The 71344-nt window shown below is 39.9% G+C and overlaps 3 protein-coding genes and 1 pseudogene across 3 annotated transcripts; 1 reads left to right on the plus strand and 3 right to left on the minus strand.

Annotated features, from left to right (window-relative positions):
• Positions 1 to 1809: 1809 nt before the first annotated feature.
• On the minus strand, positions 1810 to 3968 carry LOC140926085 (uncharacterized). The gene is made up of 3 exons (XM_073375883.1): positions 3887 to 3968; positions 3462 to 3611; positions 1810 to 2362 (listed from the first exon to the last, which is right to left on the minus strand). Exons 1-3 carry the CDS (start codon positions 3966 to 3968, stop codon positions 1821 to 1823), a joined length of 774 nt encoding a protein of 257 aa, XP_073231984.1. The 3' UTR covers positions 1810 to 1820.
• A 9837-nt stretch (positions 3969 to 13805) lies between these two features.
• LOC140926086 (uncharacterized) lies at positions 13806 to 48937 on the plus strand. The gene is made up of 23 exons (XM_073375884.1): positions 13806 to 13981; positions 30859 to 30955; positions 31898 to 32098; positions 32417 to 32546; positions 33455 to 33633; positions 34146 to 34361; positions 34744 to 34857; positions 35083 to 35226; positions 35389 to 35526; positions 36209 to 36337; positions 36693 to 36824; positions 37412 to 37597; positions 38373 to 38504; positions 39898 to 40038; positions 40664 to 40801; positions 41826 to 41963; positions 43259 to 43291; positions 43601 to 43726; positions 44489 to 44572; positions 45210 to 45368; positions 45968 to 46065; positions 46963 to 47107; positions 47640 to 48937. The coding sequence occupies exons 2-23, from the start codon at positions 30865 to 30867 to the stop codon at positions 47684 to 47686; spliced, it is 2901 nt and encodes a 966-aa protein (XP_073231985.1). The 5' UTR covers positions 13806 to 13981; positions 30859 to 30864; the 3' UTR covers positions 47687 to 48937.
• A 2788-nt stretch (positions 48938 to 51725) lies between these two features.
• On the minus strand, positions 51726 to 60513 carry LOC140926087 (uncharacterized; annotated as a pseudogene).
• A 3932-nt stretch (positions 60514 to 64445) lies between these two features.
• LOC140926088 (uncharacterized) lies at positions 64446 to 69033 on the minus strand. The gene is made up of 2 exons (XM_073375885.1): positions 68679 to 69033; positions 64446 to 64939 (listed from the first exon to the last, which is right to left on the minus strand). The coding sequence occupies exons 1-2, from the start codon at positions 69031 to 69033 to the stop codon at positions 64446 to 64448; spliced, it is 849 nt and encodes a 282-aa protein (XP_073231986.1).
• Between the last annotated feature and the right edge of the window lie 2311 nt (positions 69034 to 71344).

Raw genomic sequence — 71344 nt, forward strand, 5'->3', positions numbered from 1 at the left:
CAGGTTTTTCAAATCAAGTGCCTGAGTACAGTGCCTACAGTCATGTCTCAGTTATGGACAGCCGGCCCTAAAGGTTGATTCCCACTGACGTGTTTTTGGCTACGCACGTTAATTTTAATCACGTAAATAAAATAGAAGCAGGATACAAGGTGTTGAAATTAAACGTGAAGTTGAGCGAGGTTCTACTTTTAGGCTTACGTGCGACCTTTCATACATTGCCTCTATTTATTTGCGAACGTAAATTTTACGCACGTAAAAATTACGCGAGAGTGGAAATCAACCCTTAGTGAAGAGATAGCAAAAGTTATTTACTTAACCATGAACACATGACGAATCTCATAGTCACGTGTCGGAATCTGGCGGAAAGACTAATTCATGTAAATATAGTCGATACTTCGTGTGGGAAGATGACTGTTTCTGTAACATGCCACAGAACACTGTGCTTTGACGGAAAGACGGTGCGTGATATGTGATTACTCCTCCACCGTCAGTATTGACCAAACTTTGGGATTTGAGTCGGTGTGACCCAATGACAAGCCATGTAATTCTAATTTCCAAACATCTTCCCTTTTAAAGGGGCTAGTGTCACAAGGATATTGCTGTTTTAATTAGCTCAATTCTGTGCTAAAGTCATTACTTTGTGCCTTTACATCAGACACAAAATGCTCCTCGAGAGGTATGGAGAGGACACCAAACAAATTTCACTAGGAAGCAATAACCATAACGTTTTGATTAGCCTGCGTGGCAGGCGTTAAAAGGGGAAGGGAAAGGGGAAATATGGGCGCGCGAGAGCTCGCCAGCGCCCATCCTCGGAGACTCAGGGGCAGATAGTGGGGACGAGGGAAAGTCTAAACGGGCGGGAAAATGTGGCACGAAGAAAAGTAAAGAAGGGCGAGAGGAGCCCCTGGGGACAATGTCTTACCAGACCAGTTCCAAACGGTCGTCGCCGTTCTGGCTTCTGATTGGTGCCAGAAAAACACAAGGTTTCTGGCACCAATCAGAAGCCAGAACGGCGGCGGCCGTTTGGAACTGGTCTGGTAAGACATTGTCCCCACGGGCTCTTCTCGCCGTTCCTTACTTTTCTTCGTTCCATATATATTTGTCCGCCCTTTTAGACTTTCCCTCGCCCCCTTTATCTGCCCCTGGGTCTCCGAGGATGGCCAGCGCCCTAATTCCCTTCCCCTTCCCTTTCGAACGCCTGCCTCGCAGGCTATCTTTTGATGAATTTTGCACGCATAGCATGGAAACTTGAAAAAGTTAACCCAGCTTTTTCAAGTTTCAATCCACCTCTATTCTTGCCATCCGTTGGAACAGACGACAGGAAACAATTTCAATGCTGTAATATAGTCTTAAAGTAGTAATAACCAAAGGTTAAGGAGTGCGGGCGACAACGATCGGAGGTCCAAACGCTTTTGCTCCAACGCTATACTTTGGGTAAGGTTCACGTGAAAAGTCAAAAACACGCGTGATCAGATTACGAGGGGTAGAAGGTCGAAACGCGCGTGATCAAATTGCGTTTTGTGCTGTCCATTCATTCTTAGTGGAAGTCCAATGGAGTGCTGGCTACCTACATGCGACGCATGCGTAATAACAACCTGGAGATTTCTTGTCGCCCGCAAAAACAAAACTGGCTCACTATTTTTGGAATTCAACTGATGCGAAAAACGTTTTAGGTCAGTTTGAAAACGATAGTAAATAGCGTGACATAGCTCCTTGAAAATGAAGCCAAAGACCAGACTGGATCATTAGTATCAAAAACTACGCACTTAGCCTCTCCGAGAAAAAAAGGCAATATGTAACTTTGGAAATGGCTTACTACGTTATCGTACAAAAACCTGCCATGTATCACCCAACGACAGGCTACCAGCGTCCCCATCGCAGTCATACTCGCCGGCGGCATCACCAGCAAACCAAACACGTATTGTGTTTCTCCATACGGCAGGCTTGTCAAAAAGGCGAAGGTCACTAAGGTGTGATGTGTGACCCCATGTATTATAATTGGGGAAGCCCCATCTGTCGCATCTCTCCGCTAAGGTAGAGTTGTCGTCAGCAAGCCGCGTAAAAGAGCCACAAGCTACAGGCTCGTTATCAGAGGAAGTAAAAAACGTGAGAACGTCACTTCGTTTAGCATCGTTGTTAGTCATAATGTGAAACACTCGACCTGTTGTCTTCTTGAAACAATAAAACCGTATCTGAGTAAAACCCGTATCTTGTTTCAACTGACTGAAGCCATTCCTGAGCAAGAATTGTTTGTTAGAATTAAAATTGGGGAGGATTGTTCTGTAAGAATTTGACTCGACTCTGCTATCAAGAAACGAATCATGTGTTTTCATAACAAAACGGGATACGAGAAGCCATCCACCTGAAATATTAACAAAAAATGGGGAAAAATTAGCTAACAACTCTCTTGTAGAAACGTATCAATCAATTGATACCCCAGCCCCTGATTCCTGTGTTAGAACACACTTAAAGGAAGCTTAAGCAACGATAACGGCGACGGCAACAAGAACGGCAAAAAACCGATAGGTTTAGATTAGCAAAATAACAACTTTATGCGTGCATCACGCTTTTTATTGTACAATTCTTAGCCGTCGTTACACGACTACGGCGTGAAAGTGCCTAATTTCACGTTTTGTCGAGTACGGGAACACAAGACAACAACTTAACTTGACGAATTAAACGAGATGGAACAATCGTGAATTCGCTTTTTAAGTGACGTTTTCGAAGCCGTCGCCCTTGTTGTTGCTTAAGCTCCCTTGATGAGGTTTAAGTTTCGTCTAGCTACGGCCTATGAGTACTGATCAGTACTTAAGCACAGCAACAACTTTATTTGAACCACATACAAGAAAAAAAAAAACAAAGGAGAAGGGGGGCAACACTACATAAGTAAAGCATAAAGTCACCTAGAATATAACCAAAAAGTTAATCTAGCGAGAAGGCCTGGTAAAAATATTTTTCAAAACAATGAAAATTTTGTTAATGGTATATGAAATAAATCATATATGAACTGCGGAAATGAAATGAAAATGAAGAAATGATCGTCGCAGTGAACGCAATTTATGCAATTGCGTAAAGAAGCCTGAAAAAAATTCAGGACTTCAACGGGGTTTGAACCAGTGACCTCGCGATACCGGTGCGATGCTCTACCAACTGAGCTATGAAGCCACTGACGTTGGGAGCAGGTCAATTGTGGGTCCATATGTTCCCGTGAAAGAAATGAGTGTTAATGATATATGGAATAAATCATAGATGAACTGCGGAAATGAAATGAAAGTGAAGAAATGATCAGGCTTCTTTACGCAATTGCATAAATTGCGTTCACTGCGACGATCAATTCTTCATATTCAATGAAAGTATTTGTTAGATGGAGGCACGATTATAAATGTTTGTGAAAAAAAAAAAGCGCACACGGACACGTACACAGTTATGATTTAAGTCATTATCCAAAGATCAGCTCTTACCTCCGGCAGTAGTCATGTCACAAAAGACCATGAAGGGGTCCCCTGAGATTGCAGGGTCAATCCAGTACTTTCCATCCCCCTGAGCGTCACCGCTTATCAGAATATCTTTGCAGGAAGAGCCTGGTGTCGAGGATGTTGAACCTTTCTTAGCTAAGGAAATCCATCAAAAAAAATTTATAATAATAATAATAATAATAATAATAATGAAGGATTGACGGTCACAGAAAAGTCAAATATCACTTTCTCTTTAATTCTCTTTAAATCAGTAACCTAGTTTAAGCTGGAAGAGTGATTTTACTAAACCCGTGAAACAAATACTAACAACTACTGCAAAATAGCTACTAGCAAACAAAAGAAGACGATAGAATAATTGCATAATAGTGCGTAGTATTCTACTACCTATTTCACTCTATAATTTACATTACCTCGGAAATAGTTTTCTATATAAGTAGCAGATGGATTTTTCACGAAGTCTGCTGGCCTTGAGGCCTTTGTCTCTCTGTTCATTTTGCATTCCTTAGTGTTCCAGAAGAACGTCGCGCTTTGGCACCTTTCGTCAGTGCTACACAAGAAAAAACAGCGTCCAACATTGTCAGCGTAAGAACTTTTTTGTAGTCGTGCCCAACTAAGGCGAAACCAAACTCATCCCTGTTGCCTCGGCAAAGCTCATTACGATGCTGGTCTGAAGATACTGCCGTGGCATGGACCATGAAAATTAAGATAGATTCCCATAACATTGGCATTGCCTTCGTCGAAGCCTGAAACACCCTGGAAAGATGCCACATGATAATAGCGTTAGTCCTACTTAGTAAGAAGTAAATGAATATAGACGTGTTTGGCCTGACACGGCCTACAAACTTGAAGACGATTGTGAGTAATACAACAAATTGCCTCTCCAAAATGGCTGCCAAAATGTCAGATTCACAGAAAAAGTCTTGGAGTGAAGCAAGATTGTTAATTATGATATAAAAAAAGCTTTCGGCGTTGTTTTTAGCGTGTCATTTCATTCGTTTATATTTTAACCGTAAAGATGCATGACAACCTTATATTTTGTTAACATGCCTGGTGCGAGCGTGCGAGATGTATGCGTCTAACATTAACATAATCGGGTTCACAAACTCCGCCAAGTTTTTCTAAGGCAAAGAACGAAAACACGCGAAAACAAGAGTAGGTGGTGAGCAATCCAACCCGGCAAAATTTAGAGGCGCCTGTTTTTCTAAATTAACATCCCATCTCTGCCAAACTTGAAAATCTGCATTTACTGAAGGGTGTGCTGCACCTGCGATACCTTGAAATGACGACACAACAGACACCCACAGCATATGAAAATATTAGTGATTCGCAAACACTAACTAACTAACCTCTAAAGTAAGTGAAATCCTTTCGTAAATAAAGAAACCAATTATTTTTTTAATCGTCATGAAAACCGATTTCTAATCATTAGCAATGGAGAGATTAAAAATTTATAACTTCTGTATTGATTTCTCTCCATGCGGACATGGGAAAATACATCCTATTAGCGTCGAAGGGTTAGATGTAATTAACCAACATAATAAAAGACAGGCGAGTTTATTTATGTTGCAAATTATTATTAGTTTCTTTCAGATTCAGTTTACTTTTTCTCAGTTGTTATAATTGCTGTAAGGTAACTTTTGTGGGGGCGGGGAAGTTAAGTAAACTTCTAAATAGCGTTATAAAAGGCCGAAAATATTCAACCCCTGTACAAGATGACAACAGACTGTTTTTTGTTTTCTTAAGTACGGGTAAATCTGCGAGTAAGTCCTTCAATGAATGATGCCGTAGGGTTCCATGTTTACAGAGAGAACGGGTGGTAATCACACATCGCGGTATTGTTTTAGGTTTTTTAATCTTATTTTTTCGACACATTGTTACAATAAGTCACATGACGAGGAATTGGTCAGGATTCATACTCATTTCCAAGGCGAACTTGGTCGATTACTGAAAACGTTTCAAGAAAGAAAAACCAAATGTAATTTGCTAATGGAAATACGTTACGTTCACCGTAGTTGTCAAATGTATTTACCAATAGGATATATTTTTCAACAGGTTATTCAATTAGTCACATACATTTTGTCAAAATAAAGTTTAAAAAATCGGAAATCGAAAAATCATATTGGTCATGAAGGCACGCTAATCAACTACCCCCAAAATATGTGTGTCTAAGATGTTCCTGGACTATACTTACTGCAGCTGACGGTAAAAATATTTATTTGGTTGGTGGTGGAACTTTGGGACACGGGAATCAGCAGCTGGAAAATGGTTCTAAATCTCTTTCGTAGTTGACAGAAAACAATGGGGGAAAAATTCAGAGTCAACTCCCCCGCCCTCTTAACATCAAGCACAGTTCATTAAACAGATTTTAAATTTTTAACAACTGAAGCTTTCACAGGATTTTTTTCATACCACTGAAGTCAAGGTTACTTATTTTTTCCCTTTCTCTTCGTTCCTTTCTCTTCGTTTTCTTCTAATTATTGCGGGCTAGCTATTGAAAAAAAGACTAAAAATCTGCTTTTATTTATACTGCACCAAAAGGAGATTGTGACAAATTTTAACACCCCTGATAATCAGAAACAAGGTGAATACTAACCGTGGCAAAACCAATTTCCTGGTGGAACTGTGTCGTCTGCCATCCCCACGTATGAGCAAGGAACCACTTGAACGTGCATCCTTTGTCACCGTCGCACCCGTGACACCATTGACCTAATCATTCGGTTTGCCACATGGGCAGTATGGTGAACTTGCAACTCTGAACCCAGTCTTCTAAAAAAAATCGCGAACCATGAGTGACATCCCCGCCAAACCACCCACTCAGCCCCCGCATTCTATATAGCGAAGCCGTGAAAAAAGGTGTATTCCCCGACTACCGAGGAACCTAAATCGAGTGAAAACAAGGTGAAACCCTCGGTTTGCCCCGGGTATTACCCATTTTGGGAGGGTGGGGTGCGGGGGTTTCAAATGACTGGTACATAACTGGGAGACAGGAGAGTATGTTCGTTCAAATTAGCATAGAACTGGCTACTGAAATAATAGTTCTTTCTGCTAAAGGGAGCAATGTGAAGAGGAGAGGTTCTGCTTTCATACATACTTACAGGTAATAATATATACTGAGCAAATTGGATAAAGAAAATTTCTACAGAATTTAAGATGAATTGAGCAAACAATGTTGAATAGAACTAAAAAGAAATATAAGTACTTAGTTTATATATAACACACAAAGAGAAATATTACCTGGATTTTTGCATAAATGTTCCCTTAGTTTCGTTTCCTCTTAAAAGTACTAAGAGTGTGAACTGCCTCCCCTGGTTTTAGCTTGATTTTGGTCCCACGAAAGGTAAATCGGATCGTTGTCCTCCACATTAGTCTGCATTTCATCATCTCTCTTGCTTGGGTTCCAACGTAGTCTTTACTTTCCAGGAGCGAAACCGACGCCTCAGCCAGCTACCTAAGCTATGCCCGGGGGTACTCCCTAGTAATAGGCTAATGAAGATGTGCCGCTGGATCGATAGGGGTTACATTTTTACTTCGACTGGATTGGCTAGAATGGGGCTGTATTTTCATTAGAGTTACTAGAATGGGATCGCAAATTTTCGGGATTTGGGAGATCAGAAAATTCAGGTAGGCAGGGATTTAAAATGGCAAGATTTTTACTTCACTTAAGTTAACCAATGTGTCAATTCATTTCCGGATGAAAGGCTTTATAAGTAAGATGTATAAAAAGAAAGTTACTTAGTTGAGATCGAGAGAATTACATTTTCCCAAAAGTACTGACTAAGATGGGGTCTACATTTGGCCACAGGATAGGCTATAATGGGGTGGGGATCTGAGAGGGCAGCGGCACGTATACCCAGAAAAAAATTAACCCAAGTAATTCCCCCGGGATGCTATGCCAATTAAATGTAAAGAATGGAAGGACCTTTTATCCTCCGGCTTGATTTAAACCATTTCCTTATAGGGAGTTAGATTACAGAACATCACAACAATTTCTACGACTCTATCGATGAAACAGTATCCTCAAACATTAAACACTGTCTTGAGCTTTCAAACTGAAAGTATTCGGGTGGATCACAGCTTCTAACAGGTTGAGTCGTAAACTTAATGTAACGGGTACTCGTTACGAGAACGTCTATTGTCAAAAACATTGACAAGGACAGACCAGAATATCTCAACGAACCTATAAATACAGAGAGAAAAGGAGTGGATATCCATTGGATCAATGGGTATATCTGGCCACTAATAGAAATAAGAAAAAACTCTTAAAATAAGAATGCCAGAAAATTTACGCTTAAAACAACAACTGGCACGTGCAAGGGTTTTGACGTTCAGATTAGGTTAACGCGAAGACGCAAGAGAGAACAATCTCTCACTCGATCCACTTTCTGTTATCCATGGGTTCTACAGACTGTTCTCATATTCCAACAGTCTGCTTGATGTTTGCCTTTTCTTGATAAAGCCATCAGGTCTTTTATTGGATGAAACTGAGCTATAACCTTAACGTCAATTTGGTAAATATTACAATTCTATTTGGAACTAAAAAATGGCCAGTTTCAAATAATTTGGTAACGTTTGAACATTCAAAACTGTACACGGGTGGATCACAGCTTCTAACAGGTTGAGTCAAAGCCTCATCGACATATTATACAGTTACGAGCTTCCAGAACAGTTAACGCCTCAACAGTTGACCGTGAACAAATTTATATTTAGTGGCTCACTGAATTCCTCAAGGCTAAGACTACGTTGACTTTTATATTTTTATTAGCGAACGCAAATTAAACTAACTATGACAAACTCCTCTCGTCAGACCAGTGGAAAAGTTACGGGGTGTTTTATTTATGTTTGTGGAAATTAATTTACATTAACTAATATACTAGTCTCCGTCGCAGCCGTTTTTTGGATGTGACATCCAAAACACTGCTGCGAGGGAGACTACTAATGTACTGGTAACAAACACCCGCGTACTGGCGGCCAGTGGGATAGGTAGATGTGGGGAAGGGGGGAAGGGCTAAAATCAGTTTGGTTAGAGCAAATGGGGGGAATCCTGCAGTGCTTTTTGATTGGCTTAAATTTCCCGGATAATCCTTTATAGCTCCATGGCTAGCTAGAGCAGCTATTGTTGGCCAAATTAGGAAGGTGTCTGCCAATATCAATAAAGTTGACGTGTATGAAACTGACGTGTATGATAACGAACAAAAAAGACGGAACTCTTTACCAAGGAAGCAGCGGAGCCAATGGTTTCACCTAATCTGCACGCCTTTTTAAATCCGGAAGAGGTTTTTCCAGCTGAGAACTTTCACAAGCGGAAGCCAAAACTCTTTAATTTTATCTGCCAAAATTCCATAACTTAAAATAATAACTGAATGACTTCAGTTCTTTGTAGCCTCCAATTTTTAAAAGTTTGTAATTTCTCCACGTTAACTCAAAAGTTTCATGGTCATCGCACGTGAATAGGCAAAGTAAAATAATTGAAAATCATCCGATTCATTATACCTTGCCCCAAACGCAAACGGCCTGTTCTTTTTATTTTTATTTTTTGTCAAATCTAGGAATTAATGCGAAACGCGGTTCAGAAATTTATCAATTATATTTTTTCAAAAACATTTTTGACAAAGGTTCTTCAATTAAGAACATTGCAAAATTTCCTTCAAGCTTGTTTAATTTATCTACTGCAGACCGAAGAAGTTCGAATCAAATATAAATATTCCTGTTCATGTATTTTCGTTTCTTTTTTTTCCAGGTTTGTGGTATATATATACGACTGGTTTTCGCCTTTTATTCCTAGCTTTTTCTTAACCAAATAATAGTAAGAAATAAAGACTCTTTTTATAGATGATTTCTTTTAATCTGTAGCTTATTCGGTGTAGTGACGCCGGTGATTTTAGCTTGCGGCTTTTGTAAATACAATCAGTCGGAAACAGTACTGAGTTAACTCAGCCAGTTAGTAAGGCCGGAAAGAAGAATTAGAGATAAACAAATGTGATCATAAGAGACGTGAGTTAACTCAACTCGTGACTTTGTGCTTCATCACATATGTCTGCTTCGGTGGTAAATTTACGTTTTTTGTGTTTCCGCATTTCACTACAGAAAAGAAATAAAAATAGGTTATATTAGTTTGATTAGCCTGTGAAAACATCCGTTTCTCCACGCTCTTCACCGCTGGGGACGTTTCGCGAAACGTCCCCAGCGGTGAAGAGTTAGGAGAAATGGATGTTTTCGCGGGCTATAGTTTGATAAATCAGTCTTGCAGTCAAAATCAATTCGTTGTCAGCCGTGTCGTGTGACTGTGATGATAGTGAAGAAAAAGAGTCAGGAATTCCTGAATTGAAAGAGTATACTTTTTTTGAGATAGGAAAGAGAAGAAAACAATAGGAAATAGAAATAAATTTCCACAAAGAAGCTTATGATATAGGCTCCATATCATAACAGGAAACTTTAACAGAACTATGAAAACAATGTTGTCCTGCTTGGGTCACAGGCAGACCACACTTTGGTCGTTGAAAACTGCGCGTCGATCTTTTGTTTAATTTTGTACTTTATAGAAGAAATACCGATGGACATTATGCGCGGTTGAATTTCCTCCAAAATACAGGAGTTCACTCGAAACGTCAATAAGTCATGTATCTTGTGTTTTCGCTGTCCCGAACAGTTAAACGCGCTATCATTTGCTGATAGTCAATTGCTGATAAGGATTTCACGGGGGAATTGAAGTAACAGAAGGTGGTGTGCCTGTGCTTAGGCGAGGGTAGTTCCACTGGCCCTAGTGGGACCCAGTGTGATGTACAGCAATTAGACAATACGTATTATTAATAATGCGCTAGAGTCATCATAATTAGAGGTCAAGGTTAGTTGTAAGGGAAGTGCTACAAGAGAATAAACAGCTGTGCCTACGCGCACGTTATGTCATTTTATATTTCCCAAGGGGAAAAGGTTTAAGAAACTTTTTTCTAGACTTATTTTAAAATAGCTGGTACCGGAAAATGTAAAGTGACTTAATCCTGTTTTGCTCTAGTTTCCAAAGAGAAAATAGCCACATGAGTATTTTGCTCTGTTTCGTGAGCACTAGCTGGTGCGCAATAATCATTAGTTAGAACGTTGTGGCCATTTTTTCATTCAAATTCAATTCTTTTTGTTCTTGTTCTTCTTGTTCTTCGTGTTCTTCATCTTTTTTTCAAATAAACTTGAGGAACTTAATTCTCAGTTTGGATCAGAAAGCAAAAACATTAACATTATTTCTCTGCTATGTCACTGCGTTCCGCCGCAGAGAAAACGTTTAAGTTCTAATCAGCAGAAAGGCAACAACACGTTGAAATAGGAAGGACACGACCAGTTGTGTTTATTGGGGACGAGAAAAGCTAACATACAAGAAATAAAGTAGTGGCGGAGAAAAACGAATTACATCACTGTAAACTACGAGACTAAACGTAAACAGCATACTAGAAAAATTAAGCTCGGCAAGGTGCGAGCGGTAAAACTGGCTGTGTCGAGTGACTAACGCGAGAGGCAACAAGGCTTAAATACCGAGATGTGACGAAAATCCCTAGAGGATCAAACTGCGGCCATAAATGCAAATTCCGATCATAAACACATATCTCTCGGCTCCTGATTATACTTGAGTCTAAACTATGGTTAAATTGTACTGTCACCGGCGATACAAAACACCATCTACGTGCCCGTGGGCCACACCCAAGCTGTAACTACTTAGGTCAGGACCGTGGAGACAAATGCATTTCTCGCAGTATACATCTAGTTATAGCTCGTTATCTAGGTATTTTAGCTTCATATTAATCAATTAGTTTATGTACTTGGCAAATTAAATCCATGTGAGAACCCCTGTGTTTGATCTTTTTCCTTTCGATAATTAAACTGAAAGCCATGAAACAGGCTTAACTTTATTCGGCTAATGTTACCAATGTTTCCATCCTCACATAACGTAAAAAGATTTCCAGCGATGTGCTGTGGGTCAGCATCGAGTTCCTGAACGCCTAACATGCCATCAGGCGTTTTTCTTTTCTTTTTTTTTTTTAGAGACATAGGGGGATAATAGGGAGAGGGCATGATCTCAGGCTACGGAATGCCTATCTCACCCATGGTAGATGATCTTTTCACATCGCAGTTAAGTGATTATTCTCTATTCGGTCCAATGGAGTTTGCAGCAATCGCTCTAGTACAGATTCTTTTTAACTGTCGCGTGATCAACCTCTGACCTGTCGTAATTATATATCAAATGCTTTTCTGGGTCAGTGTCATATTTGTAAAGTCAAGTTCTTTGATGAGGGGGAAGGCCGTATCTTTCCAAGGGGAGGCGTGTTAATGGGAACGCCGCCCAGAACCACGGTTCATCAAGGAAGCAGTAATACGTGCAAATAATACTTCGTGTTCAAGATACGTGCGACAAGAGGATCGAGTGTTTTAATGATCATGTTCCTCAAGCGTTGAAAGAAGTATTTAAATTTTATGAGTTAATCTGCGGTCTCTCCCCAACTGATTCTGCGGATTAAGCCGCTTTGAATTGAATTACCAAACATAGCAAGATCGCAAAAATAAATTCTCGAACGGGCAGCACTGCTGTGAAAACCAATGACTTTATGTCTTTTGTCGATTGAATTTTTAGAATACTGCATGAATTTTTAACCAGTTTGTCAGTCCATCTACAACTACTCAACTCAACAGCTGACTCAATTAGTCAATTCTTCTCCTCTTTCCTTAACACTGATACTATAAGATTAACAGATTGTGCCCAAATGAACTTCAATACTTGTCTGTGTTAGAAACCCTCGACGAAGTAGCCTGCGAACAAGCTCTCCTATTTAGGCGAGCGAAGCGAGTCTCGCGAGAACGGAACGTCATTTTTCAGCCAATGGTATTTCCCTTCGTCTGAGCGAAGTACAAATGAAATTTTATGAGAGATCGTTGCAAGCTCTCCTTTCCTCTGTCCCTCGCGGCTTCGCCGCTCGCTCGCCCGTTCTCGCTAGACTCGCTGTCTTCGCCCAAACAGGAGAGCTTGCTCGCAGGCAATCGACGAAGAAAACCCGAACTTATCTTTAGATACAATAAGGAGAGAATTTTTTTTGGACTACGAGGGGATAGCAATAAATTGTTATATATTCGAAATTTCCTCTTCTTTTTAAAAAAGTGAGACTGACAGATAGAATGTCCTTTTTCAAATTTCTTATTATCACTTACACATAAATGGTATTCGTTAAATTGTTATATATTCGAAATTTCCTCTTCTTTTTAAAAAAGTGAGACTGACAGATAGAATGTCCTTTTTCAAATTTCTTATTATCACTTACACATAAATGGTATTCGTTTTCGTTTGAACACAAGTGGGAGGCAGAGAGATGAAGAAATGAGATAGTAATTATAGAGACATTATTAAGACGAATTTTATACTTTGGAGAAGTGCATCGTCTACAGCTACAATTTGCATCCCGGGGAAGACTCCCACATGAAAACTACGGAGATGCTCTTTGCCTCGCTTATGGGTAGAAATTGCAGATTTTAGTCTCACTTTGGGTGTTCAGAGGAAATCCAATATTTTTGCTCATAAAGGTCTGTACAAGGAATGCTGTCATACTGCGTTGAGGCAGATGTCCCGGGGGGGGGGGGGGGTACTCAACAAAATTTTCAATTCAGGGAGGCTCCGCCCATAGGTCCATCCCTATTTAATGTTTAATTTTGGTGATATTTGAATCTTAAAAAGGACCCCTTTCGGGCGCAGATTCTGGGAAGAGCTTCCCCTTATAGGCAATTATAGCTTAAGTACCCGCGGGCCTGATTAGTCTCCTTTATTTAGGGGTTTCTATTATTCCAATTCTCCTAGGATTACCCCGTCATTTTTACACGAGGGTTCTGTTTCAATCATGCAAAAGCCGTGAAGTATCGGTCTGCGTCGCACCCTACATGTATACATGGTAAATTTACCACTAGCTATCCCAAAATAGTAAATCTTCAGTGATAAGGCAAATTGTTGCAGATTTGCTGAAAAAGATTAAAAACTCATCACGTCCTGCTTTAAAGCACATCTGACTATAAATTCTGTTTTTAAAATCATTCGTAGCCTGCGCGATCAAATCATTTGGGTCTTGAGCAGAACAAGTAGCAGTCAATTCTCTGTTAAATTATTCTTCTAGGAAATTATTGCTTTGTAGTTGAAAAGGTTATAGTTATGTTGATACTCGTCGTCTGCCTCTTAGTTTGACTCTATTTTCGATTTGATTTGATCTACTCATCACGGGTTTCATCAAAAGAGGAGACGAACAAACCGGAAATGATACCCGCCGAGCGGAAACAGGAACTGCTCTTGGAATAATATCAACATAGTACGCTATTGACTGGTCGTATAAAAAAGCCACAATCTCTCATGTGTTCAAAGCAAAAAATGAAATTACAGCGATGCAAGCGGATTATCGCAGGACGTCTTCTGGTTAATGTATAAAAATTGAACATTCTGAAATCGAGAATTTGTGAGTGGAGCAAGCATTGTTGGAACGTCAATTTGAAAGGTAAGCAGGACAGTTTTAGATGAGAAATTCCCGTAGCGGGTAAGATTTGTTCATCTATTTTGGCCGACACAATAGTCATAAGCTGCTTATCCGGATGTATGGCACTCTTCTATTTTGTCGAGAAACGTCGATTTATTCGAATCGTTAATCCATGCTTCAATTGTAGTCCGCGTAAAATGGAACATGTTATTTGTTAAAACAAAGGGTCGGTGTTTGCTGTTGAGTTAATTCCTTCAGTTTCTAAATTATCTATTAAAACGTATCGTGTTCCTTGACTGCATTATTTTAAGTAATAATCTATAAAGACATGAGTTTTAAGAGGAGCAAGAGTTATAATTTAAGACGCGTGGACTTGTTGGTCAAAAACAATAATAAAAAAACAAAAATCCTGCACTGCTCTTGTCATTACGATTTGACCTCTTGTACTTTAGTGTTTACAAATGAACAAAACATTATTCAAAGTAAAATTGCAAAAAATGGACAGAATTGAATAAATATCTTCTCTACCAAGATGGAGACAAATTCCGTAAATGATGAAAGCTAATGATAATTTTCTTTCAACCTTCATTAACATGCACTTGATTGAAAACATAAGATTTTATGTCATTCTTGCCTGGTAAAATGGGTTATCGTTGTGTTCGATTTCGCAGACAGCAAGTCAAGGTCAATCTTTGTGCCGTAAGCTCAACCACGTTCTTCGTTTGAAAGTCAGTCACGTACTCCCTTTTGGCTAGGTGGGGTAGCTAAGTTTTGACTCCAACTCTTCAAGTTATTTGTAATATTTCCTACTACTACTTCGATTTGCCAGGACACCCTTAGACAATGCATCTAGGCTTCACTCGGGGTTTCCCCCACCCCTTCGAAATAGTTGAAATCTTCTCGGACAGCCTTCACCTTGAGCAACCATGGCATGGGTGCTGAGAGCTTTGTTTATTTGCTCACGGTTGCTTTGATTTTTTTTTGTTTGTTTGGCGGTTTTTTTTTTCTTTCAAATTATGGCGTCACACAGTTCTGGTTGTCTGCGAACAAGTCCCAGGGCCGGGGCATACTCCGGATCCAAAAAAATCGCCAGGGCTTCCATCAAAATCCAAAAATACCCTGGACCAAAAATTATTTCACTAAAAATTTGATTGAGCATACGGCACAAATTATTTTACTGCTGTTAAATCCCGGGGGGGGGGGGGGGGGTACTCCCTTACAAGAGGCTATAATAGGGATGTGCCGCAGGATGGGGTCGCATTTTCACGACCGGAGTGACTATAATGGGGTCGCATTTTCAACAGATTTACTAGAATGGGGTCGCAAATTTTCGGATTTTTGGGGTAAGTAGTGATTCAAAATGGGAAGATTCTCGGTTAAAAAATCGGAAAGTAGTTGTTTATTAAATTTAACAATAATCTCGCATTGACCGCATTAAATTCCGCCGCTTGAAACCACATTGATAAGGTAGATGCATAAATAGAAAGTGACTAAGTTGGGACATCGGCTCCTGAAGTTGGGGTCGTGAAAATTACATTTTTCAAAAAGTGACTAAGATGGAGTCTATAACTGGCCAAAAAATAGACTATAATGGGGTAGGGGCTCTGAGAGGCCAGCGGCACAAACTCAGCAAACATTCACCCAAGTACCCCCCGGGTTGTTAAATAATCATCTATTTCTTTAGCCTCTCTTCGGTAGGGGGGGGGGGGGGGGGGGGAAGCTGCCTTTTTCCCTCTGTACTCCACCTTTTTTATACACGGGCCATTCTTAGCCGGTCCATTGACACCAGAAAATGCAACAGTGCGAAAACGCGTTTTTATAATTTGGTTTTAAATACTGAATCCCTTATGTTAAGAGATATATAGTCTAAGATAGATATCCTTTTTATTAAAAACAAAAATGACGCATTCGTATTACACTCTTGAAGAAGAGCATCTGCACACGGCGAAAACTATCCTCTTTTTTAAGCTTGTTTTGTTGATACCTGAACTGGTTTAGGTTCTTTAAATGAATAAATCCAATTTAAAGGATCATAGTACCAAAAAGCATAGCCTATTTAAAGATCATGGAGCACCTCAAAAACAATACGCTATCCCACGCCGAATCCCCCGCCAAATTCCAGGGAAGAAGGGCACTGAACGCAAGTTTGGGTAGCCCCTTTGCCGTTGAGGCCATGAAGCCCTGATTCTATTTAAGACAAAAATTGTCCCTTTCGCCGCCATTGACATTATGTAGCTTAACTTACCTATTAAAAGCAATTCTTTTCCCGAGGGAGCCCGAAGGGAGATATGCAGTGTAGTGAACTTTTTATAATTAGCGGCCGTCGTTTGACCCTAGTGTTATATGATAGCATAAGGATTCGATGATGTTTACAACAAAACCTTCGTCTGTGGGTAATCAAATCCTGGGCCTGCTGATTCTCACTATTAAAGTACACTTCAGCACAGGCGGCCCAGACGTAGTATGTGTCACTGAATGAATATATTAATATCCACATGGACAAATTAATGCGATGAGTCGTCGAAACTCCCATGGACTAAAATAGTCTAAAAGTCAAAATATAACAAAACAAAGCTAAGATACCTTCAACTGAACGTATCCTTGTCTTTCCTGGCCGGTTTAAGTGGCATTTTGTTGGGTTTTGAAATTGTAGGTACTATCCACTAAAGAAGAATTAAAGGCTGGCTACAAAACAAACAGACCATCTCCACGCGCCTTCACACGAAGCGCTATAAATTCGAGAATAATCGACGAATCCGCTCCAAATAACCATCGGCTAATCTGCAGGTAACGTGTGCTCCTGCTTCTGGCTCGCTTGCTCCACAAAACCCATCGCAACTGCACAATAATTGCTCGCTCATCAACAACCACTGTTGACCTTTACGCTTCGATATGACCGCAAACGATCAGGTTTAATACGCGACGTGAATATTCAAGCTTAGCGACCGCGTTTGCCCAACAATGCAGCACTTGCTATGGGAGGGATGGTACTATTGCTTCCAGGTCAATTAATCGGGAAAATAATATTGAAGCCCTTGTAATTTTTAAAAAGATCCAATTTGCCCAAGGAGCACCGAACAGATACGAATCTTATAGCGGAGCTAAAAAAAATAAGCGGCAGTGGAAAAAGTGAACAAGAACATGTACCACATTTTCTCCATAAAAAGTGAAAACCAGGAAGTTTTCTGGACGTTTTACGTTGCAGTCATGCAAATCAACGGCAAGGAAATGTACAAGAAAGTGTGCTGCAATTAGACCTATTGTTGTTTTTCACAGTTCTGGTCAAGGGCATCCAACTTTTAATTTTTGACATTTCACTCACCGGGTTAGGCTATTTTTCGTAGAGAGTAAAATGGAATCCTAAAATTTTCGGATTCAAAAATGTAATGAAAGAAGGTATCTGAAAAATTATCTCCTTCGTAATACGTTAAATTACATCTAAACTTTTCGGGAAAATAATTCTGAATTCGTCGCAATTTCGAAAAGACTCAAGTTCCTCTAGAATGGCCGAACACTGAGATGCAAATTTTATAGCGCCACTTAGAATGCATTTCTATAGAGCTAAAAGTACTTTATGAATAGCTACAAAAGTGTTTTCAATTGAAAATATTTGAGGAAACAGTCGTTGGGGGGCTCTGTCTCGTTGCCTTCTCCGCTTAGCATTACACGATATATTTTATATTTAGTATGAGCAAACTATAAATCATTAGCTTCGCTTTTAGCCCTCCTGACTAAATTTATGTAAGCGCTGTTTAGAATGCATTTTTCGATCAAAAGTACTCTGGACAGCCTTGATTAAATGTGTTTTCAATGCATTTAGGGGGAAATCATCGTTGGGTGCCCCTGAGTTTTGAGAATAATAATAATAATAATAATAAAAAGATATCGCGCACATAAATTTTACTTTACGATATCTTCAGCTGTATCTTCTAGTCAGCTGCATAGCGGGGGCCAGATTTTGCCTTTTTCCTGGGCGGAAAATCTCGTCCTCCTTCACCAGTTTGGACAACATATTATGGAGTAAGACGTTGTTAATCTAAGCAAATAAGTCTGGTAGAGTCAAGAACCTATGCAAGCGGCTGGACGAAAAATGTGACAGCAGTTGAGACAGCGAACGTTAGAAGAATTCGAACTTGAAAACCAGGGCTGCCCTGTTGAAAACTTACGGACGGTCCGGCGATCGCCTTTTGTTTTCTGGTCAAAACTAACGAAGCGAACCTTCGGTCAGTCGATTGACCTGGAAGCAATAGTACCATCCCTCCCACAGCAAGTGCTGCATTGTTGCGCGAACGCGGTCGCTAAGCTTGAATATTCACGTCGCGTATTAAACCTGGTCGTTTGCGGTCATATCGAAGCGTAAAGGTCAACAGTGGTTGTTGATGAGCGAGCAATTATTGTGCAGTTGCGATGGGTTTGTGGAGCAAGCGAGCCAGAAGCAGGAGCACACGTTACCTGCAGATTAGCCGATGGTTATTTGGAGCGGATTCGTCGATTATTCTCGAATTTATAGCGCTTCGTGTGAAGGCGCGTGGAGATGGTCTGTTTGTTTTGTAGCCAGCCTTTAATTCTTCTTTAGTGGATAGTACCTACAATTTCAAAACTCAACAAAATGCCATTTAAACCGGCCAGGAAAGACAAGGATACGTTCAGTTGAAGGTATCTTAGCTTTGTTTTGTTATATTTTGACTTTTAGACTATTTTAGTCCATGGGAGTTTCGACGACTCATCGCATTAATTTGTCCATGTGGATATTAATATATTCATTCAGTGACACATACTACGTCTGGGCCGCCTGTGACTTCAGTGACTCGCGTTTCCCCTTGTAGCTTACATAACTTCATGATGGCTTCATGGTGGACCTTTAGCTTCCGTCGACCAGCCAATCAACGGCTCCAAACTTCACTTCACAGTTAGCCCTTAGACAGTGGAGACGTCAATTTGTTTGTTTTAGAGGGAATTCGAATTAATCTAACTCAAGTATGGGGCTCTATATATTCCCCCCGAGGAATGACCCCACATGAAAATGACGGGGATGCTCTCCGTTCAGAGGAAATTCAGTAGTTTTACCCGTAAGGTTCCCTAGGAATATTTTCCCGCGCTTTTTATCAGCAGAATCAACCTTTTAATTCAGTTTCAGCGGTAATTACACAACCTCCATGCGCCGTCAGCATGTGGGTGTGCACGTGCATATAGAACGTGCATGTGAAGTGCAAGTACACTGAGGCAGCTGTCAGGATACCGCAATGTTTCCGTTGTATTGAAGACAGACTCTTCCCCAACTTCGAGTTGTAGGTTTTTATTCCCTTCGGTAACAGTATGAAAGTCCCGAAACAGTTTAAATAAGTTTCTTTAGTTTAAAGATTTTACACCTGTTTTAATAAAAGCAAGGCATGAATGAAAACAGGGAGGATTGTGCCCTGCGAGTAGAGGTTTCTTTACAAACAACTACGTGACTGACAAGCCACGCGAACGACTTCGGAAATGCTAAAAGGCGTGCAAGAGAGAATCCTCAGCGCGTAGGGAAGGAGGATTGGCTTTCTAAAAAATCGATATCTATTACATTATATTACATTATGTTACATACCATTTTTTCTCTGTCGGTTTGAAAAATCGTTTCCGGCATGTCGAAAAAATCAACCGCAAAAGTCTGATCAGGTTATCCGCGAAACATGTCAGTTTTAATTTTTGCTGAAGTTGTCTTCAACGTATCATATCAACGCATAGCCGACCTAATTTACACCTCATTGTTTCGTCGAAGAATTGGAAAGTTTCCATTTTTGTCGCATTTTTGCATTTTTTGTCCTCGCTCTCTTGTGTTAAGTAATTTTATTGTAAAGCGGCGTCGAGTCAATCAGATCTAAATTTATATGGTTTATACATGGCTGTTCTACTTTTGGTATAAAGAAGCTCAAGATCACAAGCAGATTTCTTGAACATCGCTTAAAAATAAGCTTATCTGAGGGAAGCAAAATATCCGGCTTTAAAAAGTAGACATCGTAGATATCGCAAAGGGCTGCTACAGTTTTGATGTCCAAGCCCAGGGGGTTCTCAACAAAGTTTAATGCGGGGAGGCTCCGCCCGAGGCCCAACCCCTAATATAACCTTTTATATGGCATTTTTTAGATAGAAAAGGTACCCCTTTCGTATGCCGTCTATTGACAAATGAGAACCTTTTCACATACCTAGTTTAGAACTTTGTACCCCTTTTAACTGCTGTAAATGCACTAGCCTGTGTGGCAGGCGCAAAAAGTAGACGAGGAGAAAACCCAGGAGAGATATGGACAGTCGACCGATACTCGGCCGACACGTCGACCGACATATCGGCCAATAGTGCCGACCGATACTCGATCGAGGGGTGCACAAATTACGCAAGATCCGGGAAATGGGCAAGCTTTAAACGCACCGTCTTTGTAATATGAATTAACCACTTAGCCATGGAGTTTTATTGTCTCTTTCCTATCCATAAAATTCATCGGTTAGCCCTTTTTTGGTCCCCTTTATTTATCGAAATGAAAATTGGATTTTCCTACCCTTGCTTACACTCTAACTAAAGAAATTTCTTCCCTTTCATATACCTGAAGCCCAAAAAAGAAACCCGTTTTGGGTGGAGCCTCCATGTAAAGGCCATTATAGAGAATCCTCCCACCCCCCGGAATGTGAAGTAGGCAAAATATCCGGCTTTAAAAAAGTAGATATGGTGGATATCGCATAGGCTCTTGCGGTTTTGGCAGCCAAGTTAGCGAATCCAGCTTTGCTGCGAGTTTATAATTATGTGGTAGAAGTAACGTCACTATCGTAACACGCTTGGAACATTTCGTTGAAAATCTTCAAAAAAATTCCGGAACAAGTGCAGAGAAGAACGGAATGATATATACACTCGTCAAACACCTAGTTCTGATAGTTTAAATATATCTGTGGTTTGAAACTTAAACCTGCCTTTGGTCGGTCTTGTTTAACCTTTAACCTAAGTAGGTAAAACAAAAGCATTGTTTTTCACTTTGGAATTGAATAACATAATAGTAAGTCAATCGGAGAACTCCTTTAGCTCCAGTTATTACATACCTGTACCCATCCCGGACGGTTTCCTCATTTGAAAGTAGCGCTGGTATGTATGTTTTGCAATATTTATTTATTGCATTTTTTTGCATTTTTATGGATGTTAGCAAAGTTAGTGTTGACATGCGCGCATGCAGTGTCGAAATAGCGAAGCTGCAAGCGCGCGCAATTTAGAATGTTTGAATACAGTTCACCTCTCTGATTACTTAGACGATAGTCGCTACGGTGCTTTCGTCTGGAAAAGTTTATTGAAAGTTTGTTTGTGTTCTAGTACTACTAGTACCGTTAATGTGCGCTGGCTTCACATATACAGATGAATTCAGAATGTATGTTGATATCAAATCAGTCAAAATTTGGGGATTTCCTGTGCAGCTATAAGGGAGGAATATGAGTGTACGCTATCATCATCTGTAATGACTTTTCTAATTACGTAACATATAACAGAACTGAAGTCAGAAGGAATTTAGAACCGGGCAGATGTCACTCAACATAGGTGTCCTAGATCAGATACAACAGCGCGCGCCCGTAAACAGAATGATGCAGATGTACGTAGATGTAGCTCAGGTGCATTTTGTTTTGACTGGCCGGATCGGAGTATTGCTACTGTGCGCTAGATTGAATTTCAAATTGCATTATTCATTTATACACGTAAGTAAGTAGCTTGAATTCCAAAAATGATCATTCCTTGAGGATGCCCTCTTTAATGTCCTATTCTTTCACAAAAACTGGCCTCCTGAAGCCCAGCCAAAATTTATTTTCCTGCAGGGGTAAACAACGGCTCATTTAGTTACTGTCTGAAAGAAATATTTTCCACTGTTATTAACTTCTTCTACTTTTGGAAGTAATAAGCTTAAGTGAGAGAAGATTTCGAAAGATTATTCTTTCGTCCCGAAACCTTTTTTAGCTTGAGCCATGCAGAAAAACTCCTTCTGATTTCCGCGAAAACATGATTGCCGAGATAAATTATTCAATAAAGGAGGACATATTCTTTGAATACAATAATAAACTGCTCCCATACATGTTACGCGCTTGAGGCAATTAACGCCGCAGATAGTAGGTTGTCTTTCTTACCGTTTTTTAATAGGAATAAGGCTCAGTTTGAATTCTTCTCATTTTTCTTAAGTATAAAGTCACAAGATCCGTTTTCGGACAACTGGGAAGAAATCCAATATAGTTAAAATGTTGATACCATATAATATGGCTTTTGAGCTGAGCTAAATTTTATATGACCACGTGCAGTGACGCTTGCACGCAATCTATAGTTACAAACATTGTTAAGAGCCGATGCAGAACGCGGTGCAAATCAAAATTGGTGTTCGCCCTACTCAATGTCTTTCCTTGTAAATGCATTATTACTTGCGGTGACCCATTCAAAGCTAATCTTCACCCTACACGCTCTCTGAGTAAACACTCGCTTCCAACCGAGAAAGCAATTCTCACAACTGTGGCCGGAAATGTTTTGCCTTTAAAAACATAAAAGCTGCAATAACGGGTTTTAAAACATTTGGCGCCAAGTACTATCATGCTATTAGGGTGTACACAAAACTGCCTGCCTATGGTGTAAACAGGGGGTGGCACGACCCTTAATAACCCAACTCTTATAACCCAACCTAGGCTATTTTTCCCACCCAATCGCGCTTTCAATTACACCCCGACACTGAATTCCTTATAATACCTGTTCAGTGCTCCGGTTCCCCTGCGAACGTTTCCCCAGGGGTTGCACTCGCCCAACCTTTTAAGAAAGATGTTCGTGCTCATCTCATTAATACTTACCGGTGTCCGTAGAATGGACTTTCCTTCTGTTATTTTGTCGGCTTTTCCGTGCAAGGGGAGTGGCTTCAAGAATTTTTGGTAAACTGATTTACCGAATTTCGTACCGGCGGATATGCGGTTAGACCCGAGAGAATGGTAATGCAAAAAAGTGGAACCTCCGGTAACGGGCACCTCTCTACAATGGCCTTTTTTTTTTTTCGCGGACAGTCCATACATTCCGCAATATTGTTTCGGCCTCACTACACTTTCTTAAGAGTCCCCAAAGTGGTCGTTGTAGAGAGGTTCAGAACTGTATGGTGAAAGAATGAAAGATGGTAAATTTTAAGCTCGGTGAACAAATGTGAGGATGAAATAATCGGCATGTCACGAGCGTGGGACAGAGAAAAATCTGAGTCCCCCGACAGGATTATGAACCTAGTATATATGGCCACGCTCTCCATGAGTTCTCCGTAGCTCAGTGGATAGAGCGCTCGCACGGTGTTTGGGAGGTCATAGGTTCGAATCCTGTACGGAACTCGGGGTTTTTTTCGTTGTTCCACGCTCGTGACATGCTGATTATTTCATCTTCACGTTCAACTGTATGTTTAAGAGTAGGACCTGAAGCATCGCTATAAAACAAGAAATCAGATTTCTTAGAATTGGAGAAAAGTAGTATTCGTAAATTAGGAGAGCCTCATGGTTAAAATGATCTTTGACAACCCCTTTGCATTGACCAGAAAAAGAGATTGATGCGTGTTTTTGCCCTGAAGAATGGTTTTGAAACGTGGATCTGAAGTATGGATAATTATGCGACTATGCGGTTAGGTGTGTTAAAATTTTCTTGGAGCCCAAGTGACCCAGTATCTTGTAAGTCCAGATATCTTTTCGCACCATGAAAACTACTGTAGTAGTTTCCGCGCGCAAGGCACGTCTTATACGAAGCCTTATAGGTTAAAGAAAGTTGAAACATAACATTAAAGGTTGAAAAAATAATCCAGACTTTTTTGTGGGCTTATCGTAAAAGAAAAGAATTCGGGCTTAATAAGATAGCTGGGGAACTCTAATGCTCTAAATTTTGTCTAATAGAAGAGATTTTACATTGGCTAAAATAGTAAACTACGATGCATAGATTTAGCGAGGGTCAAAGGGAACATGGTGCCCCCTTTCTTAACGTAAATTTTTTAACTGAATGTCCACAGAATGTTAAGCCTTCGGAACAGGGTTATGCTCTGCTTGCAGATGCCCCCTGTTTCTTACATTAGTTTCGGAAAGCGTAGCAGAAGCGCAAAGGAGTGGGTGGTACATCAGATTTTTCCCTCGTTTTTGGTCGCGTGACTTCTATTTGGCGTGCTTTTGCTTGGATTTATATTAGTGTATTTATTTTACCAAATGGGAACGTTTATTTAGTTGCTAGTTACCAAGGATTATGAATATCACATCATGTAATGAAAAGTGTTCCCGCGTACCATGAATGCTCAAACTACCCGGGGAGCAGAGGTTTCTTTCGGGCATGGCTTTTAGCATTTGCGAAGTCGTTCGACAAGCCACGCGGACGACTGTACTTCGCAAATGCTAAAAGCCATGCCGCAAAGAAACCTCTGCGCGCCGGTTATGCTCGAACTAGCATCTAGGGCGAATGTTTCATTGTCTGAATCTGGAGAGGTGCTCCTATTCAATTTCCAACCTCGTTCCCAGGTGCGAGTAGGAGGGACCCTGAAAACGAGGTTACGCCTCAAGTCTTTCTACAAATTTTCGGTCTCAATTTGACATTTTCTTTGTTTCAAATGATCAGCAGAATTCCACATTAATGGATGTTTGGTACATAAGGTTTTCTTTCTTCCGGTTGACGTGAGTCGCTCGCTATTTGATGTCCTGAAATGAGTCATTTCCTAGTGATTGTATATAAAATGCTTTATTATTCAATCAAAATATTTCTCTGTTTCTGACTGGGGCTCAAATCCCCCGAATGGCGCTGACCAAATTTAGAAGGCGTTTGCGATATCCGGTAATATGGCGTCAATATATAATAAAGGATATGGCGAGAAAATCGGACGGCAGCCCGGAAGCCCCGGGGACGAGTTTTGCGTTAGGTTAGTTAGAAAAAATGGGGGAAGTTTTCACACGCTTTGCAAAGAAGAAATAGCCAAACGTCTACTTAAAACATAGCATTAAGAACAGAAAAAGTACTTTTCGGAAGATGACAAATTCTGTTTGAAGGAATGTAACACAGTCCACAACATTGATTGCCAATTCTCCAGTCGTCCCACGAAGGAAGGGGGCCCTGGAAACGAGCTTGACGGTGCTGTATCCTGAAATATAGATTGCAAAATAGTTTTCTTTTTCTCAAAATCCGTTTTGCGCCGGCGTGATATTTCGCGCGTCTCTCTCCAGTCCTACTCTCCGTTTTCACCCTTACACCAGACCGTCAATCTAGGAACAAAATACGGTTTGTTTTGCAGTCTACCTGAAATAATATCACTGATATGATTATGATATTCGAACTTCGATGAAAGACATTTTGTAAAAACGTTCACGACTCTTATGAGTTATACAGGCACTACTCAATAGTTTCCATGTCCTTCTACAATTAAAAAAATTAAGAAAAACCAATCTAACCAATTGATTGATGATTTTTGAGGCCCTCCAGTAAACAAGGTAAAATAAGAAGGTTTCCAAATGTTTCTTTTTTACTTAAAAAAAAAAGAAAGAGGTCAATTTGCTATTAACTTGAAAAAAATGCAGGCGAAAACACGACGTGTCTCAGAGTTTGTTTTCTAAAATCCGGAAAAAAATATTATAATCACTTTACAATTCATGTACTTAAGTCTAAAATTATCCCAAATGTTGTGGCCAACATTCAGGACTTTGAAGTTATTTTTGTCTCACATTTAAGAGCATCTGACATAAAACTTTCAAGAGGTGCTATCTCAACGAGACCTCAGCTTGAACTTGGAGAATAACTCTTTAGGGTTACGTTTAAACAGTAACAAACAAGACGTATCTCCTGTTTTAGAAAGAATCACACTTTTGATCACTGCAAGGACGAGTGAGCTCTGTGTTTCTCGTATTGCTGTTTTCCAAATGCATTGGTAATATTGGGGCATCGCGTGATTTGATTTTGCTTTTAGCATGCTCTTTTGATCTTTGATTAACATTCATTGATAGGATTAAACAGCCAACACGTACGGTTCAGCGCAGATTTAACCCAGCTTCACTCCTATTATAGAGACCAAAGAAAGAATTCGCCCCTCCCCCCCTCAAAAAAAGAGTAAAGAATAAATAATAAATCTACAAATTTCCCTTTGTAATATTCCTTGCTATAATAAAGAGGCCATATGATAACTCCTTAGGGTTTTTATCCACTAATTGTACAAGTTGGAATCGTAAGGAGTTTGAAAGGGTTAATACCCACTTGACGATGGGGACAATTATATTACTGAAGGAAAACCTTTCATTCCCTTGGGCTGGTAACCAATTAATTAAAAGACAAGGAAGAGAGATTTTTTACTTAAATTAAAAGTCTCTTCATTAACGTGATAATGAAAACAAAATATATAGCACTTTGTGAAAGCCGTCGACCTTAAAGTACCAAGCTGTACCAGCTAAAGAACTACCACTGAAAAGGTGTCTTTAGTGAATGGTGAAGAAAGAATATTGGATTTTCTGTCTCCGGAGACTCCTCGAAAATCGAGAGAAGGCGAACATATTTCGTCCGTAAACTTATATTACTGTGTTACACCTCGGCTCATTTATCGCAAGGAACATTTTCTGTTAATCAACGCACAGACGAAGCGTGCAGATCTTAAAGATTTTTCTGAAAGGTTCATTCCGCAAACAAATCGTTAACTTTATATCTGGAACCTGATGAATGAAAGCACTTGAAAACAATGCTTAACAAGACTTTAGCAGACTGACTAATCATTGAGGATTTGGTGTCAGGTTTTGTAAGGCAAATTTAATTCGCTAAATCCGTAACCTACACCAAGTGCATTTTTGCACATATAATAAACCCATGTCAGCTTTTATTACCACAGAGAAACAAGAAACCTGAACTTACTCGTGTCGTTGGACAAAAAACCGTCAACTGCGGTAGGTGCCGAAAATTTCTTTTCAGCTCACACGTCTTCGTAAACAGGCCTAAAACTAACTTTAGCGACATATTGGAATTAATTAAGGAACTGTAACTCGAAAATAATTTTAATCCTTCATGACCGAACGTTAATAATGGTAATTGAACTGAGTGGAGTGCAATTTGGTCTGAAATCATACGTGTGATTTCAAAATCGAACGAGCGCGCAGCGCGAGTTTGATTTGAAATCACAAGTATGATTTCAGACCAAAATTGCACGACACGAAGTTCAATTACCACTTTATTACATCCATTTTGAAATCGCAGAATTTAGTCAGTACTAATATTTTATTGATCGAGCAGCCGGTTTGTTAAAAAGCCGAAACAAAAATGTTTTTACATCTCATTTTTTATTCGCAACAGAAATGATGCGATATAGAACAAAAATGGTGCGATTTAAAACAGAAATGATGCGATTTAGAACATGAATGACGCGATTTGGAACAGAAGCGATTTAGAGCACAAAATGGTGCGATTTAGGAATAAATCACACTGCTGAGAGCCAATCAGATTGCAGGGATAGCCAGTGATTTCAAAGTGGATGTAATAAAGGACAAAATTGTCTTCCGAGGATTCTTGTATCTTCATAAACTTTAAAACATACAAATAACTTAATGAGAAATGCCTTTACCGCAGAGCGTTTATTTTGGATTTAAATCTCCAACGAAGAGTTTTTGTTTCCATTTTTGTGATGCCTTGTATTCTTTTTGGGTTTATTCTGTAGAAGTTGGCTTCTCGGAATATGAAAAGCGTACTGGAGCTGAAGAACTTATTTCTCTTCCATGCATGCAAGTTATTTGGCTCGTTTGCTTTTAGTCAAAACAAAGGTCATTCAGTGGTACGCAATTCACCTCATATTGAAAGATGAACTTGAATCTAAAAGTCCTAAAAATAAACAGGTGTCTGAGAAAGCAGAGGCAAAATATTTTTCTTTTCTTTTTTAAAGTTTAATCCTGATTTTACGGCGTTCGCTCTCTCCTGACAACTTATCGCTAAGTTAGGCAACAGTTCTAATCATGTAGCTAAATGAAATATATTGTATATTTGTACAGCCTGAAAGTCTTATGATAGGAGCAAAAAAATTCGTTCAAAACTCCAAGCAGCACGGCTTTCGTAGTTTGTGAAGTGTTAGAAAAACAAAATCCAAGACAGTCTCTATCAGGCTACTGAATTGTATAGAAGTATATTTAAAATCGTAGTACAAACACTAATAGGTTTGGTTCTTTGTTATTTTCAGTCTTTTCTTCTTTCTCTTTTCGCTCAAAACTGGGGATTTCAAAGGAAAACAAATTTCAGTAAATTAATCCGAAAATTGCCATACCTCAAGAAATTATTGGTCTAATCTTGGTGAAAAGGTTAAAAAAATGTTTTGGAGAGTCAATAGACCTTTGTCCTATTGTAATCTGATTCCGTCGTTAACCAAGAAAAACACATCAAAATTAAAAATTAGAAGAGGATCTTAAAATAACTAAACATGTGCACTTGCGCTTGTTTTAACAGCTGAGCCCTGAAGTATTTTAGTATTTAAGGCCTCAGATTCCCAGAGAATAAGCAGATTTACCAAAAACAACGCGACGACACAGACTGACGACAGTGACAAAATGTTGGCGCAGATATCTGGGAGTTTAGGGACGGACCATTAGAAAAGTTATGGGGAGCGGGGGGAGAGTTTTCGAGCCGCAGGAATTTTTTTTCGCTATCAAATTCCTTGTATGAATTTTTTTTAGGCCGCAGCATGAATATTTTTTTAGGGTTAATTGCCGTGCATGAATTTTTTTCATTTAATTTCCCCTTGCGCGAATATTTAATTTGTACTTCGCCCGCCCCCCATAAGTTTTCTAACGGTCCGTCCCTTAAGCAGCGAGGTTTTTGAGCAACGCACGTTAACCGTAAGTGAACCTTTTTCTCTTTCAATATGCCTTGACGGTACAAAATTTGTATTTTAAGTGTCTTAACTCTTATTGAGACGATTTACCCAAAAATTTGTTCAAGAGCATCACCTAAGAATGCAAAAAGTCCACCTCCGGTTGACGTGCGTCGCTCAAAAACATCGCTGCTTTAGCTCCCTATTTTGCGTCAGTTAAAAGCGTCTCGACCAATCGCAGAGCGACAAATTGTACACACCGGAAGTCGCTTAGTCCCTTTTTTATCTTTCCTTTTTCCTTTTTGTCTGTGTTTCTGTGTTTCTTTCTTTTTTATTCTTCCACGTCAAAGGAAGCTAAGGATCGATGATAAAACCCTTCGGGGTGTGGAATCTTTTGATTCAGTTGTTAGATTGTAGTATTTGAACCCAAGAATTCCCAAAAGAACGAACCCTTCAGTCCCTCCCAAAAGAACGAACCCTCCTCTTGGACCTTCTAGTAGAAGCAGAAGAAACAGAGTTTCCGCCCTTGGATATGAAGACTGTAATGAAATAGTTACTTGGTCAAATTTTAATTAACACGATAGCACCTTCAAAACCTATAAAAAATTTTACCAGCTCATCATTTAAAGACGTTCCATTTTTGCCGATCAATTATTGCAGAATAAAGGCTCTCTATGAAAGACAATGAAGCCATTGAACGTAAGGTTGTAATTACATTGTCGAACTGAAAATAATATGAATAAATCACGGTGTTGACGCGGCTTTTTGTGATTAACACCTGTTTTTTATTGCATTTATAGAATACATTGGCAGAATTTAGTGAATAAAGACATTGCAGTTATCTCGATCTGTATCGTATTATCGCCAGCTACGACACGGAGATAACAACGATTACTTTGGTGGTTAGTTACTTTTGGCAGATCAGTTCAGTTGACGATTTTAAACAGTAATGATTCTGGTCATATTTAATGACAGGCCTTTTCATTGAAAACTATACTAATGTCTTATTGCCAAGTCAAAGTTAATTTCGAGTCAAACAGAGAATATTCATTAAAATACAATGCACCGTAGTTATTTGCTACCTCTTTAAGCTTGTCAGTAATGGCTCTTTAATGGCGTGCTTGTGTTGCTGTGGGAACAAATCAGCTCAGTTCTGTTGAGAAGTGTATGTTTTCTATTTGTGTGGTCTTTGGAAATCACGCAGCAAGTGCATAAAAAATATAACAGCTTTTCTTGAAAGAACTGAATGAACCGTTGTGCCACATTTTTCTGTCACCACCGTTTGGTCCAATTTTCCAAGGCTTTTACTTTAGCATCATCGAAGAGGTCAACTGAGAGGTATTTATTGACTAAGAAATATCTATTTGCTTCTGGTAAAGACGCTTTTCGTGTGCACATATATTATCAGTCCATATCCAAAGCGATGAATGTGACCGTATAGTTCATGCTTTCTGTCGTTACGGCCCGTCAAAGTGAGGTATGTCTCAGGCGATCCAATATAGGTGTACCGGTTTTGCATTATTCTTTAGCCAATGTAATTACTGCTATAATCGTGGCCTAAACTGACGAACGGCCGAATATGGAGAAAATGAGGCAAAATGTTAGTCAGCACATTGCTTAGTTGTCTTGTAAGATATGAACCTCTGATCATCAATACAGCTTGCTGGTAAATGACTCTCGTACTCACTTCGATGGCTAAAAAGGAACCGCTCACGGTCGACAGTTTCAGTACATTTAGGGAGTGTCCCGTCATTTTAGATTCTAAATAATTACAAACAAAGAAAGCGATATGTTGTCCTGTTGTTTGTTGAATGAATTAATTCTGATATGAAGTCATACAAATTGGTTACTGATTGTTACTTTCCTGTATGCATTTTCAAACAATTTTGGATTTCACTGCTTAAGTGGCTGTCAGTCCTTCCTAATTGTTACTTGAATTGTCCCGTACGCAGTGTGCACTTTGTCATAGGTCAGCGTTTATTGTTAGAGGTAGTAGCCATGTTCAAAGTGGCTATAACTCTTGATGGCATGGTGCATTTGCATAGTTCACGGACTACAAGACCAGAAACCTTAACCCTATTTTTCTATCTTTTGTAGGATAGAATGATACTTTCTCCTGAGGTTTGGATTCTCGTAGTGTCAGCTTTCGTTTCTCTAGCAAACGCCGAGATCCCAAGCGACAACGATGACGAAGGTATGCTACCGGGGCTGGCTACAGAAAAGAGGCAATGCAAGGACCATGAAAACCAAGTCTCCACTCTTTCTTAGTGCTTCTAAAGCCCTTAATGCCTTCTGTTGGAATTTCATGTAAAACGTATGGCGAGCTGTTACAAAATATTCGTAAATTCGGACACCTTTCTACCACTGAGTTCCCTGCCATCTTCATTTTCGGCTACGTAGCCTGGCCGGACGTCCTCTTAGACTTATTATGATTTCAAAATTTGACGACTGGGGTATAGCATGTTGCAATTAACTTCCTCGTCTTTAAAAAATAATGATTTAAATGGAAATGTGCATTCATATTGAAAACTGTGGGTAACTACCACGTCAAGTCAAAGTGGCTATATTTTTATTACTAAATGCTTACAAGTTAGATTAAAAGCAAAAACAACAAGCGACTGCATACGGAAACCAAAATCTTGCATTGCCTTAGTCACGTGTTTAAAATCCTATAAGTTGACGAAACTTCAACGAGCCCGCCCGAGGCAGGACGACTGTAATAAGCTTTGTAAAAACCTACTGTAAAACCTATAGGTACCTGCCTCCTCTTCAGGCGCTTCGCTTTTTGCATGCATGGTTTCGCATAGAGGCAAGCGCAAAACGCGAGTGACTGGTTACGAAGCGCAAGGATCCATGGGAAGGGTAAAGACGGGAGTCTCGCCCGTTTTCTCCTTCCCGCCATCCTTTACGCGCAAATTTTCATCGAGAGAGAGAGACGTCTGGGTACGAGGCAGTATAGGTAGGTACATGCACGGTGTTCCAATCAGGGTCCGCAATTGTAATCTGTTAATTATATTCAGAAAGTAAATAAAATATTTCCTAGCGCCGATGGGTCTTTATAATTGGTGTTTTCAGTGTTGCTGAACTATTCCTGGCCAAAAAAATGACACGCTTATATTTTTATTTTCATTAACAGAGGAAAATTCCAGCCCAAGGATGATGCCAGATTTCTGGTTGTACGGTGACATGAAACTAACGTATCACCAGGAAGCACTTCTTGACCTACCAAGCAGCCAAGACAGCCTTTCTATCCCGCCTAAAGCACCTGCTGCTACCAGAGAGAAAACCTTACTATGGGACAATGGAATCATTCCTTACGTGTTTGACTGCAGCTTAGGTAATTTAGAGAAACTTGAATGAGGCCCTGTTCGCACTACGATGAAAATAGAGTTGGGCGTTTTGCTATCACCAAACCTTTCGTTTTTGGTCGTCAAACAGGGGAATAACTTAGTTAAACTGATGATACCCTTTAGTTTAAGTCACAGTAACAGTCACTTGAGTACCATGCTCCCTCCTCTTTGGCCCGTGTCACTGAACTTCTCTGGTACCTTATCACCCAGTGGACTTGAACAAAATAACCCCTCACTCGTGATAAAATCCCTACAGCAGTAAGTCAGATTTGCTGGTTGCTTAATCCAGTAGTATCTTCTTGCAGAAAATATGCCTGAACTTCAGCGGATTGTTAGAGTAGCTATGGACGACTGGGAGTCTAAAACCTGTCTCAAGTTTGTACCAAGAAAAGATGAAAGCGAAACGGATTACGTCACATTTTTCAGAGGGACTCAGTAAGTTTATTGGCGCAATTATTCATTGGTTCATTGATCATTATCAATTCCTGCGAAAAACGCAGAAATATGGTCATTCCTTTTCTTTGAAAAAAGTCTCCATAATACGCGCGTTCGTTTTTAGTTGTTGTTAGTTTTCAGCCAAGCTCCGTATTTTTTTTTGTTTGTTTGTTTTTTTCTGAGTTTACCGTAAGTGTGTGACCACCCAAGCGAGCACAACTGTGACTATGATTTGGTCTGACACTTCTGCTGTTTAGCAGAGAACTTATTGCACACCCGCACTCTTAAGCTACAATACAATTGCTGACTGCTATGTTATCCACTAATAATAGTTCCTCTTAACCCTTTCACTGCCAGAGTGCTTGATGGAGTTTTGTAAGGTGACTCTAACCGAGTCTTCGGACCGTATCCTATGATGTGAACATTCAAGTGAAAGCTCTCTGCCAGTACTTTCACATAGTGCTGTTTAATTTGTTTTTCAAAATTTCACAAGATAAAATTTCGAAATTTGGTCGAAATTCGCTTTTGGCTAAATTTGGGAGTGAAAAGGTTAAACTCTGATTGGCGTGTTACATACGTTTAACATGGAGATAAGACAGAAAATAATCAGACAAATGTAGTCACGCGGTAGCTTTCGATAAGTGGCCAACAAGAGTACTTTCACGGGAAAAAGCTGGGGTTTTGGAAAGGTGGTCTATAGAGGTTTCAACGATGACGGGGAAGATTGCATTAAGCAGTAGCTTATGTCGCTTTTAAAAGGCAGGTGCATGGTCGCATATAAGAGAGGTATTAGGTTCGACTACATGTAAATTACTTTCCAAACGTTAATCGCGCTATTTCTTGTTCAGTTGATCGGGATGCGTCCGCCTACAACCCTCTTATTATGTTCTCCTTATACTTGTGTTCAGCTGTTACAGCACAGTGGGCAAGGCGCGCAGTGGACGTAGGGAAGTCTCTGTTGGATTTGGCTGCGAGTATCATAACGTGATGGTTCATGAAATAGGTCACGTGATTGGATTTTGGCATGAACATAGCAGGCCAGACAGAGACAAATACGTGAGGATAGTTTGGAAAAACGTAAACAAAGGTCAGTACTAGAAATAAGTGTCTCGCTAAAAACCTAGCCAGTCTTGGGTGGAAAAGGCCACCTAAGTTAAGAAAGCTGCTTTCGTTATATAACAGAATCCGCGAGCTTGCAAGATGAAGCGATTCCTGTGCTCTGATTGGGTACATAGCTGGCAAGATGGACCCATCTCAGGATTTTCCGCTTTGGTCCCGCGAGAAAAAGTTCTGTTTTTGGCCACATGATAAATCTTCTATTGATTAAGCTTTTTTGTTCAAAATGGCTGTATATCTTAGCCTCGTTCCTCTTTGCACTTTTATTGACTTCGACTTTGTCTCGGTCAATTAAAACGCAGAATGTACCTTGGCCAACTGCAATATCCAGCCATCCTGACCGCACGCTTGGTCAATAAAGCATATGGGAATTGTTACATTACTGTACCGGTTACTCCGTGAATTTTTCTTTCTTTATAATACGGGCTAACGCTTCTTCAGTCACCACCAATTCATTGCCGTCATTTTCTCCTTAACGATCAGGGTGGGAGCACGCGTTTATGAAACAAACATGGCAAGCTGTGGACTCCCTAAATACGCCGTATGATTACTCCAGTATCATGCATTACAAGTTTAACGCCTTCTCACGGTCAAGCGGGAGAAAAACCATCGTGCCCCTGAAGAAAGTACGAGCGCGCCCCTATAAAAGGATCTCTAGGATTGACGCTCTTCAGGTCAACCTAATGTATAAATGTCACGGTAAGAATTTAAACTGTTACGAAATGTAATAACCTGCTTTGAAATAGGATTCACAGGGAAATCCGAGATAAGCAAACCTGGGTTCATTTTGCTAAAACTAATGGTGTAAGGCTCGGTGTAAAGCATCGTTTTTTTTTCCCTTTTCCTTTTAACCTTGTCCCCATGACGATAACTTCTCATCATTGTCAGGATGAAGCACAATGGATACCATGCATAGTTCGTTACTCGACTTAGCGCTGGAGACGAACAAGTTCTAGAAGCTTCTTAGCTCTTGAAAATAGCCCTGAAGAGGTTTTTCTTCAAGATGTTTTTTAAAGACTCCGGTGGGCATTTTTAGTTTCGTTTTAGAAAACTAAGACCTGCTTTGACTTGTCTCTTTTAGATAAGAGTCAGCGGCAACGATTGTCGACAAACAGTGGCAACCATGAAGGCCCAGCTCGACCCGCGAGGAGTCTTGTAAGCATTAGAGGGTTTATTGATCAATCATCAAACCAAGGTAATTGTTTATTATCCATCCGCCTCGCATTTTCCATTCTCAAGGAGACACATATTCATACAGTGTAAAATAAAGAAACGGAATGGCTGAAACTGGCTAGAACTGTAATCTCAAGCTTTAATCTGTTACATTACCTCTTCTTTGCTAAAATTATCTAAAATGATCACCTGACAATTACGCAGTAGCATGTCAGTATCATTACTAATATGTTTAAAATTTCCACAGCAAAACCGGAGAAGAAGACAGATGATCCAAACTGTCGCGACACAAGCAAAGCTTGCGCTTACTGGGCTCAGAAAGGTTTCTGTAAAACACGCCGGGACTTCATGCTAACCGACTGCAAGAAAAGCTGTAACTCTTGTGACGCAGGTAATTAGCTGTTAGGGGACTTTGCAACTATATTTTGATCATCCATGTACCGAGTTCTGTAGTACCTTTTTTTTAATATATCACCGTTGATATCAGAGTATGTTTGTACCACGCAACTGTACCCTGGTAAACTGTGTACTGCATGTTGTTTTCTTTTAACAGCCAACAAGGTTGAAGATAATTCTGAGAGTGAATGTGTAGATGACAAGGAAGCTTGCGTCATGTGGGCTAAACATGGCTACTGTGAAAGTAGACCAGATGTCATGAACGTCAAATGCAGAAAGAGCTGCCGAATTTGCAGTAAGTCATTGTGGTTAAGAGTATTATATAATAAGCAAACACATTAGGGAGTCGATGTTGCGCCATATGTAGAAGGTTGTTAGTTCTGAATAACCCCTGACCTGTAATCTCTACCTTTAACGGACTCCTTCCTTCATTGTTGACCTTTGTATCTGTAAGTTTACGGAGGAGTCAACTTGGCTGAGTGATTGGAGCGCTTGATTTTCCATTCTGGGGACCCCTCCCTGATCGCATGCTGGAGTTTTTCTCGGTAGTCACACTTGTAGACTGTCCACAGTCCCCTATTTTTCCGTGTGATCGTCGAGATCGAGCGCGTCTCACCGTTAATGGCGGCCATCTTGATTTTTAAATGTACCGAGGGGGCGGGCGTCGGGGATTATAGCTATAGATTTGATACTCATCCCCAGGTTAGACTCGGTACGACTGAAAATCAAGATGGCCGCCATTAACGGTGAGACGCGCTCGATCTCGACGATCACACGGAAAAATAGGGGACTGTGAACAGTCTATCACACTTGTAAATAATCAACTGGTTTGCCTCGGGCCATTGGGATTTTTTGTTTCAGTTGTTTTCTCGACCCCACTAGCCCTTATTCTGTGTAATACTGCCGAGGGTTAATAAAGGTTTGTTTATTTAATTTTATTCATTTTATGAGAAATAGTAATTTTTATCCCTTTTTAGCTGAAGAAAAATGCATGGACCGAGATCCGCGATGCCGAGCTTGGGCGAGGTGGAAATATTGCACCACTGATCGATACAAGCACATGATGATGCAGGCGTGTAGGAGAAGCTGTGCTTTTTGTGTTGCTGGTAAGAAAGGGTTCTCTCGCCTTCTCTCAAAATCCTTTCCGCTCTATTTTCTTGCTCGTATCTCCTTGCGCCGTCCCCATTTTTCAAAGAAGAGCTAGCAAGGTCAGTAGGTCTTTCTTAATCAGTCTTTCCAAAGGCACCGCGCTTTTTTCTAGTTATCACTATCGCTACACATGCCCTTTTGGAACCTGAATCATGTTAAGAATAGGCTAAAGGCTGCTTCGAAAAGGGGTGATTGTTGCCTCCTCCCACGCAGACGTGATGAAGCCCTAAAGAACGCTTGCGTGAGAGGCTTGTCCTGTTATCGCGTTAAAAAAAGAGAAATTTTCTGATCACAACTCACTTTGCATCTTAGAAACCCATGATTGCAAGGATAAGGTTGCGTCCCGCTGTCCCAGGTTGAAAGAAGAAGGATATTGTAAATCTATGGACCCGGATGTACGGCTACGAATGAGGAATATGTGCGCAATGACCTGCAACTTTTGTCGTAAGTAGAATGTTAACAGTGTGTGAGGCCAAGATCGAAATAAGACAAAAAAGAAGAATTAATCGGTTTCAAAACGTCTGGTCTTGTTTCATTTTCATAAAAGTGATACATATTCGTACCTTGAAACTTTTGTTACATAACTTTTTTGTACATCTTTAACGAGTTTTCAGCTTCTTAAACAAACCTATGAGTCTCCAAGGGGCTTGACAATTGAGCCTTAAAAAGGCCAAAAAGTGGAAAATTTCAATTGTTAGTCGTGAAAATGTTGACCGTTAAAAACATACCAGCCCCTTCCCCTCCCCCGGTGAGATGGCTTGTTTGGCCTTCACATGGTTCAGTCTCTTGGCTTACGGACCCAAAAGGTTGGAGTCATTCTTTTTAATAGCCACACCCCCGCCCTCTCTTATGGATGATATAAGTTGACTTTTACCCACAAGAGAAAGAAAAAGATCAGAGAGTGCCGACACAGCCACCCCTCAAAAATAAGTCTCAAGGCCCCCTGCGGAAAATCTCATCCATAGGGAGTGTGTGGATATTAAATGGAATGGCACATAATTAACATTGTTGAGGTCTTTTTTCGATCCAAGGTAAAATTAAGCAAACAGAAGGCGATCCAAGACCGCCCAGGCGGCCTCCTTGTGTAGATACCTTCCCAATGTGCTTCGGTTGGTCCAGGCTCGGTTACTGTTCCTCCAACACAAGAGAACGATTTATGAGCGAGTACTGCAAGCGCAGCTGTAATCTGTGTTCCTCCATCAATCCTGAGTACATAAGTACGTGATATTTACACTTGTTTAATATTTCGGTATCGTTCTTACAATAGAAAGTCACAGTTATATAATAAGGCTCCCCAAAGTAGTTTGCATGTAGCTTCAGTCGAGGCACGAGATTTTAGCTCTTGTAGGGTGGACTGATTCTGAAACTCAAACTCATAGGATCTTTAATGAATCATCTCTCACCTCTCATCCTCTGACGCCCTGATGATCTTGCATGGATCCTTATACGTTTCTGGGAAACTCCCCTCCTACCCCTCCCCTAAGCTAACATCAACACCTACTTCTCACATAGGGTAAAATGTTGGCTTAGGGGAGGGGTATAGATTCAAGTAAGCTAACACCCTGAAATGATTGCTAGGGATTCAGGACTTGATACCTGGGACCGGCTGAGCACAGTGATGGCGAATCGTGAGGTTTGGGAAGAAATCTCTATGAATGTCCTGTCCGTTTGACGGGTAAAGGTCAACGTTCATTGTCAGGAAACGGAAATTCAACTTGAATGCCGTGTCTCAGTCTTCATGCCCAGTGTTATGTTATCCTACTGTACCTAATAAGCTTCACTTAAACGAAGCCCCTGATCTTGAGCCAGATCTTGACTGAAAATTGCCTCATATAAAACAGATCGAGTAAGACTTTAATTCCAACAAAAGATCTCAGCGTTTCGCATCGTAATAAACTTGAACCCCTAAATTTCCTTCAGCGATGTTTCGCGACAGCACTCAATAGTTCTTTTACTTCTGTTAAGCCTTACAGTCGTGCATTGTTTCCTTAGGAGAAAAGTGTTTAGATAATGACATTGACTGCGAAGAAATGAAAAAGCAAGGACATTGTGAATTAGAGAGAAAGAAGAGGTACATGTCATTCAACTGCAAGAGAACCTGTGACCTATGCCAAAGGAACCCTGGTGAGTTTTTGTTAACCCTTTAAGTCCCAATAGTGACCAACATCAATTTTCTCCTGACAATATCCATACATTGTCAAGAGATTAGGTTGTGAGAATTAATAAAATGATCACCAAAGAGAAAATGCCTTGATTTTTTTATGAAATTCTCTCAACGTATTCTTTAAGGAAATGTATTGAGATCAGTTCGGAGAATTTGTATGTGGATATTGGGGCTTAAAGGGTTAATTAAAAAAAAAACTGCCCGGTGTAATATGGTATATGTAGGGCTTCAGCTGGCTCTTTCCTTATTTGAATTCCCAAGTTAAGGACAAGAACGTGTTATTGCCGTCAATTCAAACGTAAATTTTGGTCGGCAAACATTGCTTTACATTTATTTTAAAAAAGAATGAAAAATTTATATGACTGAATCGAATCTATTTTGACCGTAGAACAGGTATAACTGTCGAAATTCCGGTGCTTAACCCGAGACCCTCCAATATTTGATGGAAGTGGAATTTGCAACCGGCCTGAGGGTAACATTCACTCACATTCCAAATTAAAGTCATTTTATTTAGAAGCACAGTCGTGTGAGTCTGTTTAATCCGCGGTAACAAATGACTCAGAGTTTGAGATTGTAATTCTGAAATTTGACAGGAAACGAAATTATCAATGCCTTCCAACGAAAAAATAGTTTTCAAAAATCTGAGTGCATATTTGTAGATGAAATTCTTTAAGGCATCCAGGTTTACTGTAAGATATTATGCAACTGAACTTTTTTCGGGGATCTAGCAGGAGAATGGGTGGAGATTTCACGAACTAAGACTCTTTCCTAGCTTTTTTATATATTATTATGTGGGCAGGGAGATACCCAGGAGGACTTCAGATAAGATTTTCAGTACGATACTGAGTGCGATTGCGATTCAACCAATGGAAAGGATAAGAAGTCTAGGGACATAGCGGACTTGAAATTTAATCGTCGTCGACTCGTATGCTACTATGAAAGATATCAATACAGATATTTAGGAGCTTTAGCATCGACGACGGCAATTGCAACGAAAACGTCAGTTTTAAAACGAATTCCCGTTTTTTCAATCTTTGTCGGGTTCATTCCAATTTGCTGAAAATGGCAAGTGTAGGCGAATCTCCCTAGAGTTGATTTCTTGAGGACCGCACTCAAGTTCAGAGAGCGAAAAAGAGATTCGTCGTCGCTTGTTTACGTCCTCCATAAATCTTGCAATTAGGCATTTTCACGTCGTAGTCGTGCAAGGACGGTAAACAAATGTACAAAAAAACATGATGCACGTGCAAAGTTGTTGTTTTGCGTAATAAACCGATTGCTTTTTTGACGTCCTCTTTGCCGTCGCCGTCGTCGTTGCTAAAGCTCCCTACTTGTTCAATGTTTCTTTTTCATTAGCAATGCCTCCGCCGTGTACAGACAAACACAGATTCTGTAAATACTGGGCGGCACGTGGTCACTGTCACATCAAGGCACTTTACATGATGTCAAACTGCCCTCGCAGCTGCAATATTTGTGAACATGGAATATATGAAATCAGTAAGGCATTCAAAGTAGAATACTCCTATATTATACTCCTTTTAGCCCGCGTAGCAGACGCGATGAGCGCGAGGGAGGACAAGCACGTCATCCTCTCTCGCGGCCATCGCTCTTGCCAAGCCTCGTTTTTATGAATTCGAAAACAGACCGTTCCGTGCCGCCGCTATTTATGAATACGGCGTTTATCCCTCATGTATCTAATGCGCATGTCCTCATGTCCATCGCTTATCTAACGCTCAATATTTCTTTTGCACCTGCTACTTACGCTCCTAATGATTTGCATTTACTACATTTTAAATTGAAGTTGAAAAGAGTGAGATCATTTAAGACGTTCACATATATTTGAGGAAAATCTGGTTAGATCGTTCAATCCCTTCTTCTTTGGAAACCAAGTGGCCCTGATCAAAATGCAAGGAAATGACATTCCTAGATATAATCTTGATGGATTCAGCGAACGCGATGTTGAACTGGAATGGGTGGAATAGATCATTGTTCAAAGCATCCCCACCGACGTTGCCGGATGATGATGATTTGGTATCGGCTTTTATTACTCAGTTGTGCAAAAGTTTTCTTGACACTGAGAGACGAGCCATGCTTACTGTATACCCCGCTGTAATCTTCGTAGGTTCTCCTCGTTACAAAGACGCTGAGTGCATTGACAAACATAAAAAGTGCTCTGAATGGACCGAGGCTGGCTACTGTGACATATATTCCAACTTCATGTACAAGAAATGCCCGCTTAGTTGTGAAGCTTGCTACCCAAGTAAGAAATTAACTGCTCCTAACATCACCTACTTACAGATAAAACCGCTCTATCTGTAAACATTCCTTTCCTTCAAAACTATAAGGAAAATTGGGTATTGACACCTGTTGATCCCTAGCCTTCGTGTCAGGCTCTTTTAGTTTAGGGGGGAGGGGGAAGGGGGAAGAAAGGTTCCGCCTTTCTCCCTTCTTTTCAAGCTATATCTACGCAAAAAGGCTGTTCCTTTGTCTGAGAAAACAGCCTATATTTCGCGAAGCCACCGGTTTTTTCCACGCGAAATGACTTCTGAGAAACGAGCGCAGATATTCCAGGCTGATGACACGAGACTACCCGGATCTGGGTAGTGCTTCTGATTGGTTTGAAATTTTGCTTCATCCAATCAGAAGCACTACCCAGATCTGGGTAGTGATGTGTAATCAGTATGGAATTTCGGTGCTCGTTTCCCGACTCAGACGTCATTTCGCGGGGAAACCACCGGTGGCGTCGGTGCATGCATTGATACTAGTCCTCTTTTCCCAAACTTTCTCTAGCTCTTGTTAGTAGGCATAGTGGCTTGTTAACAAGTTTGTGATAATAATTCATAAAGAGAAAACAAAGATAATCATTGATGTGCACCAGCTTTGGAAATCGAGACCTAATTACCACAACAGTTTATTTTTACGAATTGCAAATCACGACAACAGGACGAAATTCTCTATGTGAAACACTGTTTCACATTCGTAGTACCTTATAGTTGAAAACATGACTCCCTCCTCCTTTTCATATGATGAACAAATAAGAAAACCATGAGAATAGAATGCACAAGGCTAGAAGTTAGCCTATTTTTAACTAGCCCCGATTGTTCAAAAGCTGGATAGCGCTATCCACCGTATAAATCTCTATCCAGTTGATAGTGCATTTGGTTTCGCTAACACTTATCCACTGGAAAGAGATTTATCCGATGGATAGCTCTATCCAGCTTTTGAACAACTGGGGCCTGATGTATATTCCTCTCAGTTTGCCAATTTTTTTTTTATGCTTGCAGAAAATACACAAGCGCAGCCATGTAAGAACAAGATGGATGATGCTAACTGTGAACATTGGGCAGGTCTTGGCTACTGTCAAAGCAGAGGCCTTTTCATGCTTGACAAGTGTCAGCATGCCTGTAATTCATGTCCCAAAGGTAACTTCAGTAGTCCTAGAGATCGAAAGAGATTATACTTTTAAGGGGGATACACACGAAAGCATTACCAGGACTACTTAGTTAAAAAGGCAACTCACAACTCTCTCCAAAGGGCACCGTTAGGATCGGCACCTAGTTTCTATCTTGGAGAGTTATCCGCGTTATAGGGAGACGAGTCAAAGGAAATAAACGAACAAAGAAAGGGAAGCGGGATGTCTCATTTTAGGGAGGTTTTCTGTTTTGTAGAGATGTCTGTAACTTTCTACCTTAATCCCAGCGCACCCATTTTTACTGATATTAAAAACATTTACTGCATTTTATAGTCTCTCAGTACTACACTTTACTTAGGACGAGTACATGCAGTTTCTTGTTGTCTTGGGTGAAAGGATATGCCGCTTTTTTCTTTTTGCCGGTAAATCGTCACAAATTGCATACCGTCTTGCTCCTTAAAGAAAAAATCAAATTAAAGGCATTTTTGAGGGCAGCCAAAGTCCTTTATTAAATGCTATTTTTTGTCTGGATGTTCATTTATTCACGTAGAAGTGTGAGGAAACTGGTAAAGGGGCTCCCAGCACAGTCGTTAAAAGCTTTATTATTACTTCACGACAACCGATATTTCATCCAAAAATCCAGATTACACTAGTCTCCCTCGCAGCCATTAGGAGCGTTGCGTGACAAAACTGCCGCCTGGTTAGCTCATTTGGGAGAGCGCCGGTCTGCTGAGCGTGAGGTCGCGGGTTCAAACCCCTGCCGGACTTACACTAAGGGTCTTTAAATAACTGAGAAGAAAGTGCTGCCTTTGTAATGACATCTGCAAATGGTTAGACTTTCTAGTCTTCTCGGATAAGGATAAAAAACCGTGGGACGTAAAAGAACCCACACTACTGTTCGAAAAGAATAGGGGACGTAGACCCCGGTGGTGTGGCCAACCTCTACGGGTTTTGGGATTGGGTAGGGATGGCACCTTGCATGGGACCTATGAGTCCCGTTCGTGCCTATTCCCTCTGGGCAGGCCTGTGTCCAGAAAAGCTTGCAAAACAAAGCAAAACAGACAGAAACGGCTGCGGGGAGACTAAGATTATATACAAGTTTTCCAAAAACGTACTTATTATAGTTAAACATGATGTCAATAGGTTTTAGTTAAAAAGAGGATCGTTGGTATGGAGACAATAAATTATTGCGTCTTCCCATCTGGCACGATCTGGTACTCATCATAATATATTTCCTTACTGCACTCCTGATTTGCAAATGTATTTCTATTATTTATTTATTTATTTGTCTTTTCTCTTTTTTAGAACCTGTCAAGATTCAACCGGCACAACCAAAAGGTATTGAGAACTTAGTGAAAAGAGACGTGAGTGCATAGGTATAAAGTAATTAGACGTTTGATGCGTTCGGATTGCGAAACCAAGACAAGTTTCCTTAGAAAGCGACTTATCGAATTATAGACCTTCTAAGAGGACGTAAGAGGAAAGCTATGATATGTATGAAAAACGAGCAAGACAAGCGATCATAAACGTTTTAAAGTTCGAACGTTTTTTGATGCTGGGCCAGCGTGCTGCTTGCCTTTAACCTATAAGGTACCCCTTAATGAGGTTTATGAACCTCAGGGAGCTATTTGCGTCTTCATCTTGTAGGTATTAAGTGTGATGATCCTTGTAAGAAGTTTCTTGAGCGTGGCCAGTGTACCACAAAATGGAGAAGACGGTGTATTAGAACATGTTTAGCTCTGGGATGTGATGAAGAAGAAGTCAGACCAGAAGGTGAGAAAACGGACTGAGTCTTAAACAGAGCTCAGATAAGACTCCCCGCGGTGAAGTGTCAATTAAGGCAAGTTTGAGTTGGGACTTGCCGCCGAGCCCTTCAAACCCTGAGCATGTTTAAGACAGAAACTGCTCATTTCACTGCCCTGTTTAAGGCAAGATAAGGTAGAGGAATGATTTACCGCGATTAGAATAACAGAAAGGGAAGAGCTTTTGTCGTAAAGAAATTCAATAGCACGAAAATCAATTATAATTTCAATAAACAAAAGAAAAAAACCTAATTTGTGACCGCTTTCAAAACATTGTTAATTTTATATGGCGATTCACAGCAATACTAGCTTCGTCTAAAGACCTCTTTAGTTGATCGCCACTGTATTCAAAATAACAGACACTTTACGTAACAGTGCATGAAAAATAACCCATAAAATTCACAGAAAATCAATTAACTTGAATTTTTCGTTGCTTGAAACTAATATAAGTAATCCTCGGGCCCTAGTTGTTCAAAAGGTTGATAACGCTATCCACCATTGCAATCCAGTCAGGGATAAAGCAATAGGTTTTCTTAATACTTATTCACTGGATAGTAATTTATCCAGTGGATAGCCCTATCCTCCCTTCGAGCAATTGGGTCCAGATGAAACTTATAATGTCAATCATACTTTATTTGGCAGGTGCGGGGGAAAGAGGCGAGGCTGTAAAATTACTCAAATAACTAATTCTTTAAATCTGTTTCTTTGCTTTAATTTGCCTTCTCTTTTCCAGGGACCTGTTCAGAGCCTCTGGGTGTTGGATGGAATTTTACTCTTCCGGACAGTGCATTCAAAGCATCTTCAAGTTTGTTGACAGGTCAGCGTTGAGGCATAGTTGATATATTAAGGATGGATCAGGCAACCCATCAAGGCATTTAAATAACGAAATCAAAAATTGCAATGTCGAACTGCTTCACATACGCCCTGTTGGTTTTAGAGCGGAGCTAAATATCTAAAGAGTATTTGGCTTGACTTCCCAAGACAAAGCACTTGTGGATAAAACAGGTGTAAAACTCGTTCAAAGATTAGGTTTCGAGGGTCAACTCTTTCGTCAGTGCTTTTTTCGTCCAGACGAAGGGTAACAGTCGCAACAAGGGTGCGAGGGTTCGAGGAATTAGGATTCTACTGAATGGAATCCAATTCCTCAAACCCTCAGTTTTTCGATATTCCCCATAATTCGGATCAAACCTAACTTCCTTTCACCAGTGAAACACGTTAATTTTGCGAATGCTCCCGATTTTTTCAAACCTCCGAAAAGTTAAACCAATTTGCTTTTCCCAAGATGTTCGAAAAACCGGTTTCACTGTATTGTCAGCGGCTGATTTGATTTCGATATACTTCGCCTCGATTTCTTAACGCTTTATCTCTCAGACAACTGGCACCGCTATGACTACAAAAGGTAGACCCTCCATCCTTCCCTCTTTGACAAATTGTGCTTTTACTTCCGGTTACAGGCGGATGGGACTTTGGTGCTTACAATGCACGACTTTACAAACAAGACAATCGATATCAGAGGAGAATTGGAGGATGGTGCGCTAAAGACAAACAGAACGGTCATTGGCTGCAAGTTGATCTGGGAAAGATAAAGTTTGTTACTGCTGTTGCCACACAAGGTAAAGATGCTCCCCACATGTGGTTTAAGAGGACTAGTTTAGAATCACTTTTAACTTACTAAAACTAAGGTGGCTCTGAACCCTCTCTATAGGACCCTTTTTTAATTCTCGTCAGCCTGTCATCCAGTTTTGAATATTGAATATGAATATGAATATGAAATGCTGTTTACAATTTGATAACTCAAAATGGGGGACAACGAATTCGTTATGAAGTTATAATAGACACTGAATAGAGAGGAGAAATGTGACGTCATGTTACCATGGTGGCAAAATTTCTGGATCACAACAGTGACGACGGCGACGGCAACGAGAATGGCAAAAAAGTAGTAGGATAACATTAGCATTGTCTTCGATTTCTCTTGGGACGACTGTAATACGGAGGAGAAACTAGAAACCATGGTTAAAAACTTATGCAAAATTTTGGGGGGTAAACAAGGTGAAAATGGTGAATGAACACTGTGACGAATAGTGAACGAACAAAGGAAGGTTTGACATTTAGCATTTACATAGTCACTTTCTTGAGAAGCTTTTAAATTAGTTTCTGATCGTTTAATCACCCTAACAGTTACTTTTTTACCGGTATTTTTTTCATCTGGCAGGCCGCGATAAATATTTTGAGCATGTAAAGTCATATGAATTAGCATTCAGTAAAGACGGACAGCGTTGGAACAAGTACAAAGAGGATGGACGATTCAGGGTAAGATGATGATCATCTGATTTGTAAGATAGCAACTCCCATTACTAAAGTCCTCTGGGTAGCTCGGTTAGTAGACAGCAAGTAAGCAGTGTCCTATGTTTTGACATTTTCTCTTTTTAAGCCTAATTCAGTATATGCTGTTATTCATTCAAAGACCTTTTCTTATAATAATTCATTTCCCCATTGGCTGAAAACCACCGATTAAGTTTGCCAACGAGTTGACGCTCACCGTATTAATGTTATCAACTGTAGTCTAGACGGCGTGGAAGCTGACTCGTCCCCAGTCGTCTCTCATTATTAGTATTTGGCGTGGAAGACACGAACGGGCTCTTTTCCCATCTTTCCGCGCGCATAACTCAAGCGTTTCCCTAGTAAATAATTAATGATTAGAGACAACTTTGACACGACCGGGGCCGAGTCAGGCGTGGAAGGCTTTTCCTAGGGCGAGACATCAGTGAGCTTTAGCAATGACAACGGCGCCTGCAACGAGAACGTCCAATTAATAAGCCCTGCACGTCAAGCTAACCATTTTTGGTACATTTCTTTACCATCTCTCCGATCCGATCCACGGCCACGACTAGAAATTTGTTCTCTTATGTGACGTGTCATGGAGGACTTGAATACATGATTATGACGTACGACGAATTGTTCTTTCTTGATCTAAACTTGGGTTCAGAGCAAGAATTCAATTCGAAGGAAATTATCGTCATTTGGCATTCCTAGAGAATTGGACCATGGTGTCAAAGTTTGAAAAAGCGCGAAGTCTTTTAATAGTAACAAAGAGAACATAATGTGACAATGTCTCATTATCCCCTTTTGGTGAGAGAGGACAGGAAGAAGAGAGAGCCTGATTATGAAAGTGGGAATCTTCCTAACCTGAATACGTCTGTTTTGTAGGTTTTACCTGGAAACTGCGATAATTTTACTCCTGTGGTGAACAAATTAATCCGTCCAATTCAAGCTAGGTTTGTGCGATTTTACCCTAGAACATTCAACAATATATGCATGAGAGTGGAAGTATACGGCTGTAGTAGGAATAAAGGTAAGGCCTACGATCTTGTAACGGTGCTGTATCATTCTACTTAGCCCAGGAGCCTCTGTGACCTTATTTTTTGGATTCATTCTGGACTATGTTGTTACTGACGTTTTGTCCTCTGCGGGGTTTCAGCTAATTATAATATTTCATTCTAAGGCAAAACGGTGAAAAACTATAATTGCGCTGGTTAACTGTTTAATAATCCCCGCTTTTTGTGCTTTCGAAATATTACGCGTTGTCTCGCGTGTTGGAAAAAGACAGATGCACTTGAATGGATTTTCTTTTTCTGACTTGTTGATAAATAATTTTATGATGGTCTACTATATTTTACAATCTAAAACATTAAAACTATCACTTTGTTTTTCTCAATTTATTTCGAATTTATAGAGATCTTTTCGATGTGATTCAATTCTGCCCCTAGTCAAAATCGTGATTAAAAAAAAACTAAAATGAAATAACTGCTTCGCCATTTTATTTTATCTTGACCACGGAAATTTAAAATACCGTACATGAGCATGTCTTATTGCTCTCTCATCAGGTTATGAAAAGACTAAAACACCACCGCCAATGTTAGGGTTTCGTTAACGAACTAGAGGAGAAAAAAGGGGCAAGGCATCCCAAGCCATGCACACTGTATGTGGTAAAGAAAGCAAGTTATAAGCGCACTCTCTGGGGAAGCTTCCGCTGGCTGCTTGGCTCGAGGGTTTGGCAGGAAATATGCAGAAAAGTGGCGGGAAAAGGTGCGGTCCAGCACTTAAGTCAAGTCTTAATAGCGAGCTTACGCAACGACGACGGTGACGGCGAAACGGCGACGATCCTAAGTTCGCGTTTTATGGAGAATGTCAGTGGACAAAAGATCACCATTTCCTTTATCTTTTTCTGAACTTGCTTACAGTCCTTTAGAATTCAACTCCAGAAAAAATCGTCGTTATTCGAGAAAGTGAATAAGATAGAAGAAGAGCTATGAATTTTGAAAAAGTGCAAACTCAAGTGATGTTTTCGCCGCTGTTGCCCTCTTGGTTGCTCTAGCTCTCTATTTGCTAACGGGCTAAAAAAGTTTTGAAATCTTCAATTTTATCATGTTTCCCCCTTCAACTGCAACAAACCTATAGCGTTCATAAGTTAAATGAGGCTTTTTATGTTCAATGTTTGCTGTGAAATGCCGTTTATCTTGTAAAAGTTTGGCTCAGCCCTCGCCTCTGGGAACTATTTATTTTAAATACATTTGACAGGTTAAATAGAGAGAAGAATTGCTTAAACTCTCTTGTGGTATTCTATTTGTGTACTGGAAACGGGCAATTACATACTTTACAACAAACTCTAGCAATATATCTAACACACTCTATCCCTCACTCTAGTGAATATATCCGGCATAATATATCAACCGCTTAGGTTATTTGTTCAACTGATAGGATCATTTCCACTTTCATACAATCTAGAATAGTCTGTCGTAAAAGAGTTGAATTGTAACAATAAAAATGGCGGCACCGATCGATATGGAGAGGGCTTCATAACCTTCTTCTTTATAATAGAAAGGGTTCAGAAGGGAGATTATATATGAAATAGGGACGACTTAGTAGAGAATCTACCGTACTTCTTTGAACACTTAAATTCTAGTCAAGTATTTATTTTTGTTCTAACGATCATCGGTTCAAAGAGACTTATCGTTCTCGATGTATAATGATATACAGTGATATACAGTGGAATCCCGTCTCCGGGGGGGGGGGGGGGGGGGGTACTCCGGATCTCAGGTGACAGGGATGATCGAATGAGGGACAAAGTCAAAACCCAGAAAAATCCCTAGGGCTTCCATCAAAACCCCCACAAATCCCATGCCGAATTTCCGAGCCATAAAAAATTTCCAGAAAGCGTTAAATGATAAAACACGAAAAATAGAAACATAAGTTTTGAATGTCCTAAAAAATCTCTTCTTAAATCAAGCTACCCAAAATATACTTGCCAAAATTTTCCTACCCCAAAAAATCCCGAAATCGAAACCCCCCAAAACACCGTCGATCATCCCTGTCACTTGAAATCCGGAGTATCATGGCCCCTGAGTCCCGTGTTTTGTTTTGCTTTTTGGTTTGAATTATCGGGAGGTTTGAAAAATCGGGGATAAAATATGTTTGACTTTTTAGGGGACCGAAATCAGGTTTGGATCGAATTATAGGAATTTCGAACAAGGGCTCGAGAAAACGGGATTCTACTGTAGTGATAATGTAAGGTGTATTATACTATCTATTATTTTAGGTACGGAAGAAATTCTTATTACGGACTGAATATAATATCACCAACCCAATATAACGCACGCGCAGTCCCATTATAACAAAAGGTTTTCCACTTTTGTCAGTTTTTTATATCGCTTTTTCAGCTTATACCCGTTTTTTTTTTTTTTTTTTTTAATCTTATACATTGCAGTATAGTAAACGTAACAATATCAAGAATTTTTCAACATTCTACTAGCGCAGAACTCATCCGAAAGGTGAAAACAGTAACTTAGTTAACGTGGTAGATTCCAATCTCTACTCGCATCAGTATAGTTCATTTATTTATTATATCATTATGTTTTTCTCTTAAGCCGCATACGGCTCGTATGACTTGTAGTTAGGTTGACTTAATGAATAAAGCTATGTCTGTGAAAACAGAGTCAGGTATCTTCTATTTACTCCACACAGTGTTTTGCTGTTGCTTTTAATCCTTGTACAACCTCGTCCCCAGGGCTTTTCCCTTAATAGATGGGTGGGGCGGGCGCCCAACCCATTTATTAAGGGGAAAGCCCTGGGGACGAGGTTAATCCTTGTAGTGTCAGTATCACAGGTGTCTTGAGCGCATGTTAAAAAAAAATAACACTTCTGCTCTTATTGCGTAACTTAGCGTTTTATAGTGTTTATATCAGAAAAATATAAAATCGAAAAAAATATCGCCTTATCTTAGCTTATCGTGTAGCAAAGAATGAATGACTATATTTACTTTTGCTGTATTTTGCGTTCCTGTGTGATTTATAATCGATTTGGACTGGTTTGCTATTCTGTCTTCAGCGTCGTAATAAGGTCTAAAGTAGATGCTAAGTAGACTTTATGCGCTCATATATTGAGTTTGTAACGCCTGTGGTGTTACAACCTCGTTCCTAGGGTTCTCTCTCTTGCTTCGAGAGAAAACCCTGGTTGCGAAATGTGTGTCAATAAATTGCGCGAAGGTGGTAGGTCCCCTCTAAATTTTGTCGACTGGACGATAAAATTTTATCTGGGGTAGGGACAAAATTCTTACTTCAAAACCGATGTTTAGTTACGACGACATAACTTTGGAGGCAAAGCAACTTACCTCATTTGAACTTGATTTTGCATTCTTGACTGTCACTGGAGAAGATGATATTTCAATCTTTCTTTTAAAGTGCATTTCAATCCCAGCCTGACTTTGTCGAAAAAATAGTTCGAAATTCTTGTAGCTTGTTAGACGTATCTCGCATGGTCTCATAAAAGCTTCGAAAAAGTTTCAAGTTCGGGTAGCGGACTGCCACAAATTTCTTCTGCCGCGGAAAGAAAAAATAAATTTCGCTCCTGGAAAATATTTCTGCAGTCTTTCCGGTCCGCGATATTTTTTCATAGTCTATACATGAGGAGCTTGGATTATGCAATACTATTTTTTCGGGTGTTGTTGACATTATCAATGGCCCTTGCCGTCAGCTTATAATAAACAAGGCGTAAACTCCTCTCGGGCCCCGACCAAGTAATTTTTGTCATAGTGACAATTATTTACTCTTCTTCTCCTCCCTTACTATTTTCTCCCAGATTTTGGGAACCACGTGACCCGCTGCAACCAGGGTTCTTTCTCGAAGCAAGAGACAACCCTGGGAAAGAGGTTGGTGGTGTTATAGAATTTAGCGACGGACTGTTAACGGCAACATTAGGCTGATTTAGTACCAGCTACGGATACTTTCATTATGTTAAGCAACAGAACCGGAACGTCAGTTGACGACGGCGCGCACAAATCAACAACTGGCTTGACCAATGGCAGAGCGACAAATTGGGCAGCGGAAGTCGCGTTTAGTCCTTTCCGCGCGCTTTCCCGTCGTCAACTGACGTTCTCGTGCTGTTGCTAAATCAGCCTATTGATGGTGGGGGCCGCTGAATAAGACCTTAAGATAAAAGGGAAGGGAGGATGGGGTGGTGTTTTAGGCTCAGGCAATGTGCATACTATACCGGACAGCCTTTCGTGGTGCTACCCGGTATAGTCAGCAACGGCGGCCTGGGGCAGCTGACAGGTCGTTCACACACCTCGAACGTCGTGCTGGCGCTGTTGACCGAGAGGGTTTGGTGCACTAGTTCCAGTCCACACTCCTGAATATTTACTTTCGTCTCAGTGGGTCCCAGTCCAGTGGGGTGTGTGGATTTTTTCTGGAGTAACCCAACGTAAGTGAAAAAAAAAAACTATTAAGAAATCGGCTTTATTTACTTTAAGTCAGAAAATAGCTCCATGGTAATTTTCAATAGAAATCAAGTTTAGAATTGAATTCCAGTCGAACGTCTCCACAACGGCGACCTTGGGGACAGAAGAAAGTGACCGTTGTAGAGAGGTGGCTGTGCCGATTGTAGTTGTCAGTAGCTAAGAGTATTATAAACTTCTTTCAATGATTAGTTGGGGTAACGTCTTGTCTATGTCTTTCTTTCTCGGGTGTTCTGTGTAAAGGAAGGAAAAAATAGTAATATTTTTAGTGCTCTTCCAGACTAATAAACCTTCATAGGAAAAGAGTTTGATGATGAGAGGTAAAGAAGGTCAATATTTAACAATTAGTTCATGCTTCAGCAGTGCGTATGTCGAGACATTAAGCACGCGGGAAGTTTGGAGAGCACGAAACAGGCGTAAGAGTTGTTCGAGGCGCTGCCTAGAGCAACCAGCTAGCCTTTTGAGTGCTCTCCAAACCTCCCAAGGGCTCAATATCTCGACATACGCACTGCTGAATCATTAACTAATTGTTTTAATCTCGCGAAGCCGCGGCGCGTGCTCGAGCGAAGGTAAGAAAAAAAATAGACGGAGGTAAGAAAACTTTTGCCTCCTACTTTGCAGACAAGTTGCATTGCCATGAAATACGCTTACATTGTTTTTTTTTACTGTGAATAGCGTGGTTATTTTCCTGAAATATACCATTGAATTCGTGTTAAATACTGCTCGAATAGCTTTGAAAGGCGTTCGCCGGCGAAAGTTCCATCGAAAAAGCCTTAAACAATGGCTTTTACACCTGGCTTACCTGGTCATCCTTAGTAGTAGTGAGTAAGTGGTAAGGTGAAGTCGCCTCGAGCCTAAGGTGCGGGTTTGAATCCTACTTCGTAGCCTTTTTTTTTTTGTTTTGTTTTTTTTTTAAATATATAACGGTATATACATATTTTCTTTTCCCCGGCTATCAGCTTCTTTCCCTTTCTTTCTACGATTCACCTATTTCTAGTAACATTATAGAAGCGATCAATGCAGTACTCAACTTATAATTTTATTATTGTAGCGCGCTCAAAGTAAGTTTAAGTAGTACATGTGAATGTGTACGTGACTACATATTTTTTTTACCCACCTAGAAAGTTTACTCAAGGTATGTGCTCTAAAAAATCATACAACCAACAACCAATCACAGAGCACATAGCATTTGCACCACAGCGTATATATAATAGAACCTTTTTATTTGGTTGTGACCAAAACTACTAAAAAGGTACAACGTTGGTACGGTCCTGTTTGAAACTTTCGGTGCCTAATTTTAACTAAGTAGGTCAGCTGACATGTACACTCACCCTGTGTTGTAAATAAAAGCGGCAGGAACCATAATCAGCAAGGCTGTAATACTCAGCCAAGTACTTGTGTGTAATGTCGGGTTCCAGTGAAAAGGTTTTTCCTGAAATAACGTCCAGAATACAAAACACAGGGGGGTACAGAGTGACTGAAGTTAAAAAAAAGTATTCTTTGGTTTAACGTACAGTGGACTCGATTTAACGAACTTCTATTTAACGCAGTCCTTGGTAAAACGAACGTTCTTTCCTTTCACCCCAATAATAGTAAAATATGAGGAAGAGAACCTCGATATAACGAAGGACCGAGGGACTGGCAAAATATGTTCTCTATAACGAGGTTTTGTTATACGGTGATCAAGGTTCTTTTCCTCATTATATTTTACCAATACTAGGGAGAAGAATATCCTTCGCTATACCTTGGACTGCGTTATATAGAGGTTCGTCTTATCGAGGTTCTACTGTATAAGGAAAAGAGCCTCGATATAACGAAACCTCGTTACAGCGAACATATTTTGCCAGTCCTTGGCCCTTCGCCGGTTATAACGAGGTTGCACTGTTACCGAGTAGTACCTTCCTTCCCCTGCTGGACCTCTTATCTCGACGGGGTGGTGTGTTTTAATGATGACAAGATTTACGGCGGTAGGAGGATGCCGTGGTAGTTTTTTGCATGCTGAAGTGGTCGTGGGTGACAGTCCAGACCAAGGACAGCCCCCGACCCTCCAGGTGTGCTTTGGGAATGGGGATGATTACTGAATTGGGAAATTCCGCGACTACTTCGTACTAAGGAAGAGGCCGAACTGGTGATTATGATAAAAGTTAGGCAAAAGAAGGATCAAATGTTCACAGCCTATCTTTGTTCTTTTTCCTCAAATGCTGCAATAATGTGAAAAATATGTTGCAAAAAATGTAGAAACTTAGGAGTAAATCTAAGGAAAAGATGGTAAATGCCACATTTGCATACCAAAAACACGGGGTTGAGGAGGTAAATGTTGCCAATAATTTATGAGGCTGGTTTTCACTAGCGACGGAGTTGGAGTCGTAATCAGAAGCGTAGAACTTTACGGTATAGTGAAAACAGCGTTCTGATTCCGCTTACGATTCCATCGTTTACGATCAAATGAAAACTGGGTCGTCGGAGTCGCGAGCAGAAGCGGAAAAACTAAACCAAGCGTGGGAACGTGCATTGTGACTGGTTTGTCCTTCCGCTTCTGCTTCCGACTCCGATTCCGTTGCCCATATGACTCCCCTTGCGACACCCATTTTTTGATGTTCAGAAGGTCATATGCGCTCTTACGGCTCCGCTTACGACTCCAATCCCGACTCCGTTGCCAGTGAATCCATTTTTTCGTCCAGTACATACCAGAGCTAGGATGTTACTCAAACGGGGAACGGGGAGCGGGGAACGAGCATAGGGAACGGGAAAATGAAAAATTGGAAACAAAACCTAACTTGAAACCTATCCCTATCAACAACTTCATTTTGTTCCCAATTTTCATCCTCCGGTTCCCCTTGCTCGTTCCCCGTTCCCCGTTCCCCGTTCCCCTTTCTTCGTTTTAGCAACATCCATGCTAGTCAGTCAATAGGTAGAAAAAATACAACCGATTTCGCTTTCAGATCGAAGCGCGAGTTGAATGAATATTCTCTTGTTTTGAAGCGATTATAGAATGGTCAAAGAATTTGTTTCAAGCAATAAGAAAAAATCGATTTTCTTAAAGCCACGTTGATTGCTCAAGATGTAGAACACGTATAACAATGTATTGCATTATGGCTAGCCTAAAATAACATGAGTAAAGGACTCTCACCAAGACAATAGCTAACAAGGTTGCTCCCTCGGAGTAGCGCAGAAGCAGAGCTGAGCCACAGACTTTCATGATGTAGCCTGAGATAAACAGAAATGCTAGTCCACCTGGCCAGCGGGAACAACCTGCCCCTCCAAACACGCACTGGAATCCAAAAGTCCAGCTATAAAGTATTAAATAAAGAGATAGAAAACAATAAGAAGAAGTAGATCGCAAATATACTACTCTTGTTTTTTGGCAGTCTTTGCTTAAGAAGGAACAAAAAGCAAACCGCGGTGATATATAACATAGTTTCCGTAAAACGGCTGTTCTGAAAAAAAAAATGACTTGTAAACTAAAGCTACAAAACAAAGGACTGTACTAAAAAACGTTTGGGGCGTACCTATGCTTAAATTTCTCCAGAGGCTTGTTTTAGCTTTTCCATATATTTGTCTAAACTTTTTCCCGGGACTTTCTTACAAACAAATAAATACAATTTTTTAAAAAGTGGTTCTAGTAGGTCTTCTAGCGCATGTAACGCCCTCAAATTTTTCCAGTAGAATCCTTAGGACTGAAGGATTAGTTTACAATTCATGTTTTTTTCAGAACAGCCGTTCTACGGAAATTATTCAACATTAGATTCTCATACAAACACTGTAATTTCTCAAGGGATTGCCTACTCGTCAAGATGGCGTCGAAAACTGTGACAAGGTCTATTCAATCAATTCTCAGTTTTTGAATGGCTTAAAACCCCGACTAATTCTTCATAACCAGCGTTGATAAAATTTGAAAGATCTTTTGCGATGTCAGACTGATGAGATAAGACAGTAAAGGTAGAGGGTAACTGCAGAAAATGGCAACGGTAACTTCTAAGCCCTGGCCGGACTTTACGGCTCGTAAGTAGCTGTTTGCAGAGAAAAAGGCCGTAATTTCACACGTTTTTTCGAAGAAAGAGCCAAACTACTGCCTAAAAACATAGAAAGAACAGCGAAACTATACAAATCGAAGGATGACAAAGTCTTCTAGTGAAGAACATCCAGTCTGCCAGTGCTAGAGTTTTAATAGTATCCCCAAAAAGGAAAATAAAGACAATCGATGACTAGAACAGAGTACTTACTTTCTCGTACGGATTAATTTTTATGGCTAAATACGAAATCATTTACAGATAATTGAAAAGCCCATCTTTTCTTTTCGGGTTTCTCGTTCAGTATCAGTGCAGTATTAGAAGTGGGTCAGACAGGATGCAGTTAAAAACATGGCTGATTGTTTTCATAAGGTGACAGTACTTACGGAAAGACTTAAAATATGAAGATAAGTGTTATTTATTCGCACAATTTCATGCAATGTTTTTAGCTCCGGCAAACTTGCTGTATTTTCTTAGTACTTGCACAAGTAGTTGTAGCCTAAGAAAACAGCCGACATTTCGCGACGCTACAATGATTGCAGTTATTATTTTAGTTATATACCAGTAGCGGCTTACTTCCCAATGAATTCATGTATGCTGTTTGCATGTCCAAAGCCTGGAATAATGTCAGTCCAGAATAGTACGGCAACAAAGCAAGAAATTGTGATAATGAGGTCCAGAACAAGACAGACAATAAGCTAGCTTGAGAATTGTGGCCAACATTTTCTCTCATTTTAACAGCTTTCTCTTCAACAATAAAGGAGGTAGCTGAAATTCCCTTCAAAGGAAAAACAAAACAGCAAGAGCAAAATACATTTATAGTAGTGTGACTACTCCAACCGGGTCACTTGGAAGAAGATTGTCTAATCCCAAAAATTTTTGAAAACAAAAGATTCTCAAGTTTTTTCTTTTTTTGCAAATGGTCCAATAAAATTCAAGATTCAACTATACAACCATTGCATTGGAAAACTTTGAAACCGTTTGAACTTACCTGACCTCTCAGGAACCAACCCTCAAATTTATGATTCTTATCAGTTGGTCTGTTTGAAAAAAAAAAATAGAGAATCTTTTGTTTTAGAAATCGTTGTGATTGGACAATCTTCTTCCAAGTGCCCTAGTTCGAGTAGCAACCTCGTTCCCAGGGTTCTCTCCTACCCGCCCTACGGAGCGGGTAGGAGAGAACCCTGGGAACGAGGTTGTTCGAGTAGTTGCACTGTAATAGATATCTTCAGTTCAGTTCAGTTCAGTTTATTGGTTTGCCATTTTTGAAGGATGTACAAAAACTAGAAGTTCTAAATATTTAAAAGCTAATGGCCAGGAAGCCTAAGGGAAACCAATCTAGTTACACTAACCAAAAAGAAAAGTAAAAGTAATTGTCAATGACCCCCTCTAACTGGCAAAACAATCGTAAAAGGAGTGTAAGGGTGGTATTGTGTAGGTACATGTAAAAGAATTCCCACCGTGCCCTGGTTTCATGTGGGCTGTGTTAGTTTTTGGTTCCGACCTTTGCTTCAAAAGGCTTTCTCGGGGTACTCCGGTTTCCCTCTCCTCTAAACTAACATTTCCAAATTCCAGTTATCCAATCAGGAATGGTGTGAGGAAGATCATACTGTGGATTAATATTCGACACCTTTAATTCGTTCATTCATTATTTATTTATTTGTATTTGTTTAGTTATTAGTTTGTTTATTTATTCATGAAAGCGTCTCCAAAGACCTCTCCATGGATTTTAATAAAGTACTGCTTATTCCAGCAATAATTCATCAAAGTGTTTTACTTACAAGTCCAACCATGAAAGTTACAGGCCAGAGGATTCTAGCCAGTCCAGTCTCCCCTCCCAAATCATGCGTTGTTGAGGCCTCGGGGTCTATCCATGGAAACATTGTTGGGATGAGACAAATGAAAAGACCCAGGACAATAATAGCAGCAGATATAAGCTTTCTTCTTGTGGGAATCTTCTTTAAAAGAAGAAACCTGGAAAAAGAAATGATAATAATTATAAGTAGGAGAGCCCAGAAAACCGCTAAATATCGAAATAATTGTAACAATTTTAACAAACTGTTCCATATCATCAAAAGAGTGAAGTGAGACCCCTATAAAGAACGAGAAAATTCCCAGTCTTTTGCATGATGGCATCACTTCAGTTAGATCAGCTTTTCCTGGGTATGCAACACAGCTGACCTCTGACTACCGTACCTTCCGGCTCCCATAAGGTGATACCCCCGTAAATAGAAAAAAAATCCAGTAATTGATTACATAATACAATAAACAAGGATTTAGCTTGTTGCTGGTTTTCATACCACACTCTCAAAGTTTATTAGTAGGAGGGTTGCAAGCTTCAATAAGCATCTACCTATCCGTCCCTATCCCTTGAGCCGTTAGTGACCACTTCAGAGCTGGCATCTTTTCCGTAAAGATCGCTTCTTAGCTAAGATGGAGTTATAATCAGAAGAGCAAACCATTATGATACAGTCATGTCTCGCCTTGCAGGCACCCCGATAAAAAGGACAGCAGCTAAATCCCCTCAAAAATATATTTGAGATGTTTGACTGAAATAAACTTCCGCCATTACGGACACTCGCAAATGAGGACACTAACTAGAGGTCCCTACAGAGTCCGCTACAAAGAGAGTTGACTGTACTAGTCGACTCCGCTTATGACAAAGTGACTTAGGAGTCTTTAAAGTGCTTTAAGGAGCTGTCTCAGAGCTGTCGTCTAGTTTATTTATTTATTTTTTATTTTTGCCAATTATGCTTTCTTATTCGCTATGTTGAACTTAACGTTAGCGAGAAACTACTTGTAAAGGACAAAATCACAGCTTCTTGTCAAAGAAATATACTTCGCAATTCCCAAGCATTATATGAAACGTTACAAACAACAAAAATGAACTTTGAAAAACTGTTCGGCTGACAAGTTTTCAAAAACCCACAATTGCAATCCGTTTTAATCTTCTTGGGTGAAAGTTTGTCCAACCGCGCCTCGTTCCTTTTATATTTGCTGTGTGATTTACATTACTAGACTGCGAAAACATCCAAGCGGCGAATAGCGTGGAGAAACGCATGTTTTCGCAGATTATGTTATTTACACCTTCTTAAAATATTTTGAGCAGTTATTTTTATGTTCGACTCAATTTGGGGGCAAGTTCCCACCGTTAGAATTAACAGAATTTTGATAAAATTCATGACACAGCTCCGTCAAACAGACGCTAGCCTGCGAGCAAGCCCTCCGGGGCGCTCTGTCGGCGGTGGAAGAAATTAAAAAGGGAGGAGAGCTTGCAACTTCATCTCTGGAATTTGAATTCCAACTCGAATTCCCCTGGGGCTCCCCGTCGACTGAGATGTCAGATTTCCGCCAATCAGCGCGAAGTTGAAATGAGCGCGAATGTAAACAAACATTGAAAAACACGTGCAAAGGGTAATGACGTCATTACCAAAGTCATCTCCGCCAATCAGCATTTCGCATCGATTTCGACGCAGATATTCAAATTGCAGAGACGTAGTTGCAAGCTCTCCTTCCTTCTCACGACCCGCCGACAGACTCCCCCGGAGAGCTTGATCGCAGGCTAAACAGAAGCCAAAGAACCAGACCAATCACAAAGTGCGGGAACAAGCCATGTGATGGTTTATTCTTCTGATTTTGCTTGTGAGTCCAACAATCTAACTGTGATTTCTACCGTAGATTCTTTTTTTATTTTGAAGAGGTCCACAGGATCATCAGTAAATATAACTGGCACGTGCTACCCTTTTGAAAGAACAAAGGAGTAGCTACGAATTTTTCAGAGGCACACACATTTTTCCAAATCCAGTCTACCTTGTTTCCCAATCTTTTACCACGCCTTCCTTTTTCATCAGGGGTTGTGACGTAATTATCTCCCCTGCTCCAAGGACTGTGTTCTACAGGCAGCAATCACGGCTTTCGCATGTGGCAAAATCGGAGAAAATACTGCATTTTGTTTTGAAAAATGTCTGAAAGCAGTTGACGCGAAAGTACGTAGCCGATTTTCTTGTTGTTGTTGTTTTTGCTTAGCAATCGCCTGATCTATTGTTTCCCTTCTTCTTCTTTCATTTGTTTGTTTTTCCATTTCGTTTTTGTTTTTATTGAGATTTTTCAGATAAGCACGTGCGTTCTGGCGTACAGGTAACCACGCCTTTGGATCTTGAGCGATGGAGTCAATTGTCGAGATGACGGAGGAAAATGGAAATATTCTTATTCTCGCGATCCTTATTCTGTCGAGCTTATGACTCAACTGAATACTCTATATTTTTTACTATTGCCAGCTAGGTCATTAGCACTCTTAAAACTCTGATTACAACTCCGGCTCCGACTTCTTCACAGTTAAAAACATCCTTAAGAAGCCAGCTCCGGAAGTTTAGGGAGGGAGTCAACACTCAGTGTCTCATGCAAAATACCCATAATACTCGATGCTTACCGAAACAGCAGAGTTAAAGGAATGCTAAAGTTTCCAAGAATTGCCTGCAAATAAGGAGGTGTTTTTTCCCCACTGCTAGAAAACACAACAAGTAGAGCGCCCAATCCTTGAACGGAACCAACTACGAGAAGCAAACAGCAATAGCTCCAGTCTGTAACCGGCAAGTAATTTGGGCAAACAATTTTACAGCACAATACAACAAAGCCAAACACTATTACGAACGAAAGAGTAGCAAATGACGCTACAAAATAACTATCCATTGTTAGTTTCCATTTATTCGTTTGATCTGTAGATGTGATCGTTGACTGCGATGTGCTGCCTACCCACAATGGAAGTGAAATGTATTGAGCTAATTGTCCTGTCACACTCATGATGGCAAACAGAATTGTGGCGAAATTGCGTAAAGAATAACCACATTCTACCAAAGTTTGTTTTCGAGGTTCTTGCTCTGGAGTTTCACAAAGCGAAGCACTTTCTGCCGCGGCAACATCTTTGCTAGGTGGCTCGTGTTCTTCTGAAAAAGTATTCATAGTCTTCCTGGCGCAGTCAATAAATAAGTTCACCTGCTTAAATAGCCACAATAGCCTGAGGTTAAGCCAAAGGTTGAGCCTCAGGTTAAGAATGATGTAATCTTTTCTTGTTACTTTTTTTAGCTATAGCCTGTTCGCTTATTTCTCTTCTGTTTCTTTTCCCGTTGTTTTTTTTTTTCTTTAATTCTTTTTGGTTTTTATTGACATTTTTCAGGAAACCACCCGCATACTGGTGTATAGGTAGCCACGCTCTTCGATCATGAGCGAAGAAGGAAAGAAAGAAAATGGAAATGTTATGATTTCTCAAGCTTCTGACTCTGTTAAGCTAATGAATCTGCTGAGACCTTCATTTTTTTTAACTTTTACGAGCTGGGCGGTCATAAGAGCTCTTACAAATCCGATTACGGTAAATTCGACTTCGATTTTTTTCTTCATTCTTGGCTTTGCCGTCTCGGCTTTGTCTCAAGACGGTAGAGCGATTTTCGTATGACATTGAAATGAAAGCGCGCGAACAAAACAGAAACAATAAACTAACGGAAATAGAGCGATTTGATTCGTATCGAACGGATACAAACGCGTGTGGCTTTTGGTTGGTTAAGCGAACGCTCGGGTGAAAAAATTTCATGCCCAAGAACTTTCTAGAAATCAACCGATACTTCGCTTTGACGTCATACTGCAACACGATTGGCCAATCGATCAATGCCTTTTCCATATTAGGGTTTTCTTTGGCGGGAAAACGAAGAGGCCATGTTTTGATATTTTCATCCCTTCATCCGTTGGCTGATAAAACAAATAACGAACACTTACCGAAAGCATTTTTCAAGGTCATACGAAAATCCCTCTAACTTGAAGTTGCGAGAACGAAACCTTTCCTCTCTTTCTCCTTTCCTCCACCACCATATACTTCCTTCAGGCTTAACGTGTTTCGAAACAGTTTTTCAGAGACCATACCGATATTTTTCAATCGCCTTAAAAGTGGTTTTCTCCTGGTCCGATCGCTATAAAATTTTCACTAGTAATTGGCTATGGATTGAATTTGGTGAAAATGTAGTTTTAAGTAAAATCGATATTACTATGACATCAATAAACAAAAAACTTTGAAATTGATAAAAGCCAAATTTTGTGTGATCTAGACCTGCTTCTGAAAATCCAACACTAGGAACTTAAAGTTTGGTGTTTAGCAAACAATCTCAGTAAGAAGTAAAAAATTCTGTATGTTTGAATTCGACTAAAACGAAATTATATTTCAGACCTTAAATTTTCAATAGCCTCGATATATTATTTAATAAAAACGTTATAAATGACTCAAATTATTCTTAAGTAGCGTCAGAATGCAGCTTCATATCATATTTTGATGCTAAGAAATTTTGGTGTACTTTCGTTCCCTCGATCTTGAAAACTAACCTGTTTTCTCACTACCTGTATAAGTGCAACTTCATTCAGAATTCGGACTTTTAGCGCTTTCTTGTATATCTCCGAGACGACTTGAACGAAGTTTTTTAAAATCTCTTCACATAATCTTCATATTGTATATAAAAGTGACTGAAACTTTCATTAAGATTGGTTCATTAAGATTGGTTCTCTGCAACACCTTAAATTTTCAAGACAAACCTATCCTACGAACCGGTCAAAACTCTGCATTACAATATTCACTGTTTTGACGTTATGCTAATATTTCCAAATTAACGCGGACAACACATATATCCATGACTAGTACATTTTAATGTGAGTATTGTCGATGTTTTACATTCAAAAGATGCGATAAATTCAAACTAAAATGTACTAGTCACGGAGGTATGTATAGTGCGCATTATTTTGGAAAAATTAGCATAACGTCAAAATAGTGAATGTTGAAAGCAGATTTTTGACCGGTTCGTAGGATAGGTTTGTCTTGAAATTTTAAGGTGTTGCAGTGAATCAATCTTAATGAAAGTTTCAGAGATTTTTATATACATTATGAGGATTATGTGAAGAGATTTTAAAAAAATTCGTTCGAGTCCTTTCGGAGATATACAAGAAAGCGCTAAAAGTCCAAATTCTGAATGAAGTTGCACTTATACAGGTGGTGAGAAAACGGGTTAGTTTTCAAGATCGTAAGTACGAAAGTACACCAGAATTTCCTAGCATCAAAATATGATATTAAGCCGCATTCTGACGCTACTTAAGAGTAATTTGAGACATTTATAACGTTTTTATTAAATAATCTATCACGGCTATTGAAAATTTAAGGTCTGAAATATATTTTCGTTTTAGTCGAATTCAAACATACAGAATTTTTTACTTCTTACTGAGATTGTTTGCTAAAAAGCAAACTTTAATTTCCCAGTGTTGGATTTTCAGAAGCAGGTCTAGATCACACAAAATTTGGCTTTTATCAATTTCAAGTTTTTTTTGTTTATTGTCGTCATAGTAATATCGATTTTACTGAAAACTACATTTTCCATAGCCAATTACTGATGAAAATTTTATAGCGATCGGACAAGGAGAAAACCACTTTTCAGGCGATTGAAAAATATCGGTATGGCCTCTGAAAAACTGTATCGAAACACCTTAACCATTTTAAAACCAGATCAGCCGAAGGTGCGTAAAAGGGATCCTGTCCATGCCCAGGACAAAGTTCCTCCCAATAAACAGAGGGGTATTTGTTTGGAATTTCTTGTCTGTGGACAATTAAAGGCTATACAGTCTAGACAAGTTCAGAAAAATACTCTATAGTTTTAATCAGGAGCCGTTTTTATTGTTCGTTTGTCGATGTAAATTAGCACTGAAATATAGTATTATTAGATTTTTAAGATTTAAAAATTCTTGTTCTATCCTTTTTTCAAAACGTTTATATTAATTGTGCGACTTCTAATAATGTGGGCCAACCTAATTCACTTCGTAATAGCGGGTTTTGATGCTACCCTCTTTTATTACATAATATTATTATTATTATTATTATTATTATTATTATTGTTGTTGTTGTTTTTGTTGCTATCCCTCTCCTTTAAAATGGATTCAAATCTATGCTTCCTGTCTCCTCACATCAATCAAGTCAATTATTGTTGTGTTGTTGTCGGAGTTTCACTTAGAATACATCATTCTAAACGAAACTACAATTTTACAGCATATTTAAACATGGTTATAAAATAACAAGTTATCTAGACTTAACTAGAAATTCAACCAATAGGAAAGATCTAGTCTGAAAATTCGTATAAGTAACCACAAATTCATGATTGAAACTGGAAGATATAATCGAACTCCCCACAGCGATAGATTCTGCCCTGTTTGTAACTCTGGTATAATTGAAGACGAATTTCGTTTTCTCTGGCATTGTCCAAAGTGTTTTCAAACTTCTACCATCAAATCTAACAAAATTTTGTCCATTTTAATCAGCTACCTTACACAGAGTTAAAAATTAAATTGATGAATTCACGGAATGTTTCTGTAAATTCACATTTGTTGAAATTTGTTTCATTATGTAAATGATTTACCTAATAATGTGTTATCAAATCATACTGATGACACTTGATTGGCCATTGTAATCATTGCATTGTATTATCATTAGTATAAATTGTAACTCTATCTTAAAGCTTTTGCAATACTGTAACTACATATAGTCATGCAAATAAAGCTTATGTTATGTTGTTGTTGGTGTTGTTTAAAATTGCATTTCCCAGGACTAAATTTGGGCAGCGTACCTTAGATAAAAGGGGGTCTTTCGGGACTTGTTTCCTTGCCACTCAAAGTGTCACATGGATCAGTATCCGCCTAATATCAGACACTGAATGTACTCATTCCGAAAAAGTATATTTTGCAATGCGATTTTTAAAAAATTCATGCAGAAAATCTAGTCCATGATTTGTAAACACCGAAAAATTCCTACAAACTGAAAATTACCTTACCCGCCACTCAATCTAATGGTCCGTCATTCAGATAAGAATATGATTTGTTTAGACTATTTTAGTACACCAATACATGAATAGATTAAAGGGAAAATGATCAAGGTCAGTTCCTCTATCTATGAAATACTTTTTCATTATCTCATCGAACAACTTCCTAAAAGACTTCCTACGGCTTTCAGTGCTATTGATTAAAACCGAGTACGATGCAAAATACTCGTAGCAATCTTCAAAGGAACTTGGCATAATTAGACGAAAGCTCGAATTTTCTTCTAAATCGCTGAACAGCTTTTGGGGAGTTAAACCAAACACATTTTTCCAATCCTCATCAAACGGTGTTATTAGGGAGTTTTCTTTAATTAAGGTACCCACAAATGCCCAAATTTCTGCCATCCAAGGAAGAGAAATGTCAGGTGCGCTCCAAATGATAGCAAACCTCCCATCTGGCGCAAGAACCCGATGAATCTCTTCAAGAGCGGTTTGATTAGCGAACCAATGGAAACTCTGAGAGGCAATCACCACATCTACACTTCCATCAGGTAAGTCTAAAAATAAAGCAACGAATCAAGAAAGAAAAATAAATACAGTTAGTCCCTTAGCTAGCTCATAAGCTGATAGCCTGCTTAGCACAAGTAATTTAACCCCGGTAGGCAGCGCCGATATCTTTTTCTGGGCTCCCAACGGACTCAAAGAATTACCGGAAATGCGTTTCGAATTTCCTTTCACCCTGATTGGCAAATCGACAATGGCTTTTTTAACAGACCAATCATGGCGCGTACTCAAATCCTGATATACAGCTGGGGGCCAGAACAAGACTTTCTGTGCTGTTTCGCAGACAGGCTCAATCGACAGAGTTTAGTTTCGTCTGTGGCGCAGGCTCACAACTGAGGACTGCAAACAAAGAGAATAGCTGCATTCACAACTGGAGATTTTGTTGGAGCTCGGAAAAATGAAACTTCATTCCGCTGGAAGGAAATTTGTAGCACCAAAGACGGAACCTTCCCTCTCCTTTTCTTTTCTTCGCCTAACTTCCCTGAAGCCTCCGCCTCTCGTTTACACATATTGCCAAAAAAGGCCGCCAGCCAGGCTGCAGGCAGAGGGAAGAGAGCAAGCAGGTGTCAGGAATTCATGCAAAATCTACCGTAACATCTGACAACAGCAGTGTCAGTTTGTTTTTACAATTTTCACTGATCGTGTATGCCTGTTACTTTTATCCCCGGGCAGGGGATAGGTATGTGCCGCCCTAATACAAAGTGTGGGGTTTTTGCGCCGTTTTGGTCTGAAAACGGGTAATATTTTCCCGATTTTGGTCTGGAATCAGGTATGGTTAAGGAAGGAACCACGGTTGTGTACCAATGTGTTGGTCGTTTCAATTCCAAATGAATGAGAACGAAAGTGTAATATGCGAATTCGACATGAATTTTAAGAAATCTTTTTGTTGCGGTTTTAATCTCAGCAAAGATGACATAATTTCTGTCAAAATAAACATTTAATGTTGAGTTTTGGGGCCACTTCCAGCATTTTTTGGTATGAAATAGGGTCAGGATTTGGAGAACCGGGCGGCACACCCCCAACTAAGAACTCCCACAAGTACCCTCTCCCCCCCTGTTCTTCTACTCATGGTAATTTATTCGCCAGCTTGCTAGCTTTCTCGCAATCCTAGTTTCATTTGACTACATTCTAAAATAGAGCTTATCCACCGAGTACCCTTGAATGGGTCTGCATGCACTCCCATATTGGTACATTTTAACCACATTAATTCGCTGGAGCGACTATTTCTTAAACCAGGTCGCTGCGTGGTAACGCCGGTTCAATCGATTGATCATCTTCCCCCGTGAAGCATTTATTCGCCATTTGCGCATCTACTATAATGCACCTTGTTTCCCCACCCCCCCAAAAAAGGAAACCATTGTCTTCAATTTCTCATGGGACGACTGTAATACCGGTCGGTCTGCAAAAAGGCTCAAATGGCTAACGGATGCATTTTATGGCTGTGAAAAAGTCAGGAAAACGGTCTGGTTTTAAGACAGCTGTTAAAAGGGATGCAAAGTTCTAAACTAGGTCATTTGTAATTAGTATATACACACTCATTGATCTTGGTAATTCAAGCAATCTGATTGGTTAGCTATCTCGGACTATAACGTTATAGTCACTACGCTAGTCGGTGAATATAATGCAGAACAAAATTGCTGTCGTGAACTGGGTGTTTACCCTGCAAGCAGAGTCTCCTTCGATCTTCCGAGATAAAAGAAAACTTTCTCATTCACGGTGAGTTGACAGAAACAAATAAAGCTCTACTTTTCTTCTCAGAATTGGGTAGAAATTTAAATTTTCGGCGTTTACTTTCAAACCGTTGATGCTAAAGCTAACACAACTCGATACAAAAAGATTAAAACTATCATTTGCCATGTTTGAAGATACTGTATTAAAAGATCTAACTTTTGCGCATCCACTGTTTACGGCTTCGTGTTCACGCATGAAATTGTTAATTATAAAGTATCTAAGATAGTGCGCACGTTCTGATTAACCGAGAGGCCAGTTTGTATGATAGTAAATATGTAAACACAGTTGTGACGTCAAGATGTTTTGCTGCAAGCGTGCTAAATCAGGCAAGGTTTTTGAGTTGAGAAGTTTACTTTATTTACCCATTTCCTCGTCGGCTGAAACTTGGAAAATCTTTACAAACACACTGTGTCAATTTATTTCGCTTAAGCTGACATTTTAAGCTAGAAAAATCCGCATTTTGGAAAGCAACTTTTTTTGCAAAACAAGAACTGATCGCGCACGAAACGTCGCGTAAACAACACTGGCAAGAATTTCTCTTTAAATCAGTGCCATAAGCAAAGATTTTTCCTTTTTTCCTCTGGAAAGTTATGTTATAATAGTAATAGAAAGCTTTTTTACTCAGGGGCACCCAACGAGAATATAGCTCAAAAAACCACTTAAGCATAGCATAGTTGAACGTAGTTAGTATTCAACGGTAGATATGGCATAATTTTATGCCCCCCAAATTTTTCATCTGTTCGGATTTCCTAGCTGAAAGTCTAGTGATCCGAAAATTATAGGGATCAAAACTTACCCCTTAAAAAAAATTTCAACCAAAAAAGAGGCTACCGAAAATTCTACGTGACCTTTTTATGGTAAAAATCCGTTAAAATGGACCATTTTTTAGATGTTCGAAAATCCTGGGAGCAAGCCGAATTTGACAACAAATGTTCCGAAAATTCTAGATTTCAAATAGTCTTCCGAACAAATATATTTCCAAAAATCGACGTTGGGTGCCCCTGTTTACTGTGTGTATACATAGCCTGCATGATTTAAACACTCGAAGGGTTAGGAGAATTCTCGATAGTTATGCCGAATTCTATCAACACCCTCTCGTGTTTATATCCGGGCTGTGCAAACACGAAAAACGTTTTCTATTGCTCAAATAGAAAATATACGAAAAGGATACCTTTTCTGACAAAAATGGTATATAAAAGGGTAAGGGGTTATACATTGAAATCTGAAGAGCTAATCGTGTACTACGTGAAAATCCCGGGGGGGGGGGGTACTCCCATACATTACCTATACGGGTATGTGCCGCCCAAAGGGGTCGTGATTTTGAAGCTCCTGGTCTAGAACGGGGTATCCATTTCAGAGGCGTTTTCTAAAAGAGGATTTAATATTTCGAACGCACGAAAGCTCCAGTTTTGTAAGCAGCCATTTGAAATTATTCAAGGACAGATTGCTTTTAAAAATACGGTTCAATGTGTTAACAAGCAAACTGTTATACTCTTGTTGTACCCTGGAACGAAGTATAAAAAATTGGCCCATTTCAGCCCATTTCTAGAACGGGGTATCAGTTGTAGGGCGAATTCTAGGACGGGGTATAAAAAATTGGCCCATTTCTAGAACGGGGTATCAATCTCAGGGGAAATGTTTTTTAGAACGGCCAATTTGGAGTCCCGGGCGGCACATACCCACACGAAAAATACCCAAATGCTCTTCCCCCCTCCCGGGTGAAAATTGACTTTGCAAGACATCAACACGAGAAATCTGTTATAAGCGAGTCGCGTTTATGCCTCGCAAAAAAGATGAATAGGATGGCCAAAACCGCCGCTGGGTACAACCCATTAGTAATAAATGAAAAATCTCTGCAAATGACCGCATACGGAATATGCTGCAGAACGTAGGATCTAAATGCGTCCAATGCCAACGTCAAGGTTAACGGTGATGCGTAAGTTAATAATATGGTAAACATGGTCCATGACCCTCTGTCGGGTCATAAAAAGGCCAACTTACGTATGTCCTCCGCGGCACACTGGATAACATCAACATCAGGCTGTAGGCGTTTGAACTGTTCGCACATTTGGTCAACAGGATCACTTGCAATAACTCGAACATTCTGGTCCTTCAGCACTTCTAACATCACCCGGATAAACTTTCCTGTACCCGATCCGAGTTCCAAAACCTTTGCTTGTACAGTTGTCTTGTCAAATATTCGAAGCTGTTTCAAGAGGAATTTCACTGCCTCAAGAGGGTAGTCATTGCGGGCCTTTTCATAATTGGATGCTTGAGCAAATCCTTTCTGAGCAATGTCAATGAGCTTGGGAGTGCTTTCCTGATTTCCAAGGTCACTTTGATCTTTGCTGGCCATTTTGGAATGACCTCCGTATCTAAATGACCGAGTAAAAGATAAGTAGTAACTGGAAGGGGGCGGGGAAGGCAGAACACTAAGCATATTTTCGCATACCGTGATCGAACAATTTATGACATCACATCCGGTTTCAAAGTTGCTGCTTATACTTTGCCGCGAAGCAGCAAGATGGGTGTCAGGAGCCCATCAAATGGAGCCTCCATCTCCATAAATTTCCTGAGTCAACCGTTTCCCGAGTAGACTTATAAATAGAACGGCTTGTTTTCCACGAAAAGTGTCATATTTCCGTGAGTCTCGTATGTCACTGTGAAAAGAAAGTTGGATGAAGTCGAACTCAGAAGCACGTCCTTCGACTGTTTTCCTTTTTTACTATACGTCCATTTTTAAGATTTTACAGCCGCTGGGATCTGGGTATCATGAAATAAAAGTTAAAGAATTACCCAACCGAGACAGAGCATGAAGCGATGGGACAAAGGTAGCGAACCGAGGATCACGGAAAGGTTATCTTTGCGAGTGTTTTCTTTTTTTTTTTTGCCGCCATACATCCCACATGTTACCCTGGCTCCAGAGGTCCCTTTTCAAAATACAAAATATGAAATAAACCGGGCTTACGGTTTGATAAGGCTCCCGAGACGTTATTTTTTCTCTTGGCGCTGAGCGCCTCGTTGACGCGGCTTCGCCACGAACCATCAGTATCGATAAGAAAAAATATCCTCTTGAACCAAGGGTACCCACATGCATGTAAGCATGCACTTCAAAAAGATGGTTTAAGGTTTGAGGTTTAATGATACTTTTTACCAATGCACAACAACAACAACAAATATATATATATATATATATTTGTTGTTGTTGTTGTGCATTGGTAAAAAGTATATATATATATAAGTACAATTGGCAAAGGAAAGCAATAGGGGGAAACTGAATTCCCATATAAAAACCTCTCTCCAAAAATAAAGATAAAACAATAAAAAATAGAATATCTAATATGTATCTATATACATTATATAAAAAAGGCAAATTAAACTACTTGGATATTAAATAATAAAAAACCGAAGATCCAAAATCGGTAAGAAAAAATAAAATATGGCTATTTACAAAGATAATTAAGTAATAAAATTTTAAAAGAGTTCAAGCTGGAAGCAGACATACCGGAGCTTGATAAGAGTCGACGATTAAGCGTTCTGTGGCCGAAAAGAAGTGCCCGGATCATTTGATTTTTGTCATCACCCTGGAGTGGATTTCGCTAGTTAAGCACCGCGTGCAAGAGCGATGACCTAAGTAGCAACTAACGAGGAATTTTTAAGTTCCGAAATTTGACAAATTGCAGTCTTCCTTTACAACTGACTTATATTCGTTATATTCACCGCGCTGGGCGGTGAATATAAAACAGAACAAAATCGCTGTCGTGAACTCGGTGTTTTGCCAAAGTTTCGTAGTAAAGCCTTTTGGAAAGTACACGAATATCCAAGTGCTGATGACTTTGAAGGCAAAAAAAGACTTCATGGTGTTTAAACAGGATGGTCTATTGTGAAGTGGTTTACGTTAGCTGACAGTTTTGTACGCTCGAAGCTATGCTTACCACTACAGAGGAAAACGAGGCCGCTTTGCCACTGTTTTGTGATTTCGGATTTTCTCGCAAGACCAATTTTGCCTATAAATAGAAGTTAATTTATGGAGAAAAGAGGAAGGCAAATATTTTCGAAAATTGTACGTGCCAGCAAGTTGACAAGGCAAAGAACATTGCAGATAAACAACGCTCACCTTGATCGTAGCCGCTCTTTAGGGGCACCCAACGTCAATTTTCGGAAAATATCTGTTCGGAAGGCGATTTGAGATCTAGAATTTTCGGAACATTTGTTGAAAAATTTCTTGCTTGCCTGCCTCTCCTAGGATGTTCGAATATCTAAAAAAAGTGGTATAATTGCCCATTTTTAACGGATTTTTACCCTTAAAAGGTCACCTAGAATTTTCGGAAGCCTTTTTTCTGGCTGAAATTCTCGAAAAGGTAAGTTTTGATCCCTATAACTTTCGGATCACTAGAATTTCAGCTAGGAAATCCGAACAGATGAAAAATTTTTAGGGGATAAAAATATGCCTATATCTACCGTTTAAATACTAAAATACGTTTAACAATACTATGTTCAAGTGGTTTTGAACTATTTTCTCGTTTGGTGCCCTTGGCTGTTGACAGCATTTGCAAGATGCGACAAAGCAAACTTTCTCGGTGAGTTGACAGAAACAAATAAAGCTCTACTTTTCTTCTCACAATTGGGTAGTAATATAAATTTTCGGCGTTTTCTTTTAGACCGTT

Source organism: Porites lutea, chromosome 2, assembly GCF_958299795.1.
Source record: "Porites lutea chromosome 2, jaPorLute2.1, whole genome shotgun sequence".
Taxonomy (NCBI): domain Eukaryota; kingdom Metazoa; phylum Cnidaria; class Anthozoa; order Scleractinia; family Poritidae; genus Porites; species Porites lutea.

Excerpts from the sequence above, each read along its gene's own strand:
- LOC140926088 (XM_073375885.1), bottom strand. The coding sequence starts at position 69,033 with ATGGCCAGCAAAGATCAAAGTGACCTTGGAAATCAGGAAAGCACTCCC. Across the intron at positions 64,940-68,678 it reads GTGTGCCGCGGAGGACATAC|ACTTACCTGATGGAAGTGTA; the intron begins GTAAGTTGGCCT and ends CTTTATTTTTAG.
- LOC140926085 (XM_073375883.1), bottom strand. The coding sequence starts at position 3,968 with ATGAACAGAGAGACAAAGGCCTCAAGGCCAGCAGACTTCGTGAAAAAT. Across the intron at positions 3,612-3,886 it reads TATAGAAAACTATTTCCGAG|CTAAGAAAGGTTCAACATCC; the intron begins GTAATGTAAATT and ends GGATTTCCTTAG. Across the intron at positions 2,363-3,461 it reads TGACATGACTACTGCCGGAG|GTGGATGGCTTCTCGTATCC; the intron begins GTAAGAGCTGAT and ends TTAATATTTCAG.
- LOC140926086 (XM_073375884.1), top strand. The coding sequence starts at position 30,865 with ATGATACTTTCTCCTGAGGTTTGGATTCTCGTAGTGTCAGCTTTCGTT. Across the intron at positions 35,527-36,208 it reads AAAGAGCTGCCGAATTTGCA|CTGAAGAAAAATGCATGGAC; the intron begins GTAAGTCATTGT and ends ATCCCTTTTTAG. Across the intron at positions 45,369-45,967 it reads TACTGCTGTTGCCACACAAG|GCCGCGATAAATATTTTGAG; the intron begins GTAAAGATGCTC and ends TTCATCTGGCAG.